The 71392-nt window shown below is 33.8% G+C and overlaps 6 protein-coding genes across 12 annotated transcripts in view; all 6 read left to right on the forward strand.

The window, feature by feature from the left end:
- Window positions 1-4882: 4882 nt before the first annotated feature.
- LOC133315426 (vacuolar protein sorting 38) lies at window positions 4883-16200 on the forward strand. 2 transcript variants are annotated; one of them, XM_061517057.1, is made up of 6 exons: window positions 4883-5211; window positions 6831-7037; window positions 13489-13669; window positions 14480-14628; window positions 14817-15044; window positions 15957-16200. In XM_061517057.1, the coding sequence occupies exons 1-6, from the start codon at window positions 5029-5031 to the stop codon at window positions 16077-16079; spliced, it is 1071 nt and encodes a 356-aa protein (XP_061373041.1). In that variant the 5' UTR covers window positions 4883-5028; the 3' UTR covers window positions 16080-16200. The 2 variants fall into 2 exon arrangements, with proteins under 2 accessions (XP_061373041.1, XP_061373042.1); XM_061517058.1 differs by having other exon boundaries at window positions 14492-14628.
- Window positions 16201-22207: 6007 nt separating this feature from the next.
- On the forward strand, window positions 22208-23523 carry LOC133315417 (small ubiquitin-related modifier 2-like). Its single transcript, XM_061517045.1, has 3 exons — window positions 22208-22297; window positions 23097-23249; window positions 23446-23523. Exons 1-3 carry the CDS (start codon window positions 22208-22210, stop codon window positions 23521-23523), a joined length of 321 nt encoding a protein of 106 aa, XP_061373029.1.
- Window positions 23524-38782: 15259 nt separating this feature from the next.
- LOC133315418 (small ubiquitin-related modifier 2-like) lies at window positions 38783-39997 on the forward strand. Its single transcript, XM_061517047.1, has 3 exons — window positions 38783-38872; window positions 39585-39737; window positions 39920-39997. Exons 1-3 carry the CDS (start codon window positions 38783-38785, stop codon window positions 39995-39997), a joined length of 321 nt encoding a protein of 106 aa, XP_061373031.1.
- Window positions 39998-41871: 1874 nt separating this feature from the next.
- Window positions 41872-50011, forward strand: LOC133315393 (uncharacterized). 5 transcript variants are annotated; one of them, XM_061517002.1, is made up of 10 exons: window positions 41872-42234; window positions 42309-42401; window positions 43274-43378; window positions 43458-43459; window positions 43844-43961; window positions 44545-44643; window positions 44747-44875; window positions 47821-48000; window positions 48457-48573; window positions 49681-50011. In XM_061517002.1, exons 1-10 carry the CDS (start codon window positions 41968-41970, stop codon window positions 49840-49842), a joined length of 1272 nt encoding a protein of 423 aa, XP_061372986.1. In that variant the 5' UTR covers window positions 41872-41967; the 3' UTR covers window positions 49843-50011. The 5 variants fall into 5 exon arrangements, with proteins under 5 accessions (XP_061372986.1, XP_061372984.1, XP_061372985.1 ...); XM_061517000.1 differs by lacking the exon at window positions 43458-43459 and adding an exon at window positions 49339-49439 and having other exon boundaries at window positions 43809-43961; window positions 49681-49854; XM_061517001.1 differs by lacking the exon at window positions 43458-43459 and adding an exon at window positions 49339-49439 and having other exon boundaries at window positions 43809-43961; window positions 49684-49813.
- Window positions 50012-52163: 2152 nt separating this feature from the next.
- On the forward strand, window positions 52164-60077 carry LOC133315403 (actin-related protein 2/3 complex subunit 4). Of its 2 annotated transcripts, XM_061517021.1 has the most exons (9): window positions 52164-52220; window positions 52304-52420; window positions 52492-52557; window positions 52646-52698; window positions 53199-53226; window positions 56416-56490; window positions 58450-58554; window positions 59269-59358; window positions 59789-60077. In XM_061517021.1, the coding sequence occupies exons 2-9, from the start codon at window positions 52418-52420 to the stop codon at window positions 59876-59878; spliced, it is 510 nt and encodes a 169-aa protein (XP_061373005.1). In that variant the 5' UTR covers window positions 52164-52220; window positions 52304-52417; the 3' UTR covers window positions 59879-60077. The 2 variants fall into 2 exon arrangements, with proteins under 2 accessions (XP_061373005.1, XP_061373004.1); XM_061517020.1 differs by lacking the exon at window positions 52164-52220 and having other exon boundaries at window positions 52239-52420.
- A 6110-nt stretch (window positions 60078-66187) lies between these two features.
- LOC133315419 (protein NO VEIN) overlaps window positions 66188-71392 on the forward strand; it is a 21798-nt gene continuing 16593 nt past the window's right edge. The window contains exons 1-4 of the mRNA XM_061517048.1: window positions 66188-66628; window positions 66806-67143; window positions 68271-68946; window positions 69680-69784. Coding sequence (XP_061373032.1) covers window positions 66188-66628; window positions 66806-67143; window positions 68271-68946; window positions 69680-69784 — 1560 coding nt within the window. The remainder of the gene's footprint in view (window positions 66629-66805; window positions 67144-68270; window positions 68947-69679; window positions 69785-71392) is intronic.

A 71392-nucleotide genomic window follows, 5' to 3' on the forward strand; every position in this document is an offset into this window, starting at 1 on the left:
TTGGGGGTTCTTGACAGGTATGGATCTGACTTGGCATAAGGGATTTAGGAGTCTTTGTGGAGGGTGACTCCAAGGTGGCTTTGGAATTTATAAGAAAAGGGTGTGACGTAAGTCATCCTCTTTCTGCTTTAATCATCCGAGCTCGTAGCATGCTTCAAAGAGACTGGATTATTCAGCTTAGTCATACTTATAGAGAAGGCAATTTTGTTGCTGATTGGCTTGCTACTCATGCACCTCATCAGGATGGACAGCTGATTGTGCTGGATTTCCCTCCAACGGCTTGTTTGGAATTGCTTCGTAATGACTTGAGGGGAGTTAGTCTCCCAAGATTGTGCCCAGTATAGGGCTTTTTTTGATGTTGCTTTAGTTTTCATTGTATTTCCAAAAAAAAAGATAACCATTAAATTATACACAAAATTGTTTACCAAAAAAAAAAAGTTACACACAAAATTCTCATATTTGTTTAAGATTTGGAAACTCTCAAAACAAACGTTAAGAAAAAAGGATAAATTTTGTCCTTTCAGTAAAAATGCATAAAAAAAATGTACAAAACAATTCAGAAGTTCTAATAGACTTAAATGGACATTTAAAGCCTCAAAAAGCTTACACAAATAGATTAAATATTGGATTGAATGTATGTTAATGAATTTAAATATAGAATATAATGACGAATAATATTGATTCAAACATGAACATAAAGTTAGTTATTAGTTTAAATATAGGGAGAGGATTTTCTCCTGTATTTGGAGACAAATCATCTCCTGTTGTCTCACAATCATTTTTTTTTTTAAGTTTTATTTTTCTTTTTTGTTTCCAAGAAAATTGTGGAATCTAGTATAAGCATATTTCTATGACATGAGAGTACAAATTGCCTGTAATATAAGAAAAGATTTCGCCTTAAATATAATATATAAAATCTAGGAATCTAAAAAATTCTGGTATAGGAATCCTAGACATTTTATCAGTGTTTAAAAACTCAGCCCGGTCATCGACCCAGTTGAGGTCACGGGGTCGCGGGTTCAACCGGGGGGTCAGGGGTCACTACGCAGACCCGATTTTATATATTAAAAAAATATAAATAGATATATCCTATATGAAAATATTAAAAATCAAATCATCAATCATCAAATATTCAAAATATACTTAACATAATTCACTAATTATAACCACAAATCAATATTATACAACCTAATTAAAGTATCAAGATATCAAAGTACAAAACTCATATTCTAATGGGGTCACTACACTGACTCGGTTCTGCCTCTTTTGAGAATGTCTCTGACAAAGAAAAATTTAAAGGAAGTAAGAATGAATTTTTGTTTTCCATCGACAACTCGTAAGGATTTCGTTTGAAGGGGTAAAATTCTTACATTTTCTAGAAGATTCACGACAGTGAGGTGAAGATTGAAAACATTTAGGTCACTACGAGAGAAGAGAACAATTAGATTTAGGTTTGCAAGCATTTTTATTTATTTTTTTAATAAAACAATGTTGTTTCATGGAATTTTTTTTTAAAAAAAAAAACATGCAATGTCCCTCTTTGACCCCTCTAACCCGAGAGTCACTGAAACCCGGTCGGGTTTTGGGGGTCGGAGGGGTCGATATGCATATAGGGTCCAACTTGTGACCCCAACCCTTAGAGGGGAGGGGTCAGGGTTGACTCGGATCAACCCGAAAGTGGGGCGGGATTTTAAAACATTACATTTTATACATCATATATCTAAATAGGACTAATTCCCTTTGTGATATATATATATATTTTTTTATCATTAACCTAAATTGGTTTGTCTAGGAATTAAATTAGAGATTTTTTAACCCCAACTACACAACCTGTTTAACAAATTTTCAATCCCTTCAAATTACATATAATTATTAGAATATATATATATATATATATATATATATATATATGTGTGAGTTTACGTTTATGCCGCTGCTGTACGTGCAGCAATTAAATATTTGCCATATATATACTTGAAAGCATTAAATGTGGAGAATCATAACCATACAAAGGATGAAAGCATTAAACATGGGAAATCATAACCATACACCTGTCGTTTATGATGCACCGACACTAACACGGGACAGGGGACTAGGGGTGTTCATCAACCGATCCAAACCGATTCAAAACGCAATAACCGAACTGAAAAACCGAAAAATTGAAAACCGAAAAAAAAATCGCAAATTTTAATTGGATTTGATCGGTTTTCGGATTGGTCAATGAAAACCGATCCAATCCAAACCGATCCAATATATTAATTTTCCTCTACATACTTAGATTTTTTTCCTAATCATAGCCCAAAAATTTCTAAACCAAAGACTCGTTAACCCATCAACTAAACCCAAGAAAAAGTCTAGTCACATCTTATTAACAAAATTTAATTTGTGTAGAGCTTCATATCTCATTGCAAAAAAAAAACTATATTATCGTTTAATGATGCTTTTATATTTAAAAAAAATAAAATTACAAAGTCAATATATACAAAAGATGTTATTTGCATAATAATCATGAAATAAATTTTAGGATTTTCAAAAAACCGAAAATCGATCCAATCCAAACCGAAAAAAATTGGATTGGATCGGATCGAATTTGAAAAAAAATTCAAATCGAATGGATAATTACATGATCAAACCGAATGGATTGGATCGGATGATTTTTGCTTCCAAAACCGATCCAATCCAGACCGCGAACACCCCTACAAGGGACACAACACGCCGACACATTAATTCTTAAAAATGTCATATTTCGACACGTTGGGACACATTTTGATATTAAATAATATTTTTAATATATAATATAATTTATATTTAATTTATGGAAAAAGTGTTTGTCCTTTTAAATGACACAACTTATATCCTTTTACTCTCCCAAAGAGGTGAGACCCACACCTTTATATTTTTTGTCCACTCTCTCTCCTCCTTTATCTATCTCTTTCTCTCACTTAAAATGACACAACTTTACATCCTTTAAAATGATATACACTTTTTCCTTAACTTAATTTATATAACAACTCATAATAAGTCATATAATCAATCAAATATTCAAATTTCATAATATAAATATAAACCAAAATAATTTTTCGTACCTTATTCATTTTTCATGTCAAATTTCATAACAGAAAAAATTGATTTATCAATTATTTTTTTATATTTAGTTAATAAAATAAAATTTAGAACCAAAAAAGAAAGTGTCGGAAACGTGTTGGGACGTTGACTGTGTGTCGAAAAAAGTTGACTGTGTGTCGAAAAAGCGTGTAGGAGCGTTGATCGCGTGTCTGAACGTGTGGGAGCGTGTCGGTGTGTGACACGCATTTTTTTGAAAAAATGTTGTGTCTGTGCTTGCTGGCCTGTCGTTGCTGTACGTAAAGCGACTGCAAAAATGATTTTACCATATATATATATATATATATATATATATATATATATATATATATATTAGCATTCTCCTTATCATTGCAACAAGCTAGCGCAAAACAAATAGTTAGGTCAGAACAAAAAAATTTATTCTATTTATTGTTTGTGGTTGATATATACAACAATTTTACTGCTGAATTTAATGAAGACAGCATAAAACAAAGATTTTTTTTTAAAAAAAGAAGTGCTGAGAAAAGAAAAAGAAAAGAGAGAGAGAGACAGAACCAATATGGCTACCTACAAAGCACGGACACGCTTTGTTTTTCAAAATGTGCGTGTCGGACACGTGTCCGACACGGATATGCTCCGACATCCGGTCAATATTTTGGGTCACGCGATCAATGCTCTGGCACGTTTTTTCGACACGCGGTCATTGCTTCGACACGTTTTTATTAGATCTTAATTTTATTTTATTAACTAACTAAAAAAAATAATTTATAAATTAATTTTTTTCTATTATAAAATTTTACATAAAAAATTAAAAAGGTATGAACTTTTTTTTTGTTTATATTTATGTTATGAAATTTGAATATTTGATTGGTTATATGACTTATTATGGGCTGTTATATGTAGTAAATATATATTATATTATATATATTAAAAATATTATTTACGACGTAAGTTATATTTATAACTTTTTTTTTTAATAACCTCTTTTTTTTTTTTTGGAGTTACCCAACCCTAATTATCTCTTTGAGACGAGTTGGCTCCCTCCGGTATCCCCACGAGCTTCGACTCTTTGAGCTGGCTATGAGACTAATCCGGAGTGCGGGGGAACAGTGATGGCTAAAGGTTCAGCCCCTTCCCCAAGAATGCATTCAGCGGGAATCGAACACATGTCCAACCCCCACTAACTCAGCGCCAAGTTACCAACTGAGCTGCACTCATTGGATATTTTTTTTTTTTTTTAATAACCTCTTACTATCATATTTTAACACCGTTGATTTTTGCCAATCAACGGTTATGATTTTCACTAATTAAACTCATTAATTAATTATTAATTCATAATAAATGATAATCGTTGATTGACGGAAATCAATGGTGTTAAGATATGGTTGTAAGAGGTTGTAAAAAAAAAATTTTAACTCTAACCTTCCTCATTATCTAATATCAAAACGTGTCCCAACTTGTCAAAAAATAATATTTTTTAAAATTAACGTATCGATATTGCGGGAAGAAATGATTGGTATTTTTTATTTGGTAGGTGGTAATGATTGGTATTTTTGCTTGAGTGGTGTAAGTATGGACAAAAAAATGTCTTCAAATTTATTGCCTAGTAATTTTTCAATTGTTTTTTTATCCTCGACCTTTTTTAAAAATTAAAATTAAAATAAATATTTTCACTCTATCTCCTTTATGTTTTCTAACATACCAAAAACTTCGAAGCAGATTTTGGAGGGTAAAAGTATCATGCACGCGTTGCACGTGTCCAAATAATATGCGGTTACTCCAACAGAAAACCTAACTCTTGCAAGATCCTCGAAGGCGCACATTTTCTTCTTTTGCCGAGAAAATCAGACCATTTTCCCGAGAAAATTAGGAACATAAGAAGAGGGGTCGATGAGCTTCAGACCGTGATTAACCACTCCAGGACGATGATGAGGTCGATCCCTCATGGAACCAAACCAAAATCTCTCATTGCGGAAGACGACGACGAATGATCCAGACGATGTGAAAGTGATTGAGTGGGAGGACTTTGAGCACGATCTTGCGACGTTGGCGAGCCTTTCTTCTGCACTCAACGAAGCTAAGGAGAAGAAGCGAAGCCTTCAGCAGAAGCTCGAGACACTCATCCAGGTAGGGTTTTAGCGATTGCTAAACGCAAAACCTGGTCTAAGTTACCCTTGGTTTTTCGGAATTCGGAAATTGTATTTGTGCTGTTTATGAATTAACTGTAAATGAAAAAGAAGTTAAAATTTGAAAGCAAGAGGGAAAAAGCCCTTTTGGTCTCGTAGAGAATATAAACTCGTTTGGGGAATTAAACTACCTTCTATATTTGATTCAATAAAATTATTGGCTACAGGAATTGGATTTTGGGAAGAGAGACAAATTTGTGGTGTTAAATGTGATTGCGTTAATCATAAGATTAGAATCAAACTATTTATTTTCCAATTTATCACTCCTTTGTGACTCATCTTCCATTTAGGGTTCTCCTTATAAGCAGATCCATAGGTACAACTAGTGTTTTTCTTTTTAATGGTATTTGAAGTTGGTTGCTGAGAGACTTCAAAGTCAATCACTATCTAGTGGGGTTGAGGTGTATTCTGGTTGGACTGGATGATCTCTCATTTCTCTTTTTATTTTTGGGATAAAAAAATGAAAAAGGAGAGGAGGCTAACCCATTACAAGGCCAAGGCATGCTACATACCTCAACGAGGATTTATAGTTGTTGTTTTTTTGTGCTTGCAAGCAATGTGCTTCAATCATTACAAAAAATCAACCCCCGTTGGCTACATTTCTCTTTTATTAATTATAATTTATAATTAATGGGACGACATTCCATTGATCAAAATTATTAATAAACAAGAGTATAATAATCTACTAAAATAGAAGCTAATTGGCTCCCTGATATTGCTGGTTAATCTTCTACACTTTAGTTCCATTTCGGTCATCATTTTTCTCCCTTCACATAACTACCCAATTATTTTTCTTTATGGTCTCGTGGGTGATTAACTCTGCCAAGGTTGTGCTTGTTTGCCAAACTTTACATAGCCATTCCCAAACCCAGACAAAAGAGAAGGGTTGTGTTAGACTGTCAACAGGCCAATCTAAACATGGATCAACGATACACTTGATCTTGTGGATAAATTTATGCTTTTAGATTTTACCTTTTGGCATTGTGTGCGGTAAGGTCTATGGAAAGGGACAGGTGAGCCCCATTAAGCTGATGTGTCTATTTTTCAGTTTCTGTTTTTTTCCTTTTCCTTTTCCTTTTCCTTTGGCTATATTATGAACTCATCTTATCTATGATTTTTCACCTTCTTCTGTCCTTTAAATATTTCCTCTTATATCAAAATAAGGAGAAAGAACTATTTAGCATTGATTATGTTAGGAGGCATATTTACCTGTTAGGAGAGGATTTAAGATTAAGAATTTTCTCTGACCTCACATTGATCATTGTGTTTTATATTTTAACAGAGTTGGTCTGAGTAGGTATAGAAACATTGCAATGTGATTAGACTCTTTTCTATTGTGTATCGTGAAACTTAACTGATTAAAGTGCCCAAGATGAGATGCATAATATCCAAACAAAGGGAAATGCACTTGTTTTCCAAATAACAACTCTGTTTTATTTTAGCACACCAGTTCAGTCTTGTCAGTTTTGTTAAGCTTTTTTGTTTTTGTTTTCATCTTAGGATGCTTTTTGGCCCCGATTATTGGGTTTGGTTGACAGGGGGCAATGATTTTATGAGCAGGTCCATACTGAATCATTGGGTCGGTTGAATGAACTTGAGGAGATGCGTCATAAATTGGAATCAAAGAAAATGATGATGGAGAATATGTCTATACGTTCCAGACTGGCAAAGGAGGATGCTAGCAAGCAGGAGGAGCAGCTTAGTAGTGCAGTGCAATCACTTTTGGTGGCTGGGGGTGCTCTTTCTGTATCTAGCAGAAATCTTCAGGTGAATTTATGTTACATTTTCTTGTGCATTTAGTGTCTCTGATTTTTATTCTTTTTGGAATAATTAAAAGTTAAAAGTTCAGCAGTCTGTCTCAGTTTTTCTTTCTTTTAATAGAAATTTTGAAGAGACTTCCTGAAAAAAATATGTAGCTATGGGACGGCACACATGGATTGAATCCTTCCTTTTGTGTACCATTGTGGTTTACATCTTGAGTTTAATATATGGAAGAGATAGGAGGGTCTTCTACTGGGTTGATAACTAGTACTGAGAGAGAGTGTCAATGTTTCAACTTTGAAATTCCCTGAATTTTAATTTCTACTATTTTTTAATTTATCTGAGAATGTATGGAGCTTTTCAAATTGTACACATTTCATATTCATAAGAAAGTTTCAATTTTGAAGTCATTGTTAGCAGCAATTTACCTGATAATAATTTGGATGGTACTATCCTTTCTAGTTCACGTATATAGTTGGTTGGCATTCTGAATAGGTATTCAACATGTTTAGGTGTTTCTTTACGGTCTTTTGGTTTAGAAATCATCTGCATTTTTTTATATTGGAGGAGGATTTATCAGGAAGTTGAGTTGTTCTTGTTCATACATGTTTGGTCATCTCCGTTTTATTTATACTAAATGATCAGATTTGATTACTTTAAGGTCCTTTTCCAAGTTTTTTTTTTTTTCAAGCTGCACCCCCTTCTCCCACTCATTTTTATCAAGTAAGAACTTCCATACTACCCTGCTTCTTTTAAGACAAAAACCTTATTGGTCTTTCTTGATAGAGTCTGTTCAATTGTTGGTTTGAGGACTGGACCATGGTAGTTAAAATCGGGATTCTACCTAAAATCGGAAGGAGGATAAAAAATCGTAAATCGTAAAATCCTAACGTAAAAAAAACCGTAAAAAATCGCAAAAGCGTAAAAGCGTTTGGAATTTTGATGAAATCGTTATGATTAAAAAAAATCGTAAAATCGCAGAATTAAATCAGGATTTTAACTACCATGGACTGGACCCAATCAGACAATCTTTTGTATCTATTTTTTGTGTTTGTGAACTTTGTAGAGTTGTGCATCTATGTAGAAAATTAGAATTCAAACATGTTTCCGTTTTTATTTCCTATTAATTAGGATTGATTATGGTTGATTAGGATTGATTATGATTGATTAGGATTAATTGTGATTGATTAGAATTGATTGTGATTAGGATTGTGATAGGATTGATTAGTCATCGCTTAGTCATTCTTAGCGATTCTTTCTTGTATAAATACTCACTCATGTAATTTATTCAATATCAATATACAAAAACTTCTTTTCAATATGGTATCAGAGCGGGTTCGTTCCTACCCTAATTCAAATCTGAAATAACCATCCAAACACTTCCATCACCGTCAAACACCTCCTAAACACCGCCTTGAATCTGTCCAACACAGAAACCTAGTTTACTGACCTCCGATCAAAAAAGTGAGGTGACCATTCGACTCAGAAGGATCCGACGAGTCGACCGCCGCTGGACCCATCGCCGTCAGCCGCTGCACGCGCCACCACGCGCCGCCTTCCAGACGTTTTTTTTCCGTCGCGACTTGCACAGACCTTCTCGCCGGCTTCTCCCCTTCCTGTTCCAGAGGTCAGATCAAAAGTTTACAAAACTTGATTTTTCATCAACGGTCAACCCTTCTCTTTTTATTCATGGCTTCCTTAAAACACTCTTTTTATTACCACGAGCAACCTCCTAAGGCCACTAGTCATGTGGTCCAGCAAGGTACAACTTTCCATGTTGATAGTCAAAATCATTGGATCCTTGATTCTGGAGCCTCTGATCATATGACAGGTAATCTTGGCTTGTTTTGTTCATACACTCCATATTCTGAACCTTCTCGGGTCAAGATCGCCGATGGCAGTTTTTCCCAGATTGCGGGACACGGAACCATTAAACTTTCTGAGCTGATTACTTTGACATCAGTTCTTTATGTTCCTTCTCTGACTTGTAATCTCATTTCCATTAGCAAGCTCACCTCTGAGTTGCATTGCTTTGCTAAATTCTTTCCACATGGTTGTGTTTTTCAGGAACAGGACTCGGAGAGGATGATTGGCAGTGCTAGAGAGGATGGTGGACTTTACTACTTTGAGGAGGATGTGACTCATGAAGCTGTTTTCGTAGAAAAAAACTCTATGTTTCCTTTTGATTCATGTAATGATGTTATGCTGTGGCATCGTAGGCTAGGCCATCCAAATTTTATTTATCTTCAGAAGTTGTTGCCAAACTTATTTATTAATAAAAGTCCAAGTTTGTTTTCTCTTGATATTTGTCAACTTGCCAAGCATACTCGTGCTCATTATCCTTCTAAAGTTCACCATGACTCTTCCCCATTTTCCTTAATTCATAGCGACATATGGGGTCCAGCCCGTGTTAAAAATATTTCAGGTACTCGATGGTTCATTACCTTCATTGATGACCATTCTCGAGTTTGTTAGGTGTATCTTCTAAAGGATAAGTCCGATGCTGCATCCGTGTTTAAAAAATTTCATGCCATGGTTCAAACCCAATTCCAAGTTGCTATACAAATTCTTCGTACAGATAATGGCAAAGAGTATTTCAACTCTATTCTTGGAGAATATCTTTCCCAACATGGCATCCTTCACCAAAGCTCGTGTCCTGACACCCCCCAACAAAACGGAGTTGCGGAAAGAAAAAACCGACATCTCCTTGAAGTTGCTCGGGCTCTTATGTTTACCACGAGTGTTCCTAAATATCTTTGGGGAGAGGCAGTTCTCACTGCCTCGTATCTGATAAATCGAATGCCATCTCGCATTCTGAAATTTCAGTCTCCTCTTTCTAGTCTTGTTCGTATCTTCCCCTTCCTTCCGAGGTGTCTCCTCCTTACCTCTCAAGTTATTTGGTTGTGTTGTATTTGTCCATATTCCCTCCCATCAACGGTCTAAGCTTGATCCTAAGTCTCTCCAGTGTGTCTTTATTGGTTATTCTCCTACTCAACGTGGCTATAAGTGTTATTCACCCTCTTCGTAAGGTCTTTGTCTCTATGGATGTCACTTTTTCTGAGAATGACCCTTTCTTCCCCTCGACTTCTCTTCAGGGGGAGTCTATAGGAGTAGATGAAGATCAGTCATGGGAACCTATTAATGCCACAGTATTACCTCTACTTTTGGAAACAGGGGGAGCTACAGAATCCTCACCATCAGGAGCCTCCTCAAAATGGGGACAAGTTTATAGCAGGCGAAAGCCTCCTCAAAGTGTGAATAACCCAGAGCCTCTACACTGCCAGGATTCTGAACCATGTTCTAGTTCCAGCACCCCAATACTTGAGTGTCATGGTGAAAATGATCTACACTTGCCCATTGCTCTCAGAAAAGGTACTCGATCTTGTACTACTCATCCTATTTCTAATCATATTTCATATGGAAAGTTGTCCCCAGGGTTTCGTGCTTTCAATACTATGTTGGATAGTACAAAGATACCGAGAAATATACATGAGGCTCTCAATGATAAAAAATGGAGGGATGCTGTCTTTGAAGAAATGAATGCTTTAGAAAGAAATGGAACTTGGGAGATAGTGACCCTACCCAAAGGAAAAAAGGCAGTAGGATGCAAATGGGTGTTTACAATAAAATTCAATGCAGATAATAGCATCAACAGATACAAGGCAAGATTGGTTGCAAAGGGTTTCACTCAGACTCATGGGATAGATTATCATGAGACTTTTGCTCCGGTTGCTAAAGTCAATACCATCCGAGTTCTCTTATCTCTTGCTGCCAATCTAGATTGGCCTCTGCAACAGTTAGATGTGAAGAATGCATTCCTAAATGGTGACTTACATGAAGAAGTCTATATGGATCCTTCACCTGGTTTTGAAAAGGGAAATAGATCAGTGTGTAAACTAAAAAAGTCTCTATATGGATTAAAACAGTCTCCCAGAGAATGGTTCGACAAATTCACACAAGCAGTCAAAAGAAGAGGCTTCATTCAAGCACAGACTGATCATACTCTCTTCCACAAACACTCTAAGGATGGTAAAATTGCTATTCTTATTGTATATGTAGATGATATAATTCTTACAGGTGATGATATTGAGGAATTGAACACCTTGAAGAAATTTCTAGCAGCTCAATTTGAACTCAAAGACCTTGGCACTCTCAAATATTTCCTTGGTATGGAAGTTGCTAGGAGCAAAACAGGCATCACTCTAACACAAAAGAAATATGTTCTAGATCTTTTGTTGGAAACAGGAATGTTAGGGTGTAAACCTGCTGAGACACCTGTGGAACCTAATACCAAGTTAGGTATTGAAGATGGGAATGAGGTGGATAAAGAACAATATCAGCGATTGGTTGGTAAACTAATCTACTTATCTCATACGCGTCCTGACATTGCCTTTGCGGTGAGTATGATTAGTCAATTCATGCACTCACCCAAGGAGAAGCATCTTAGTGCAGTCTATAGGGTGCTTAGATACCTCAAGAATACTCCAGGAAGAGGATTATTCTTTAAAAAGGGGTATAAAAGGACAATTGAAATCTACACTGATGCAGATTGGGCAGGCTCATCAGTAGACAGAAGATCTACCTCAGGCTATTGCACCTATGTGTGGGGAAATCTTGTTACTTGGAGAAGCAAAAAGCAAACAGTGGTTGCAAGAAGTAGTGCTGAAGCAGAATTTCGAGCTTTAGCTCATGGAGTTTGTGAAGGAATCTGGTTGAGAAGACTTCTTCAAGAGTTGAAGATTTCATATTCCCTACCAATAAAACTATATTGTGACAACAAGGCAGCTGTTAGCATTGCTCAAAATCCTGTGCATCATGATCGAACAAAGCACGTGGAAGTTGATCGTCACTTCATCAAAGAAAAATTAGATGATGGAAGTGTGCATTTGATATATGTTCCAACCAAAGAGCAAACGGCAGATGTCCTTACCAAGGGCCTACACCGTCCAGCATTCGAAGACTTGATTGGCAAGTTGGGAATGATCAATATTTACCTCCCAACTTGAGGGGGAGTGTAGAAAATTAGAATTCAAACATGTTTCCGTTTTTATTTCCTATTAATTAGGATTGATTATGATTGATTAGGATTGATTATGATTGATTAGGATTAATTGTGATTGATTAGAATTGATTGTGATTAGGATTGTGATAGGATTGATTAGTCATCGCTTAGTCATTCTTAGCGATTCTTTCTTGTATAAATACTCACTCATGTAATTTATTCAATATCAATATACAAAAACTTCTTTTCAATAATCTATTGCTACATCTCCGTGTTATTGGAAAATATGTTGCAGTTTTGCATGGTTTCTTGATGGATGTTGGGTTGATGGTGGTCTAGGTGTTTCAAGAATAAGAGTGGGTATTATTGTCTAGTTATATGCAGCATTTTTATTATATGATTTGTTTAATTGAATATAATGCCTGAAGTTCAGGGATCAGTTCCTGTTTTAGTTAAATGTGGATACTTTTTCTACAGACTTCATTTTTCTGCTGTTCTTAGTTTGCATCTTAACTGATCTTTGGCAGTATTGAATAATAGGTCCTCTTATTTTTCCGCGGAGGGGTGGGGGGGTTGATGAAGGGATCAATTAATTTATTTATTTTTTATTTTTCTCTCACTTCTTTATCTTTTATGTAAGTTTTAAATTTCTCTGCTTTGCAAGAACAGTGATCTCAGCCTCTATGTGGGTCTTTGGCTTTGCGATAATAGTTTTTTCTTCTTATTCTCCTTCTTCCTTTTCCTAAGTATCAATCTATAAATTAGTATCATAAGAAAAATAAATGGTTGTTGCTTATATTGATAGCTTGGATGTCATTATACATTCTTTGGTTGTATTATATCTCATAACTAATAATACGTTCATCATATTTTTTATAATTTATAAGGTGTAAAGCCTTAGATCCCATGCTATGCATAGTCTGAACTCTCAAAGGCATAAAGTGTTTGCTGCAAGGTGATTTATCCCTCGTCTACTGCAGACGTGTACTTTTAGCATGGTGATAATATGTTTGGGGGAAGTTTTTTAATGCCTAAACCCATGGTGATATTGGTGTCTTGTGCTTTGAGTTCTAAGGGAAATGCTTTGATTTCTTGATTCAAAAATTTGATTCATTTTATTGATATTGCAGTATATATGTTTTACCAATTGACATTCAGAATATTGTTCCCTTTTGCTTTTTTGAGTTTATATTCAGAGTATACTTTTCTCAGTTTCTCTTGCACCCGTGCTTAAGAAATTACCTCATTGTTTTTTTTCAAATGCCCTCATTTTTTAAAAAGCCTTTCTTTTCCATGTCGTTCCCTGTTAGAAATAGCATCTGAGGAATTTATTTTGCTGAATCTTAGCAAGTTATCATTATTTCTTTGTCCACCCATTATTTCACTTTTGGGGAAAGGAATAGTGTCATATTTTACTGCTGTTATTTTAGAAAGCTAATGATGCTGTTATTATAGGAATCGAGAGGATTACTGTCTGAAGAAAATGGTTATGTTCGGCTGACAAACTTGCAGAAGATGCTAAGGATGAGGCAACAATATATGACATCTCAAATTTCAATGCTATATCCTGTAAAGATCTCGGTTGGACCAGCACAAGAGCAAGAGCTTGAAGCATATCCTTTAGGTAGCCCAGCAGGTAATAGCTCAATGATAGTCTTTTTCTATGTGGATTGGACTCCTAAGATAAGAAATGACTGAGCTTATATAAAAGAAGAAGCTTGCAATTTAAATAACTGAACCATCCGGTAAAAGAGTATATTTGTGTTGAAAAGGGTGTCTGGCATTCTGTACTTCATCTATCTGGTGTGCCTCACTCACGTCTTTTTTAAATTTTTTATGCTTCTCCATAGTCTTTGTTTCATGAAAACTTCCTTAATGTATAATTTATCTTTTATTGACAAATGAAAGAAATTACAAAAGCATCTGCTTGATTAGTAGCAGATGCTTATCTGGTACTTTCTTCTTTGCTTTTTCATAGAACAAAAGGCAGTCTTCTTTAAGCAGTGTTATAACTTGTGGACGTCATCATTGTTGCCCTCTACATGGAGATGTTATGGAATAGTGTGAATATTTAGGTCTTTTGGAGCTCTGTCATGATGGCATTTTATTATTCTATTCTTGCTTTAAAATCTCATACTGAATTTGTAACCTTCTAATCGAAAGACATCTGACAGAATCGCAAACCCTTGGTACATTCATTCATCCAATCAATTAATAATATTTTTATTTTTTATTACTTTTCTTCTTAAGGTAAGAGACTTTAGTTGGATGTTTTACAACATTGCATGGATGTATTAGAAGTCCATAGCAATTCTTTGAATGTTAAGTCTAGTATCTCTTGTGCTAATTTAAATTATCACAATTTTTTTTATAATATCCACTGCATTTATAAGTAACTCTTTCTCTGAATTTTACTGTTAAAAGTTGCCTTTATTTCATTACCCAGGAACTTCTGCAGGTCTTAAACCGGTTAATCAAGGATCCTTGACAATTCACAGTCTGCATTTGACCATGCTATCTTTTAGGAAGATGAGTGTTTTCACTGATAAAAAGGAAATTCAGAGGTCTGCTACTGCCCTAGGATATGTTGCACATGTAAGCTTTTGTGCTAACCTGGCCCTTTTTTGCCTCAGAACTGATGTGCTGATACTTTATTTTTTATCTTGTGTTTTTATATATCAGACTTTTGTTTTTCCAAGTGTTGTATTTCTTATTAGCACACGTGGATGACTGTTGACCTAATAATTGTTGAACTTTATTTTACTAGACTGATTTTCTTGCAGGCTGTTTCTCTTATAGCCTCATACTTGCAAGTTCCACTGCGATATCCTATACGGTTGGGCGCCTCTCATTCATATATTATTGACAATGCACCTTCAGTAGTGCTGACATCTTCTGAAGCTTCATCAAGTGCATTATCTTCCACAAATGCCAAGCATGTGGAATTCCCCCTTTTTTTAGAAGGTCAAGACACAACAAGAGCAGCTTATGCTATATTCTTGCTAAATAAGGTATGTATTTTCATTTAATATTTGCTCTCTAGCAATTTAAATTTGAGTGCTTTGTTTGAACTATGTCAAAACTTAACAGGGAAAGTCTCCCGCTTATTGTTTCCTTCAGAATTCCTGGGGATCCAATTAAGTGCATCTGTTCACTGACAGTTCTGCCCCTTTGTCATTGTTTAATTTATTTGTTTGGGTTGTGGACTTTTGGTATTCACTGGTGACTTTCATACCTTCCTGTATTTGTATGATCTGATTTTGATATGTGTGTTCTCCAAGGTTAGTGGCTTTGTTCACATCAGTTTCACTGAAATAGTGAAATAGTTTTTTTTTTTTTTTTTTGCAAAAGATTGCATGCATTTTCTAGACTTTGTTCTGCAATCCAAAACGTTGGTTGATTAAGAGCTTATTTTGGCCTTGCTCTTGTTTTTCTGTGTAATGAACAGAGACTGAATTGGCAGACCTCCATGTTAACTAGGAGAAGGAAGCCTACTGTATGTTAGCTAACTGGCAGTGTGGAGGGTTCCTCCACCAGAGTTAACTTTTCTTCTGTTTTTTATTCTCCTAACCCTTTGTTCGTTTCATTTCATGTACGAAAGATTAAAAGTTCCGTTTTCTATGCCTACATGAGATGCTTGAATTCTAAGAAAATTTATACACACACACACACACATTAATAATAGTAAAATTATTGAATAGCAAGATTGACATTCATATTGAAAGCGTTTTGCATTGATGTTGTCAAGTAGATTGATTAAGCATTTTGCTTGTGTTATCTCAAATATGCAGCATGTGTTTGCAGCTTCCTACTCTTTGACTGAGCGGGATTTCATGTCTATACAGCTATACTACTGTGTATAAATATCCGTTCTAATTAACCTTGACTTACTGCTCCTTTCCCTCGTGCTTTTCTGATTGTAGGATTTAGAACAGCTTTTGAATTTCATTGGTGTCAAGAGTTTGGGACCACGCCATGTATTGGCTAATTTGAGGGAGCTTTTAAGGACTATCCAGTCTTCAGCTTTTATAGACAACTTGATCTAGTATTTTTGTCTCACCTGTATCTTTTCTGTAAATTGATTTTTTTTTTTTAATTCCTTGCACGGGTGCAAATTTTTTTGGGGCACCTTCCAATGTAGCATTGTTATCAAAATTGAGGCTGATGAGGCATACTTTTATAATAGATTTGGTATTCTTTTCAAAAGTTTAGTCTTCAATATGAACATCAATATTACTTTTATTCCAAACTAATCAGGGTCAGTGAAAAATCACTCCTTATTAAACCCCCACTGATGAGAGTAGAGTGAGAAAATTCTTGTATACACTTTTATCATTGTATAATTACAAACAAGCTGTTTTCTGAATTTGAATCCGTAACTTTTCAATCACAAAGCATAAGCTTCACCACTGCCTTCTTCAAAAGTTTACTCTTACTGTAGAAAATATTGTTCTTTGTGAAGGACAAAAATGTCAGAAATATTCCTGCAGGGATATCATGTATGAGACAATTTTTGGAGAAACTTTCACGTTTTGCTGAGTTTACTCCAGGAGATCTCAACCTTTTGTTTTAAAGATGAAAAGGGTGAAAAAGACAAAAAGAGTGAGGGAGAGATCAACGGTGAAGATCCCTCTTAGAGAAAAGGAGATGTAAGAAGTTTTTAAAATTTTGCCTTAGTGCGGGATTGAATTTTCCTTTTTTAAGGAAAAAAAAGTAAAACTAAAAAAACTAATATTTTTCCCAATTTTTTTAACTAACTTTTGAAAAAATAATAATAAAAAAAAAAAAGAAACGTATATGTAATAGAATTTGATTTCATGGGACCTGTACGTTTGTTTGTACTCGTTACAAGTTTCACAATAGGTTGAAAAAAAACTGCTCCTTTCTTTACTATATATGCAAAAAGGTGATCAACCCATCTGATGTGCATTTTTTATAAAAAAATATTGGAATAATGTAATTTTGAAATATATTATGAAAGTAATATAATAATTGGGCAAGATAGATGACCAGGCCCACATGGATATTGTGCCGGATGAGCTGAATTGGAGGATTATATTTTGAACAAATACTAGTGACGACTAAATCGTAACATGTTCTAGCTAACATGTGACCTAATCAAACAAGTTCTGCACAACTTCACGCAGGTCTGTGGTGGGCGGACGAGTACAGATCCTATTGTTGTGTTTTCTTTGTTGTAAGCACTAAATATGTGTCCGTTCTTTTATTTCTGATTTCATTTAATAAATTTTTTTTCTTTACTCAAAAAGAAAAAGCAACAAGTAATATTCAGGATTTCTGGGATACGTCATTTAAAATGACTCCGTCGCTAGAGCTACACCGCTGTCTACCACCACGCCAGAATCTCCACTCCAACACATCTGAGCTTTTCGTGCGGGGTGTTTGGTATGCGATATTTTTCAGAATTTCTGAGAAACTGATTTTTTTTAACTTTTTAATTTTTGAATATTATTATAAATTGAATGTAAAAATTATATTTTTAAAAATTGAAATTCTCGAATAAAAAAAAAATTCTTCTCTACTAAACGCTCCAAAAAATCTTGTTCATTTCCATTATGCTTTAACTTTATTATTATAGTATTTTATTTTTATTTTTTTTTCTATTTGACCTTTTTATTATTTTGATAGCTATAGTATGTGTTATTAGGTGGAGATAGGAAGATGCCATTTTAACCATTACGTGGCTTTGAATTTGGAACTTGGTTTAACTTTGATAAATATGTGGGCCCGTATGCTACTTTCTTTTTTTATTGGAGTTTACCATCTACACCTAGCTTAGTATTTTTATGGATTTTATAATTTTTATTTAACTACATAATTATAATTTTTTTACACACTATTCGATTTCTGTGCTGACATGGGTTTTACATGTAATTTTTTTTAACACATAGATTCCACATACTTTTTATCTCTATAACATAAGATTTCAATTCTCCTTCAACATGAGAATTAATAAACACATTGTTTATTTGCAAAAATATGATGAAATCAAAAGGAAGAGTACGTATATCTAATCTTACACGCAACCATGCACAGCTTTGTTCTTTGTTTGCATTAATGTGAAGTTGCTGAACAATGAAAGTGAAAGATTAAAATAATGGGGTTTTTATTTATTTATGAATAATTTTTATTATTATTATTATTATTATTATTTCATTTCCAGCATGTATTTTATTTTTATGGCCTTGTACCTTTTTTATTGGACCGCTTTAGAGAAAGCATGATATATAATTCTATTCTTAAAGAGTACACTGGTTTAATGTATAGAAGTGAAACAACAACAACAATAATAATAATAATGATAATAAGGGTTAATTTTAAAAAATAAATAATAAAGAATAAAGAAGTTTAGTTTTCTATTAATTATGGGGATTAATTTAAACATGACACTTTATTAATCTTATAACTTTTTGGTTTATTTTAGCGACTTGATGATTCTAAATTTATCTAAAATCTTTGATAATAAAACTCAAAATATTAAGAGTTTTAACAAAGGGGTAATTTAACCGTGACGGCTTGTTAATCTTGTGTATTTTTTTTTGGCTCATTTTAGTCGTTGTAATGGCTTAGTGATTCTAAATTCATTTAAATTTACCATAAAATTTACAATAATAACATAAAATTATTTTAAAAGGATTAGCTGAGTTGAGACAACTTGTTAATCTCATAGTCTTTTGAATCATTTTAGCCGTGACGACTTGGTGATTCAAAATTTACTGTAAAACTTACAATAATAAAAATAAGAATTATTGAAATAAATGTAAATCATAAAAGCCAAAACTTTCCAATGATTTTCTTTAAAATGAATTATTTCAAAAATTAAAATCAATCAACATATAAATATTTTTTACATAACGACGTAGTTTTGAGTTCCCTATTGTATCGAGGGATACGTCAGAGCGGGACTCTCCGTGTCAAGCGCAAAAATAAATTTTTCAAAAATTAGTTTTCTTTTCTTTAATTATTTTTGTTTAATTCTTTGTGGTGAAATAAATATTTAAAATCTTATCAATAATTTGCACAATAAATTTAAGGTAATCATTTTTTAAACGGATAGTGTAGAGTACTAACACCTTCCTTACTCGTAATCTAGTCTGAAATTCATTTTCTATTTCAAAAACCAATTTTCTGAAATAAAAGGATTTTTTCAACTTTTTTCAAATAAACCTTGATAATGATTTTATTGTTTTTAAATTTTTAATTTCTTTCATCGTCACGTCGCAATGCGATTGCTGACATTTCTAAACACAGATGGTGGGGCATAGGAGAATGATGATGGATTATAATTATCCATTGCCTCTCGCACATAATTTGGAATTATGGGTTGGTATGGTTTAATTCGGTTTTTTACGCCGAACTGAATCGATTTTAGTAGTTTAATTAGAAACCGAATCGAGTTTAGTGCTTCAGTTCGACGAATTGAAATGGTTTACTTTTTGGGAAAAATATGTCTTGGATAATAATTTTAGTTAAAATTAATATTTTTAATTTAATATTTAAATTTAAAAAAAGATTCCCTTTTTTTCATTTTGATTTTTGTTTCTCTCGTCATAAAATACAGTAATTTTGGCTAAAATATTAAATAACATAATTATATGAAAGCGGTTATATTTACTACTATTTTAACCTCACTATTCTTGGTTATTATTGGATAAATTTAAAATGTTAATTTATCATTGGATTAATTTAAAATGTTGATTTCAAATTGATCTATCGGTAATCTATCAGGTAGTAAGAGTAGTGAGGCTAAAATAATAATAAGCATAAATTTCTCTTAATTTTATATTCTTTAAAAGGACAAACACTAATCTATTTTAATTTTTTATAAATGAATTTTAAGGCATAAAAAGTTTAAAAAAATACTAGTAGATAACGAAAAAATAACTCATTCGATTCTTTTGATTCTCAGGTATTTTTAAAAATACTAATATTTTTTACTGATGTTATGCGGTAAAAAAACATTACATCCCTTATATTAACTTTTCTAGTAGCATGCTCAATAATAATAACAACAATTCAAATCCAAATAAATTCAATTTCTTGAATGACCGAATAGTGTGTAAAATCCTTTATAATTTATATTAAAAAAAGGAAAAGTATTTGTCATTTAAAATGACAAACACCACACCCTTAAAAAAATTAGTAAATGTGTTTTAAAAAATAAATAAAATGGGTTGACAAGTAAATAGGAGTCCAGTATGAATTGGCATTTTTTATAACAAGTATAAAACGTGAGTCAACTCAATCGAACTGTTTATTATTAAAACATTGTAGGCTGGGGCTATTAACCAACTTTACTCGTAAACCATGGGTTGAAGCAAACTCACATTTTTTTTTCATAATTAAGTTAATTTCAGAGTTTGGTAAAATTATATTATTATAATTTTTATTTTATAAATTCTTATACAATGCTTTTGCGTACTAATAATAGTGTTTTGTTTCTCTTGCCATCGTACGTGTAATATTTTGTAAAGGTTTGTGAAAAATATCAATGGCTTTTATTTTCAAAATGCAATATACAGCTTGTAATTAACTATAGGTTAAATTCAATAACTACATTCGGAATTGATAACAGTGACTTAACAACTATCATAATGCTATATCAGAAAGGGAATTGGTTCTCTTCGAGGCAGCATTTTCACGCCAGTTTTCAAATACATATTAGTCAAAGATCAACATACTAGTTTTGACTAAACATTTCTATCCCTAGGATAGAATAGTAATTAAGTTTATTTCAGAGTTTGGAAAAACTAAATGATTATAATTTTTTTTTTTATATAATTTCATATACAATGCTTTTGCATACTAATAATAGTGTTTTGTTTCTCTTGCCTACGTACATGTAATATTTTGTTAGTGGTTTGTGAACAATATCAAAGGCTTTCATTTTCAAAGTGCAAGATAGAGCTTCTAACTAATTATACATTAATATTAATATCAGTAACTACATTCGGAATCGATAACAGTGACTTAACAACTATCATAATGCTATATCACAAAGGAATTGATTCCCTCCTAGACAGATTTTCAAATGTGGAGACTGTATTACTTAACATAGCTTCTGACATCAACATTATTTCCATAGGAAATATTTTTTAAGGTACAGGAATTTCCAAAACTGGGTCGTCATTCTCACAAGATCAATTTTTTTTCTCCTTTTTATCTTTGCTATTTACTCTTTTCCTTTCTGCCTTTCACATTTTCAAAAAAGGACCACCATATCAATGATGATCACAAAGCATAAAAAAATGCTCTATATTTCTTTTTTTTTGGAGGAATTTTAAAATTACAGCTTATATGCACATCCCATGAGTAGTGATATACCTAACATATCCCATGTTATCAGGGTACACAATTGTTGGGTATGACTCATACTTCACATGTTGATGAGGACCTTAGTCATCGGGGTCGGCAGAATGAGTCCATGAATGACTGCGGTTAGAATTTTTTAATTCTATTTATAGTTATTTTATAAATCGAGTAACTTGTAACGTGAGGTAAATATAATACAAACAAAAACTATAACAAGTACATCCCCGGAGCAGGGACACGGACACCTAACATATCCCATGTTAACATGGGTGTCACAATCACGAGGCGGACTTGAAAATGCTCTCTATTTCGATATAGCAGTGTATATTAGACTTTAAGTTGAAAATGGAAACTGAAATCAACTAATAAAGACTTTTTCTCTGTCATTAACCTCTTTTAGAAACTGACAACTGCTCCTTGCTCAAACAAACACTACAACAAGCACAAGCATATCAATGCTTTCAACTTATTTTCAACACACGACACCAGAAAGCTCTTGGTCTTTTTCTGTTCTTCTCTTTTGGTTCGTGTTTTCTTTTTTCCCTCCATCTTTCTTTACCCATCTTCAACATGGTGTGGTTTTGGAGTTTTTGTTTTTTGTTTCACTTTGTTGACAGAAAAATGGTTATTTTTCTTTTTCTTTTGTCATTGTTTTGCTGGTTATGCCACCAGATGCAGAGACTCAAAAGTTTTTTTGCAATTTTCAAATGCTACATGATAATGGGACCTTAGTTTTTTGTTTTTGTTTTTGTTCCTTAAAGTTATAATAAAAAAGTTTGTTTTTTTTTTCCCATCTGGGTGGTTAGATCTTACAACTCTCTGATAATGTGTGCAGATTACCATGGCTTCCAATGGCAGAGTTGGCAAGAGAAAGAACCCAGATGAAGTGGCTGCTGATATTATCTATGTCGCTTTCTCAATCAGGGGTCAGGTATTTATGGCTCTTTTTCCAATGATCTATTTTTCTTGATAATCCTTTCTTTGTTGCTTTTTTTCTTCTTCTGTTTTTTTTTTTGATAATCTATTGTTCGTTTAATCTTGAGTCTATACTCTATAGTGATAATTAAATGAAGCCTGCAAATGGTTATTCTAGAATGTAAAACCTTTAAATGTATACTTTATGGGATTGCTTTTTCTTATGTCATTGGAGACGAGACTATCTCCTATAGAGACATCTTCAAGTGGGTCCTATACTATAACAAAAAGAAAAAAAAAATAAAAATTGATGGCTCAAATTTCGAAGGGTCTATGGCATGAGGTAAGCTCTCTCCAATGACATAAGAAAAACATTACCCATACTTTATTTATGGGCAATGCTTTTCTCATGCTACATGAGATAGTATTATCTCATGTAGAGACATAATTGGGTGGGTCCCATGGTTAAAAGAAAAGAAAAAGAAATGCTGACTCGAATTGCGATGTGTCTGTGACATGAGATAAAAAAATTGATGTAACTTGAGAAAAATATTTCTCTTTATTTATTTATGATATACTTGGGTTGTTTTTTTTATATTGGCATTACTTATTATATTATATACTATTTTCCTGCATTTATCAATTGTTCTGCCTTGAGTTTTGTGCAATCTATCAGAATTTAAGATGTCTTAGGCTTGTTTGGATTTAATAGTAGTGTTATACCTTAGAATATCAATAATGCCTTACAAAATTTTAGTTCTCACATTTTTCTTCACCTATTGTTTACAATTCTGTTTGTCTTCATTCAACTGTAGGATGGGCGTCAGTTGTTCTTCAAGGTGAATCAAGACAGCAAGTTAATTAGGGTATTCAGAGATTACTGTCACCGATTGAACTTGGAATTTGAGACCATGAATTTTTTATATGAAGGTTCTTATGTTAATGGGAAACGTCATACACCAAAAAAGGTTAGTTTCTTTCTTTATTTTTCGTAACTTGCCACACAAAGGTTTTTGGGGTTTTTTTTATGTCAATCTCTATTTTTTAATTTTATTTCAATGGCTGCTGTTCAATATTTAGATCTTTTACTTATAGTTCCTTTTTTTTTTATTCAACTAACTTATAGTTCTGTTTTTTGTATTAATTAATGTAACTTGATTTCAGCTCAATATGAAAAATGGTGACGAGATCCTTGCCGCGAGACACCAAACAGGAGGTGGTGTTGCAGCACTTAACTTTTAACAGGGATGATATGGCTCAGTAATTAGGATATTAGGAAATGGTTGTTGTGTTACTTGGAAGTTTGTTTGTTTAACTGTTGTGGTATGTGATCAGAAAAGTAGCTACTTGAACATTTTGTTAAAAAGTTGAATGCTTAATTTGCCTCAAACTATTATCATTTTAATCAAATTTTATGGTGGGTTTTGTTGGTAGGAAAAATATTTGTCATTTTAAAGTATATAATTTTATATCATTTTAAATGAAGGAATCATATATATTTATTGACCTTGAGAGAAAAAGAGAGTATTGTAAATGAGAGAAAATATAAAAAATTAACAAATATACAAAAACTCATCATTTCACTTAAAAGAATATAAAATTGTGTCTTATAAAATCACAAATATTTTTTCCTTTTTTTATACGTAAACCACTTTTCCCTTCTTAAAAATCCTCAAACTCCAAACTTTTAGCTATGTTCTCTATACAATCCAATGCAACTTTACAACAGTTGGGATTAGTGTCTAAACATTCGTTTCATTTAATTGCTCCTCTAAAAGGTTAAAAATATATGCGTGTTTAAATTAGCTTATTTAGAGAGATTTTTTTTTTTCCCATTTGGCAGTTTCTTAAAAGAGATTGTAATAAGATAAATATTATTTTTCCGTAAAAAATAAATAAAACAAACATGCAACTTAATTATTATGTGGTTGACGAAAGTCATGTCGTATAAATTTGGGTTTAATGATTTTTATGTTTTTTTTTTTTTTTTTGGAAAGAAGTTGATATTTTTTTTTAAAAAATTTAATCATTCATCGATGATGTTCTTTCTTTTTTACCACCACAATTAAATTAATTTAGATCCGCTCCTATGTATGACTTATTAATACAAAATCACTTGCTCAGTTCATAAGTCATACTGTCATAGTGAGTTGAATTTAACTGTTTCAGATTGTCCAGATTGTTTTATAAGCTAAGTGGACTAAGTTATATTAGCGTAGGATTTTAAATGAACAAAGTTAAATAAATGATTACACTTTGGTTTTGCTTTGCATGTCTGAACAAGAAACAACATATTAGCTTCAAGTTGAAATATATAATTTGAATTTTTTTTTTTGTAAAATTACAATAAGAGGAAGTACCAAAAAAACATAAAGTGTAGAGCAACCCATATAATTTGTTGAAATAATTTATTTTCATTATTCTATTGCATTTTATAATTTATTTCATATTTTATTAATCTACTAAAACTTATTTTTGACAATTTTTTGAATTTACTTTTGAAAAAATAAAAAATAAAAGAAACGTATATGTAACAGAATTTGATTTCATGGGACCAGTACGTTTGTTGTACTCATTACAAGTTTCACAATAGGTTAAAAAAACTGTTCTTGATATCCAAAAAAAAAAAAACTGTTCTTTCTTCGCTATATATGCAAAAAGGTAGATCAACCCATCTGATGCGTTTTTTTTTTAAAAAAAAAAGTCAAAATAATGCAATTTTGAAATATATTATAAAAGTAATATAATAACTGAGCAAGGTGGATGACTAGTCCCACATGGATATTGTGGGGATGTGCTTGATTGGGATGCTAGCAAGTCTAAGGAATATATTTTGAACAAATATTGCCACAATTAAATTGTAGCAAATGATCATAGCTATATTATTCAAAATATGACCCCTATATTTGCCAACTTTCGACATTTGACCTAATCAAACAAGTTCTGCACAACTCCATGCAGGTCTGTGGTGGGCCAAGGAGTACGGATCCTATCGTTGTGTTTGCTTTCTAAACACGAATCGCATGGTGGGGCAGAGAGGAGAATGATGACCGATTAGAATTACATGTATAATAAAATACATTGTGATAAATGGTATCAATTGATAGTATTTTCATTGATTTAAAACTGTACATCAATGTATCTTAAATAGAATAGGCTGTTACCAAACAGTCTGTTACCAAATAGTAAAACAACTTCCTAAAGATAAGTAACTACACCTAATTACAATAAGACTCAGTTATACATATCCTAACAAACTACAGGTTACAACATATCACAGCAAATCATAACAACATATAGAATCTTCTATTCCAACACTCCCCCTCAAGTTGGAGCATGAAGACATGAAATGCCTAACTTGGAAAGAACGGCAAGAAATGGAACACGACCAAGTGCTTTGGTGAAAATGTCTGCGAGTTGCAAATGAGAACGAACAAAAGTAGTTCGAATCGTCTTAGAAACCAACCTTTCCCGGACAAAATGGCAATCAATTTCAATGTGTTTAGTTCGCTCATGGAACACAGGATTTGCCGCGATATGTATAGCAGCTTGATTATCACAACATAATTCCATAGGATCATCATGGATAACATCAAGTGAAGCAAGAAAAGACTTCAACCATATCAATTCTGCTGTCGCGGCAGCCATGGAGCGGTACTCAGCCTCTGCTGAGGAGCGTGAGACAGTGAGTTGCTTCTTTGTTTTCCAAGAAACAGGTGAGGTTCCAAGCATAATGAAGAACCCAGAAACTGACCGGCGAGTTAAAGGGCAGCTGGCCCAATTTGAATCACAGAAAGCATGAATTTTGAGATCACTTTTGGAAGAAAGAAGGATACCTTGGCCAGGATTCATTTTGATGTATCTTAGTACCCGAATGGCAGCCTCATAATGTGCTTCCTTTGGAGCTTGCATGAACTGTGAAAGAGTGTGCACTACATAACTCAAATCAGGACGAGTGATCGTAAGGTACACTAGCTTGCCGACAATTCTTCTATAGCGACCTGGATCATCATAGTCAGGTCCATCTGCCAGAGCTAAGCGATGATTCTATTCAATTGGAAACTGAACCGGTTTACAATCCAACAAACCTGTTTCTTTGAGGATATCTAATGCATATTTTCGTTGGCACAAGAAGATACCCTCATTGCTAAGGGCAACCTCGATGCCCAAAAAATATTTCAAGTGACCCAAATCTTTAATTTTAAAACACTTGTTAAGATAAATCTTAACCTCTTGACATGCTTGGGAATCATTGTCTGCCAACACCAAATCATCAACATAGACTAGTATGGTCAAGAAGGTAGAACCACGCTTCAAAGTGAACAAAGTGTGATCTGCTTCGGATTGAACAAAACCGTATTTAATAAGTGAGGAACTCAACTTTGCAAACCAATTCCTGGGAGATTGTCGTAAGCCATATAACGACCTTTGCAAACGACACACTTTTCTTCCTTGTCCTTGATTAAAGCCTGCCGGTATGCGCATATACACTTCTTCGTCCAGTTCTCCATTAAGAAACGCATTATGAACATCCATTTGGTGCAAGTACCAACCTTTTGCAGCTGCAACCGAGAGTAGAGTTCTAACACTCACCATTTTCGCTACAGGGGCGTAAGTTTCATGGAAATCTTCTCCTGGAACTTGATGATTACCTGCAATTACCAACCTTGCTTTGTAGCGCTCGATGCTACCATTGGAATGATATTTAATTTTATATACCCATTTACATGGAAGGGCATGTTTGCCTGCAGGTAAATCAGTGATAGTCCACGTATTATTTTCTTCTAGTGCATGTATCTCCTGAGCCATAGCTTTACGCCAAACATCATTGGTCATTGCTTCTTTAAATGACCGAGGTTCACTACCTGCATCAATAGCAGCAACAAAAACTCGATGTTTTGAAGAAAAATTGTTAGTATTCACATAGTTGGCAATTGGATACCGTATACCTGAGGTGGAGCTAGAAGAGGTGAGACTGGGAGTGTATGTATATGCCTCAATCAGATTACATTTGTAGTTACTCAAATAGGACGGAGGCCTTCGTGTGCGTGCTGGACGAAGAGAATCGTTTTGAGCTGATTCTGCACTTCTTTGCACAAGTTCGTGAGCTGAATCTTCATTCCTTTGTACGAGAGCAGGAGCTGGATCCTCACTCCTTTGCACTTGATCAGCATTTGATGTAGAATCTTCATTCGGCTCCCTTTCAGACTGATGGACACTCCCCCTATCTTCCAACTGCACTTCTGCCTCACAATCATTTGAAGTTGATTGAGATACTGGATTGGCAGAATCATTAGAATCTATTGGTATAAATGTAGGTAATGATGGGCTAGGTGTAGGCACACTTATAGCAACAAAAGGAAACTCATCTTCGTGGAAACTGACATCTCGTGACACAAAGAATTCCTTAGTATTAAGATCATAGACTCTCCAACCTTTCTGCCCATGAGGATAACCAACAAACATACACCGCCTAGACCGTGAACTAAATTTGTTTGTAGGTTTTGGTTGTGTCACCGCATAACATAGGCAGCCAAATATCCTTAAGTGACTGTAATCAGCAACAGATCCATGCAAAAGCTCATAAGGAGTTTTGCCATTGGGAAGCTTTGTGGGAGTTCTATTAATAATATGAGCTGCTGTCATCACACTCTCTCCCCATAATTTGATTGGCAAGTTTGCTTGAAACAAAAGAGCACGAGACACATTTAGAATATGCCTATGCTTCCGTTCTACCCGACCGTTCTGTTGCGGCGTATGAACACAGGATTTCTGATGAAATATACCATTGGCAGTGAATAATTCAATCATCTTGTTGGAAGTAAATTCAGTTCCATTATCTGATCTAATACTCTTAACTGTTGTATTAAACTGATTTTGCACCATTAAAAGAAATTTTCGTAACACACCAAAAGTTTCACTTTTGTCACCCATCAAACAAACCCAAACAGCACGACTGAAGTCATCGACTATCGTTAAAAAATAATAAGCACCAGAGAAAGAGGAAGTGCGGTAAGGACCCCATGTATCACAATGAAGAAGATCAAAAATTTTATTACTCTTTCGATCACTAATGGGAAACGAGGATCGATTTTGTTTGGCACGATAACAAATATCGCATGCCTTATTGTTTACATTGCCAAATCGAATGCTACTAGAAAAAGGAATCAGAGAAAGTGCTTCGGATGATGCATGGCTCAACCGCTTGTGCCAAAGTTCTTGCGTATCACTGGAGCGAACTGTTAAAGCTGCTGCTTGGCTTGGTCGAAACACATACACACCATCCCTGTGATCACCCAATCCAATCTCCGTCCTCAGCTTGCGGTCCTGCAAAACACAACTATTATTAGTGAATACCACATCAACATTATGTTGTCGTACCAACTGAGATACAGATATCAAGTTACACTTTAAATTTGGCACAAATAAGACATTGGATAATGAAAAAGAAGGAGTAAACGAAACAGATCCTTGTTGCACAGCATAGGTAATAGCTCCATTGGGTAAACCGATTGCCAAAGGTTCAACATCTGTAACATTCTCCAGCAATTCCAATACCCCTGTCATGTGGCGTGATGCACCACTATCTATAAGCCAGTGACAATGGGAATCTTTACGATTTAATTTGTCCTTTGAGCGTTGCGGGTTGTCAACCAATGATAACAATTGTGTCACCACGTCAGGTGTCAGAACGGTGAATGCATTTGCTTGCTCTAGTGGTTCCTCCGTTTGAGCTGCGTGTGCACCAAATGGCTTTGCATGGAATCCTCCTTGTGGGTTACTGCTCCTATCACCACCGAAACGTCCACGTCCTCGTCCAGGTCCTCGTCCTCTGCTACCACCACGTCCAGGATAGCCAAATGCTTGCCAGCATCGAGAGGCTTCATGATTAGTTTTCCCGCAGTGAATGCATGGAGGACGTTCAACAAACTTTTCCCAATTCTCGTAGTTGGCTTCTCCTCTCAGCATAACGGTTGTTAAAAGAATCCCTGGGCTATCTGATCCAGTCAGATAGAATGGTGATCCAGGGTCTGATGGCTTCAACCTGCTGCTGTTTTCATTGGCCATCTTCAACAGAAGCTATCTCCTGCTCACTGTTTTCAGAGTCTACACGTTGCGGAAGTTTTTTTTTAACAAGAGATCGCTCTGATACCATGATAAATGGTATCAATTGATAGTATTTCCATTGATTTAAAACTGTACATCAATGTATCTTAAATAGAATAGGCTGTTACCAAACAGTCTGTTACCAAATAGTAAAACAACTTCCTAAAGATAAGTAACTACACCTAATTACAATAGGACTCAGTTATACATATTCTAACAAACTACAGGTTACAACATATCACAGCAAATCATAACAACATATAGAATCTTCTATTCCAACTCATTGCCTGAAGCACATTATTTAAAATTATGGGTGGAAATAATTTAATTTGATGTTTTATGCCGAACTGAAACAATTTTAGTGGTTTAATTCATAAACCAAATCGATTTTAGTCATTCGGTTCGACAAATCAAACTGATTTTACTTTTTACGAATGCATTTTAAGGCTAAAAGGTATCAAAGCTACGATGAATAAGAAGAATAGATGAACAAGAGAAGACGTGAGCTGAAAGACTCGAAGAGTTGTATTGCATAAAATGAATAGTGTCATTGTTCTAAATGGGCTTTTCACTTATATATACACTTAGCTTAGATAAGCTTAACTACACGCTTGTAACTGAATAACTAAGTTTTGTTAAAACTGAATAACAAATTTGCTGGATCTTTAATAGAATCTGTTATGCCTCTATGGCTTTCATCCCCTTTGAGACAACCTTTGAACCTAATATTGTGTCTCAGGCACTATCTCAACCACACTGGCTTCAAGCTATGAAGGAAGAATATTAAGCCCTGCTTACAAATAACATATGGCAAATGGGTGGACGAGGCAAATCCCACCTTTGAGACAACCTTCTCACGGTAGATGGCGGGTGGACGAGGCACTTTGACATGAAGCTATGAAAGCAAAGATTGGATTCAGGTGAGTTCAGTAACGGTGGTTGCGAGACATGATATTCCGCCTCGGTACTGGAGCGACCTACAACATGTTGTTTCTTAGAGGACCAGGTGACCAAATCAGACCCAAAAATATGCAAAAACCACTTGTGGAGCGACGATCATACCGATAGGAGCCCCAATCAAAGTCACAATAAGCGGCAAAGTGGAAATTTTTTGAGGGTTCAATAGTTAAACCATGGGACACAATACCACTTAGGTACATAGTATATGTTTTACTGCTTTCCAGTGTGTGTCCAACGAGTTATGCATAAATTGACAAACTTTGTTGATGCAGAATGCTATGTCTGGTCTTGTGATGGTGGCATACTGGAGGGCTCAAAAAATGGAGCGATATTGAGTTGGATCAGGATATGGGGATCCATCGTGAGAGGAGAGTTTGATACTTGACATCATAGGTAAGGGCATAGGCTTGCAATCAACAATGTTGGCTTTCTTCAAGAGATCTGAGATATACTTACACTGATTTAGAAGGTAACCACCAGATTTTGTTTTGTGAGCTTCGAACCCTAAAAAGTAGTGAAGTTGCCTAAGATCCTTAGTTAAGAGATTGAATTAATGATGTGATGGCTAAAGAGGAAGAGTCAGTGATGAGTATATCATCTATATACACAAGAACAAATAGAGTGGTGGTCTGAGTTATGGAGATAAACAAGGAGGAGTCACATTTGGCAGTGGTGAACCCAAGGCAATGAAAAGTATTATTGAGATTTTCAAATCATGCATATGGTGCCTGTTTAAGGCAATAGAGTGCTTTGTTGATCTTGCTCATAAGAGTTTTATCATGGTGGACAAAGCCAAGTGGTTGTTTCATGAACACTTTTTTCCTGAAGGTCCCTATTCCGGAATGCGTTGTTAACATCAAGCTGGTGAACTGGCCATCCTCTAGATGGAGCAACAGTGAAGACAATACGAATGTCACAGGTTTAACAACTAGACTGAAAGTCTCTTGATAATCAAAGCCTTCTTATTAGTGAAAGCCCTTAGTCATAAGTCGAGCTTCATATTTCAAAATGATGCCATCTGGTTTGAACTTCGTGCGAAATACCCATTTGCAACCAATGGGTAATCGATTGGGAGGGAGGGGAACCAGTTGCCATATGTTATTTGTAAGCAGGGCTTAATATTCTTCCTTCATAGCTTGAAGCCAGTGTGGTTGAGATAGTGCCTGAGACACAATATTAGGTTCAAAAGATGCTACAAATGCTTCGGGCTTGAATATGCCAGCTTTGGCTCTAGTAATCATGTGATGATTGTTGATCAGTGGAGGATCATTAGGAGGGAAACGGCTTTTGCAATAGGGCTAGACCTATAAGTAACATTAGTAGGGATAGAGGACCTACAAGTAGAGTTAGGGGTATTAACAGAAAAATCAGCAACAGTAGCACTCAATATCTGAAAATTGAGAGGTATTTGAGGTTGAGGAGTAGGATTAGCGACAATAGGAATAGTGAGGGTGGAGGACTTGAGGTGGGAGAAATGGAAATGGGTGGCTCTTTGTAGGGAAAGGTGGACTTATCGAATAGGAAATGTCTAGCTATTATGACTTGACCAGTTGGGCTTAGGCATTTGTAACCTTTATGCTTAGGACTGTAGCTAATGAAAGTGCACTTAGCTGATCTAAAATCAATCTTGTGTCTGTTGTAGGTTTTAGGTAGGGATAACAAGTACAACCAAATGTCTTTAAGAAAGTGTAGTCAAGGATTTTGTGAAATAAGACTTCAAATGAGGATTTATGGTTGAGGATAGGTGTGGAAAGATGATTGATGAAAAAATTAGTAGTGAGAAAAGCATCTTCCCAGAACTTGGTAGGTAAGTTTGAAGCTGCCAATAGGGCTAGGCTAGTCTCAACCATATGTATGTGTTTTTTCTCTGGTTTTCCATTTTATTGGTGGGAATATGGACATGTTAAGTGATGAAGAATCCCTTGTTGTTGTAGCAGGGATGAGAGTTTCAGGTATTCCTTTCCGTTGTCAGTTTGAAGGGCTTTTAGTTTTGTATTGAGTTGTAATTCGTCCACAATTATGAAATGGGAATAATTCTCAAGTGTTTGTGATCTGTTTTGCATTGGATAAATCCAGGTGTAGTTTGAGCAGGCATCTATAAATGTAATGTAGTATTTCGAACTAGAAGTGCTTTCTATTGGTGTAGGACCCCATATGTCAGATAGTACAAGTTCAAATGGATTTATGTAAGTGGTGGTGGTATTTGATGGGTATAGTTGGTGCATTTTTGACATACCACATACATAACACAACTTTGAATCAGTTTTATTGATGAAAGGTATGTTACAATGCCTAATAACCAACTTTACAGTTTGAAGAGAAGCATGAGCCAGTCTAGAAGGCCAAAGATCTAAAGTAGAAATGCTAGATGTATTATTACAAGTGATACTTGTACAGGAATTTAAAGCTATAGTAGTGTCATGACTTGAAACTGTCTTAGTAGTGTTTCTTTTGTTCACTGTCATCAAATGCATAAAGTCCATTATTAAGCTTGCCTTGAAGAAGGATCTCCTTGGTAGCCTGAGATTTGACATAACACACATTAACATAGAATTCAAAGAAGATATTGTGCTCTTCAGCAAACTGAGAAACACTTAACACATTTTTGGATAAACTAGCAACGTGTAATAAATTTGACAATATAACTGACATAGGACAGATAGAGGGAAGCAAGATTAAGTGTCCCATGCTTTTGATTTTTAAGTTAGAGCCATTACCTACTTGAACAGCTTCCTGACCATTATATACTTTGCTTTGTTCAGCAGGTTACTTGCATCAGTGTGAAATGGTTGGTAGCTCCTGAGTCAGGGTACCAGCTCCAAATCTATGATTGAGAAGTAGTCGGAGGAACCACCATATTGACTTAAACCAGTATAGGAAACTGCATCTTCTTGTTGATGCGAACTAGCACTGTTGGTAACTGCTATATTGGCTTTAAGGTTTCCATTTCCATTGTTGTTGTTGCTGTTTTGAGTGAAAGGACTCTGAAAGTTCTGATTGAACCCGTGGTGACATTCCCAGCCAAGGTGACCATACTTTCCACACACTTGACATTGGGGCCTGTTTCCATTGAATCTGCCTCATCCTCTTTGAGATATGTTTCCTCTTCTGTTACCAACGTATCTTCCTCTATTTTGATTGAATCATCCTCTATTGTTTCTTGGAAAATTATTTTATCTTCTGATTTGCAGTTGTGCCATATTTGCTTTGCATAGTTACTTCAAGATTCCTTTTGTGCTTTCAAGTCTTTGCTCCTGAGCCATAACCAGTGCTTTAATTTCTCCCATAGTGTAAAGATCAGATCTGGAGATCACTGAAGTTACAAAGGAATCATAGTCTTCATTTAAGCCATCTAATATGGCATTAATGTGATCTTCTCTCTCAATTGGTGAACCGACTGCAGTAAGAGAGTCCACAATCTTCTTCATCTGGAGCAGGTATTTAGAGACATATCCTTATTTTTTTGTGTTCCTTAACTGAATTTTCAGTTGCTTAACTTTTGCTCTCGATGTAGAGGCAAAGAATTCCTTAATTTTTTGTCAAACTTGTAATGAGCTTGTGCATCCAACTATATGAGTGTACAAAATTTCTGACATGGGAGAAAGAAGCCATGACATAAGAAGTTGATCTTGTTGAGCATCACTATCTTTTGAACCGGAGCTTCGAGCTTCATCTCCAGTGTTTTCACCACCAGCAGTTACACCAGTTGTTTCCTCTTCAGCAGGTACAAGATCTTGCAATTCTTTGGTGATGAATCTTATTAGGTTGTAACCTTTTATTATAGCTGATGCATGTTGTTTTCATGACAGAAAATTATCTTTATTCGACTTGAAAGAAACAGGATTGGAGAAAGTATGAATAGAGTTATGCGTGCAATTGGTCTGCATAGATCAATGAAGCTCTGATACCGTGAAAGGTATCAAAGCTATAATGAATAAGAAGAATAGATGAACAAGAGAAAATGTGAGCTGAATAAACTCGGAGAATTGTATTGCAGAAAATGAATAGTGTCATTGTTCTAAATGGCCTTTTCACTTAAATATACAATTAGTTAGATAAGCTATAACAAATTTGTTGGATCTGTAACAAAATCTGTTGGGCCTCTATGGCTCTCAAAGGCATATGAAAAAAAACACTAGTAATTAATGAAAAAAACTATCCAATAAGTGCAGCTCAATTGGTAATGAGTAAGTGGAAAGATAATCTAGGTTTGATTCTCATTAAATACATATTTTAGGAGAGGTGAAAAGTTTTAACTATGACTAAATCCTGACTCGGGATTAATCTCATAACCGGTTGAAAGAGTTTAAGTTTATGAGAATACCTTAGGGACCGATTCACCTAAAAAAAAAAATTAGAGCATAGTGGTATATATTTTTACGGATGAAAAAATAGTATTATTTATTATTGATGTTATGCGGTAAGAAAAATTCCATCCGTTATATTAACCTTATTCCATCCCTTATATTAACCTTTCGTGTAACGGATGGAAAGGTATCTAAAATAATTTCAATTGCTTGAGTGTCAGAATAGTATCTAAAATCCTTAATAATTTAAATTAAAAGAAAACTACAAAAGTTCTAAATAAATAAATAAATGAGGTTGACAAGTCATGTTACTCGTGGTAAGTAAATAGGAGTCTAGTATTAATTGGCATTTTTAATAACACGTCTAAAACGTGAGTCAACTAAAATTAAACTGTTTTTTGGGTCTCAACTAAAATTTTTGAGGCCATTTAAAAAAAAAAAGTTGACTTATGGTCCTTTCAAAATTCAAAATAGATTAAAATTGTATTCTATCTAAATTTCAAAAAAAATTCATGTTAGTCTTTCCAAAAGACTAATACGAGTCTATTTTAAATTTCAGAAGGACCACGAGTCAATTTTTTTTTCTAAACAATTAAATTTAACTGTCATGTGATATTTGTTAAAAACTCAAAATATACTTTGTTCTTAAAAATTGCAAGCTAGGCCTATTAACCAACTTTACTTATAAATCAGGGGTTGAGGAAACTCACATTTTTTTTTCATAATTAAGTTTATTTCTGAATATGGTAAAATTATATTATAAATTAATATACAACTCTTTAGCATACTAATAAGGAAATGTTGCTGATTAACGTTATCATGGGATGTGTGACAAGTCCTGTTTTAGAAGTATTATGGAATGGGGCAAAAACCTCTGGCTTCCAATCTCAGAGGGGAATCAGACAAGGGGACCCACTTTCCCCTTACCTTTTTGTGCTTTGCATGGAGAAGTTATCACACTTAATCAGTGATGAGGTGGAGGCTAATAACTGGAAACCTATTCGAGTTGGCAGGAATGGTCCCTCCATTTCCCATCTTATGTTTACTGATGACATCATCCTGTTTGCTGAAGCCTCTCTTAGCCAACTTGACTGCATTGTAAATTGTCTGGATAAGTTTTCCAGGATGTCAGGACAGTGTGTCAGCATTGGCAAGTCTTGTATTTATTTCTCTAAAAATGCTGAGCAAGAGACTATGAATTCCATCTCTGAAGTGAGTGGTTTTATAAAGGTCAATAACCTTGGCTGTTATTTGGGGGCTCGGATCAGGCATGGGAGAGTTAATAGAAATCACTATGCTGCTGTCATATCCAGAGTTCAGAACAGGTTGCAAGGGTGGAAATCCAAATGCCTTTCATTGGCAGGAAGAATCACTCTTGCTAAAAGTGTTATTTCAGCTATTCCTAGCTACCACATGCAGAATAACACCCTGCCAGTGCATGTTTGTCAAGACATAGAGAAACTGCAGAGAAACTTTGTTTGGGGGGATTCAGAGTTGAAAAGGAGAGCCCATTATGTTGCTTGGGATCAGTTGTGCAAACCTAAAAATTGTGGAGGCCTTAGCATTACCAATCTCAGAGTTCAGAATGAAGCTTTCATGCAGAAGTTGGCTTGGCAAATCATTAAAGACCCCAACAGCCTTTGGGCTAGAGTGTTGCTAGGCAAGTATGGAAGGAACTAGGACCCAAATCGTGCTTTGATAGCTAAAGCGTATGACTCCAACCTTTGGAAGAACATATGTATAGCTAGAAGCAAGATGTCTAAGCTGCTGGAATGGGTAATAGGGAATGGCAATTCTGTTTCCTTTTGGACTGACTTATGGGGTGGATTGCAAGACACCCTGTTTGAGTTGGCCAAAGTCAAACCTCCTCTTGAAGATCTTGAGCTCAGGGTGTGTGAGGTGGTAGACCAGAGCACTATTGGTTGGAACTGGGCATATATAGAAAAATTCTTAGATGCTTCTACTTGTAGCAAATTGGCTAATGTCTTCCCTCCTAAGTCTGATGCTTCTGAGGATTGGCTGAATTGGAGGAGGTGCTGCCCAGGCAAGTCAGTGGTTAGAAATGCTTATTGTCAACTCATGAACTCGGATGAGGGAGAAGACAAAATCTGGGAAAAAGTATGGAAATGGAGGGGGCCTTACAGGATAGCTGTCTTCATATGGATAGCTTGTCTTAATAAGCTCCCTGTTCGAGCCATTACACATAATTGGAATGGTGGGGAGATCCAGTGCCCATCTTGTCACAATGCTCAGGAGACTCTCTTGCACACCCTGAGGAACTGCAGCGTGGCTAGGAGACTTTGGGGTAGGTGGTTTGAGGGTGCAATTCCAAGTAATTTTCTGGCAGCTGAGGGTATAAAGTGGTTCAGGCTCAATCTTTTCAAGCCTTTCTACACTCACCTTTGGCACTCTTGGGGGGAAATTTTCTTTGTCTCTTGTTGGTTTCTTTGGCAATGGAGAAATTCCACTGTGCACGACAGCCTGTTCTCTAGCCCCCTTGACCCTGTCAAGAGAATTCTTTGTTACCTGTCTGACATGAAAATTGCTACTGCCATTGATCCATTCCCTCTGGCTACTGATCCTTCCTATGGTCCAGTCAGTACAGGTTTTAGAGGATCTCTTGGAGATGCTAAAATTTTCGTGGATGGGGCTGTTAATCTGTCTACTCACCAGGGAGCTTGTGGAGGTTTAGTGTGTTCTTCTAAAGGAGATTGGCTAAGTGGTTTCTCTTTGAATTTAGGTACATGCACCCCTTTGGAAGCTGAACTGAGGGGCATTCTTCATGGTTTGAAACTTGCTGTCCAGTTAGATGCTAAATCTGTCTGGCTTGGGTGTGATAGTAAGGAGGCCATTTGCTGCTTGAAGGACAATGTTGAGCCTGGTGGTTTCACTTCTCTTATTGATAGCATAAAAAGAACATCTGAGATTCTGGACAGCTTTCAGTTGGAGTTCATTCCCAGGGATTTAAATGTTAATGCTGATTGTTTAGCTAAGTTAGGTCTCAACTGTAAAGGGGGTGAGTTGAGACTGTACTCCTCTCCCCCTGATAGCATTCTGCTTTCTTGGAATTCCTTTGTTGCTTCTTTTTTGTTGGAGCATGTAACCTTTAGCATGCATCAGCTTTCTGAGTAGTTTTTCTAGGCTAGGCCCTCCATTTATATAAAAAAAAATAAAATAAGGAAATGTTATATTTACAATTTTTTGTTTACAAACTCTTGCAAACTACATTAAGTACGGTTATACTTCAATCAAGAGTGTATGACCGGTCATACTCATACTCAGTGTAATTTGTAAAAAAAAGTTTGTAATTGGATCATTCAGTACTAATAATAGTGTTTTGTTTCTCTTACCACCGTACATCTAATATTTTGTTACTCGTTTGTGAAAAATATCAGTAGTTTTCAAAATTCAAAGGGCAAGATAGAGCTTGTAATTAATTAAACGTTAATTTCAGTACTACATAATGCTATCACAAAGGGAATTTATTCTCTTCTAAGCAGGTTTTCAAATATGTATTACTTAACATAGCTTCTGACATCAACATTATCTCCATATAGCAGTATATTAAAATGGCAACTGAAAGCAACTAACAAAGACTTCTTCTCTGTCATTGACCTCTTTTAGAAACTGACAACGGCTCCTTGCTCAAACAAAAACTACAACAAGCACAAGCATATCAATACTTTCAACTTATTTTCAACACACGACACCAGAAAGCTCTTGGTCTTTTTCAGTTCTTCTCTTTTGGTTCGTGTTTTCTTTTTTCCCTCCATCTTTCTTTACCCATCTTCAACATAGTGTGGTTTTGGAGTTTTTTTTTTTTTTTTTTTTTGTTTTACTTTTGTGACAGAAAAAATGGTTATTTTTCTTTTGTCATTGTTTTGCTGGTTATGCCACCAGATGCAGAGACTCAAAAGTTTTTTTGCAATTTTCAAATGCTACATGATACTGGGACCTTAGTTTTTTTTTTTTTTCCTTAAAGTTATAAAAAAATAAAAATAAATAGGGGTTCTTTTGTTTTCTCATATGAATGAGTAAGAAACTCATTGTTGGTATAGTATTTGTTTTTTGTTTTGCCATTTGGCTTGTTGGATCTTACAACCCTCTCATTGTGTGTGCAGATTACCATGGCTACCAATGGCAGAGTTGGCAAGAGAAAGAACCCAGATGAAGTGGCTGCTGATAGTATCTATGTTCCTTTCTCAATCAGGGGTCGGGTATTAATTTAAGGCTCTTTTTCCAATGATCTATTTTTCTTGATAATCCTTTCTTTGTTGCTCTTTTTTTTTTTCCTTTTTTTATAATCTATTGCTCGTTTAATTTCTAGTCTATAGTGATAATTAAAATAAAGCCTGCAAATGGTTATTCTAGAATTTAAACCTTTAAATGTATACTTTATTTTTTTTATTGACATTACTCATTATATTATATACCATATTTCTGCATTTATCAATTGTTGTGCCTTGTGTTTTGTGCAATTTTTTAGAATTTAAGATGTCTTAGGCTTGCTAGTGTTGTTTATAAACATGAAGTGTAGTTTTTATTAGGTTTCATGTTTTACATGAGAGATGTGTTGTAAAAGCAAAATACAATAGAAGGAAGAGTGATTTACTCAACTACAAAATATAAGACTACTACTAAGTATACCTTATAAGTTATAATATCAATAAAGGAATTGTTTTTGTTATGTTACATGATATAAAAGCAAATTTCCTACTCTCACAAAAGGAAGAGAGAGGAGAGAGAATAGGAAAAAGAGAAAAAATTTAAAGTGGGTCCTACATAAAATTTGTGTGTGTAGGAAAATGGGTTTATGTTATGTAACATAATAAAAACAATTCCCTATCAATAATGCCTTTCAAAATTTGAGTTTTCACCTTTCTTGTTCCCCTATTGTCTACAATTATGTTTCTCTTCATTCAACTGTAGGATGGGCGTCAGTTGTTCTTCAAGGTGAATCAAGACAACAAGTTAATTAGGGTATTCAGAGATTACTGTCACCGATTGAACCTGGAATTTGAGACCATGAATTTTTTATATGAAGGTTCTTATGTTAATGGGAAACGTCATACACCAAAAAAGGTTAGTTTCTTTCTTTATTTTTCATAACTTGCCACAGTTTTTTTTTTTTTGTCATTCTCTATTTTTTAATTTTATTTCAATAGTTACTGTTAAATATTTGGATCTTTTACTTATAGTTCCTTTTTTTATTTATTTAACTAACTTATAGTTCTGATTTTTGTATTAATGTAACTTGACTTCAGCTCAATATGAAAAATGGTGATGAGATCCTTGCCGCGAGACACCAAACTGGAGGTGGTGTTACAGCACTTCACTTTTAACAGGGATGATATGGCTCAGTAATTGGGATATTAGGAAATAGTTGTTATGTTACTTGGAAGTTTGTTTGTTTAACTGTTGTGGTAAGGGATCATAAAAGTAGCTACTTAAACATTTTGTTAAAAAGTTGAATGCTTAATTTGCCTCAAACTATTATCACTTTAATCAAATTTTATGATGGGTTTGTTTATGGTAAAAATATTTATCATTTTAAAGTATATAATTTTATGTTATTTTAAATGAAAGAATCGTTTTTTATATTTTTTCTCCTCCATTAAATTTGGAAGAAAGATAAAAAAGAAAATATTGATACAAATATATACCAAAACATGTCATTTCATTTAAAAGGATCCAAAAGTTGTCTCTTTTAAAATTACAAACATCCATTTTATATGTAATGATTTTGATTTTGATTTTTATTAAAAAAAGTTATTTCTTTTTTACCACCAAAATTAAAATAATTTAGATCCACTCCTATGTATGACTTATTAATACAAAATCACTTGCTCGGTTCATGAGTCATGGTGAGTCGAATTTAACTGTTTCAGATTGTCCAGATTGTTTTATAAGTTAAGTGGACTAAGTTTTATTATTTTAGGATTTTAAATGAACAAAGTTAAATAAAAGATGGGAAAAAGAAGAATAATGGTATAGGAAAATTGTTAGGTTACGTTATAGAGATAGGGATTCTGAGACTCACACTTGTTTCAAAAAATAAAACAAGTGTGACTCCCACAATCCCTATCTCTATAACATAACTTAACAACTTTCCTATAATATTATACTTTTATTTCCCATAAAAGATTACACTTTCTGAACAAGAAACAATACATTAGCTTCATGTAGAAATATATAAATTGAAAAAAAGGGTAATAGTTTTCTTATGTAGTAGAAGATAAGAGTTATCTTCTACACACTCATTAGTATAGGTGGGGTCCATTTTTAGGAAAAGAGAGAGAAAAAGTAAAGTGGGACCCATCTTGAATTTGTGTGTGTAGGAGATAGATTATATTTTATGCAACATAAGAATAATAAATTCCTTGAAAAAATGGTAAAATTACCATGAGAGGAAGTACGAAAAAATATAAAGTGTAGAGCAACCCATATAATTTGTTGAAATAATTAATTTTCATTATTCTGTTGCATTTATAATTTATTTCATATTTTATTATCTACTAAAAATAAAAATTCCTTGGAACTTGTTGGTTAAAATAAAATAAAAAAGTTACTCTAAAAAATTATTTATCAATATAAAATTCAATGTTTAAATGAGCAGAGTTTGAATTTAAATTATAGTTAAATGCATAAAATAATTTTTTTTATCTAGTTTATAAGCTAAACAAGTATCATCATGTGTTTTTTTTTTTGCGATTTTCTTTAGAATATAAAATAAATATTCTAAAGAAAATAAGTGAGACAAACATACACTAAATCCTTAAATTCAATTCACATTATTAAATGAACTCAATACAAAGAATTACTTATTAGCATAATTTAATCGAGAGGAAAGTTATACTTACAACATTTTTTTTTACAACATTTTACAATCATATCTTAATACCGTTGATTTCCGTCAATCAACGATTATTATTTTCGCAAATTAAACTCATTAATTAATTATTAATCACAATAAATAATAATCGTTGATTAGCAAAAATCAACGGTGTTAAAATATGATTGTAAGATGTAAAAAAAAATTGTAAGTAACTTTCCCCTTTAATCAATTCTAAAATACTAACACAATAATACTTATTAATTTTGTAAAATAGCAACTGATTCACACAGTAACTGAATTTGGGGATTAAATTTTAATGAGAGAATAATTTGAGAGTTGCTAGTTTAGCCATGTGCTAATAATGTCCATGGTTGATGTTCCCAATGCAATGCTTGTGATGCCTGGTGTTGTTTATCTCTCCCATTTGGGAATTCAATTATAGAAACCCTAAGACCTAATTGCTAATCACCGATCAAAATGGTGAAGAAAAAGGTCCCCGATTGGCTCAACAGCTCTCTTTGGTCAGCACCTACATCTCCTCCCTCCTCCTCCGTCGTCTCATCCCCAACCGAAGACCGCTCCGCCGTCATGAGCCCATCTGAACCGCCGCCGCGTCCTCCATCTCCTCCCATCATCCAAGATCCTCCAGAGACTCAGAGGATCGAAGATTCGCGAACCAATGATCACAGCGACGCCGTTTCTACCGCTGATGACATCTCTCGCCAGGCTCAATTATTGGCCGAGGTTAGGGTTCCGCCTCTTTCGTTGATTATTGCGTTTGTGAGTATTGCTTTTTTGTAATGGTTTGGTTGGTTTAGTTATCGAGAAAGGTGATAGATATGCGGGAGTTGCGGAGGCTCGCGTGTCAAGGTGTACCTGACGCTGCTGGGATACGTTCTACTGTGTGGAAGGTAAGGTTTCGTTTCTTCTTCATTCAATTTTTTGTGTTCTAAATTATTGTATTTAATGTCCTATATTTTTTTTTTATTGAAACTGGTTATTTCGTTAAATCCAGCTTAGGTGGTTGTTTCTGCCTTATTTATCTGTTTGTTTTCTGTTAGTGAATGGAATATCACGAGAAATGTTTTTGATGGAGTTGGAGTGGAATGTTCATTATTCCCGCGTTTTGTTTGGTATGGATATGAATGCAACGTTGAGTACTTTAGATTCCTTTGTTTCTAGTGTTAGAATTTATTTTAAAAAGAAAATAGAATGGAAAAGTAATTTATGATTTGTTTAGGAAAAATGGAACGGGGATTCCTTCACTTTTAGGATGGATACTTATTCCTAAAATTGGAGGGATGCCCATTCCCAACTCAAAGAGAAAGGTACCGAGAGAAAAGTGAGAAACCATTCTGAGAGAATGAGTGAAATGAATGTATTAACTACTGTTCCAATGAGGGAACAGAAACATATAGGTGATAAAACAGAAGCACAGCCTAGAAGCTTCTTACAGAACTGAATCTAACTAATCTGAATTCAGTTGTCACAACCTTTAAGCTAGTTTTCTACTTAACTTAATAGAGGGCTAGATTCATTGAACATTACAGTAGACTAACATTCATACATGTGTCTGTATTGACTCTATTACCAACCACCCATCCAAACATGCGAGTGACTTATTCTCATCCCCTTCAAACAAACAGGTCGTATTCCTTTATATGTCTATGTATAGGTCTGGTTTGGGTGATTTTAGTTAGTGCTGAATCTTTTCCTTTATGATGGAAAGAAGGAATTGAAATCAACGAATACTATCACAATTTATGCTTATTGATATCTGCAGCTTTTGCTTGGATATCTTCCACCAGATCGCGGGCTTTGGTCATCTGAATTAACAAAGAAGAGGTCCCAGTACAAACATTTCAAAGAGGATATTCTCATGAATCCTGTAAGTTAGCTGCTTGAGGAGCTCTTGTGCCTTAATGTTATCATCTCAGATAATTTGTTTTTGTTAAATTTTAAACAAGGGGTGTTGTTGTTTTGGGTGGGGGTTGGCCCGAAAGATGCCTTGATTGTGATAAGATCAATAATTGAAAACTTTCAGTGGTTGAACTAAAGCTGCAGAATCAAATTGCATTGTTTTTCACATCATCATACTGATTTCTACATCAAATTATGGCCAGTGGAAGAGAGATAATTCTAAGGAATCTGATGTCACATTAATTTTTGAAGTTGATCTGATTTTACTTGGTTCTTTGTGTGAAATTGATTGGGTCCATGTGTGTCCAATTGCAATCTTTGCTGAATTAGTTGTATTGTAATGTATTTTCTTTTTACGTTATCTATTTGGCTCTCTGAATGTTTCTGTGGGTAGCTAGTCAGAAATCACAAGAAGGATGTACAACTCCACAAGTTGTGATACTGATGATGCCAGATGTGAGAGTAGGGCCTTGCTTTCTAGATCAGAAATCCCTCATGGGGAGCATCCTCTGAGTCTTGGGAAGACCAGCGTATGGAATCAGTTCTTCCAGGTATCATGCAAAGTGCTCTCCTACATATCATTTTGAGAGAAAATCATTAGATACCTTTCAGCTTAAAACTGTATAAAAGTTACACTGCATTTGTTTTTTGTTATATACTTGTATTGTGAAGTGTGTGATTCTGCGTGAATCATGTTGCATACATTCCATCAAACTCGTCTAATGATGCATCAGTCCGTGATGCTTATCATTTCACTTGAATGGGTGACAACTTAAAACATTCTACTTGGAAGCTTTATTTGCCAAAGAAAAGGTGGATTGCTAATACACAATTGTTGTACCTGTAATGATAATTACGCATTATCTACTATGGGATAATTTTCTAAACTTTTAAACACTCTGTGTATGTCGTGATCTAATTGTACCAATAACAGAACATCTTTATGTTACTGGGCATAGCAAATTTGTTACCACATACTACTACCAATGATCTAGCTCCTGTTAATAATTTAATCTCTAATGAACTCTTAGGTTCATTACTGTATCACAACTATATAAATCTCATGCTAATGCACTATAATACTTTGGTATGCAAAGGCTGTTGTGAAGTAGACATTCCACTTTGCATTTTCAGGACACTGAAATCATAGATCAGATTGACCGAGATGTAAAGCGCACACATCCTGACATGCACTTTTTCTCTGGTGATTCTCAATTTGCAAAATCTAATCAGGTTGTTCCTTTATATGTCTTGAAATTTATACAAACTCCAAATTCAAGACTTTTTTTGGCATGAACCTTTTGATTTATTATTAATTTTTTTGGGCCATTTTCAGGGGGCTTTAAAGAACATATTAATTATTTTTGCGAAGTTAAACCCAGGTGTAAGATATGTTCAAGGGATGAATGAGATATTGGCTCCTCTATTTTATGTGTTCAAAAATGACCCTGATGAGGAAAATGCTGTGAGTATATGATATATTCTTGTGATCTTTTAAGTTTCGATCATGTATTCTATCACGGGATTGAATTAAGAAATTCTTGATTCCCTGTCTTTGCACTTGTTTGTAATCAATTACAGTCCCCTTAGTATATTCATTTAAAAGTAATTGTGTTGTGTAAAGACTAATTGATTTAAATATCATATTTTCGTGAATAACTGTTTTCTTTTTAACTTGATTTTGCAAATTCTATTCTAATAGCCGGTCTGGCACATTTTTTTTAAGCTAAAAGCTACTTTTAAGCTATAGTTTAAAAAAAAGAGCTTAAAAAATAAAGGTAAAAACTGATTGATAATTATGTCAAGTTGTTCTTGGGATTATGAAGGAAGGGAGATGAAGTAATTTGTTATTAGGATACATTATTAGGGTAAATCATAAAATTTAGGGAAAAGTTCAAACCCCCCCCCCCCCCCCCCCCCACAATGGTTTCCCTTTGAATCACTTAGCCCCCTATCCATATGCTCTATTTTTTATCACTTACTCCGCTATGGTTTTTTCCATCCAAGTCCTCAACACTTTTAAATTTTTTTATAAATCTATCTATTCTACCTTTTATTTATGTTGCTCCTCAAGTTTTGCAAGGGTTCCTAAATTCTAACAATACAACCAAAATTTTGTTCTTTATCCGGTTTTTGAAAAAAAATTGTGAAGTGCCACATGACATGTGATAAGAACATAAAAAACAGTTGCAATGAGATTTTAACCAAAGTGATTTTTATTAATTTTTACAAAAAACAGCCAAATTCCAATCACTAGAAGCCAAAACTGCAGATTTACTTGATGAATTTATCCCATATATCATTTTGTAGTCAGACAATGGTCAAGCAGAAAGGCTTTTTAGTTTCTTGTCTTGAAAATAATTTTCCGTTTTTAATGTTGAGACCAATTCTTTGTAAAGGTTAAAAGACACCATACTTATTAATCTCGGATAGCGGCGCGTAGCGGCTAACCCTCCAAACTGCTACAACGCTACTGTGCAAAGTGTACCTAAGTGATACACTAAATTGTACTCCACAAATATAAAACTTAAAATATGAAAATGTGACTTAAAAAACAAATTTGAAGGATCTCAAACTCAAACATAAATGATTTCAAACATTAAAATTCAAATCATAAGCAAATTGAAGGAGTAACACAACAAAATAAAGTGGCGAAATTAGTCAAAAGTCAAACTACCACTTAAGTGAAATGTCAAAATCAAAGAACTTAAGAAACTAATCATAATTGAAATCATGAACATCTAAATCTTCATCTTCACTTTCACTTGTATCTAAGTTGTAAATCTCTTCCTTCTACGACGAGAACACTTTTGCAGAAACTACTGTAGCGGTGTAGCAATAGCGCCGCGATTCAGCCGCAATAGCAGCCACTACATCCGCTACACTTCTCCTGACCGTCGCGGTGCAGTCTGTTGCGATCGGCCGCTACACCGCAACGCAACTCCGCTATAGCGCGCTAAAGCGGGGCTATTCACAAGTATGAAAGACACTAAGAGCACTCTGTATTGGGATAGGTTTTGTGCTCACTTTCAGTTATGTGACATTGACCATTGTACCTTGCTTCTTAGATGTCGTCATTATGTGTTAAACACCTCTTACTCTTATTTATATGGTTTAATAATTCAGCACAAAGGGAACTTGTTTTATACTGTATTTAACCTTGCATTGGTATACTCTTTTGGCCTTTGGCATTTGGCTCTTTTTGTAAATTTTATTTTTAATAAAAATCACTTTCGTTAAAATCTTATTCCAACTGTTTTTTATGTTCCTATCACCAGTCATGTGGCACTTCACAAATTTTTTTAGAAACTGGATAATGAAAGAAAATATGATTGTATTGTTAGAAACCCTTACAAAGTTTGAGGAGCAAGATGATATAAAGGGTAGAATAACCTGACTTATCAAATTTTTAACAGTGTTAAGTAAGGACTTTGATGGAAAAAATCATAGGGGAGTAAGTGATAAAAAAACATAGGGTGGGTAAGTGATTCAAAGGGAAACCATAAGGGTTTTTTTGAACTTTTCCCTAAAACTTATAAACAAAAGTTTAGAATAAGGGTAAAATTGGAAAATAAATGTAAGAACTCCAAAAAACTGACATACATCTTAAAACCTCTTTCTAGGAGCTTTTAGCTTTTCCTTTTTTTTTCTTCGTTACAGAAAAAAGCTCTTTGTATGATAAGAGCTTTTGTACAATTATGTTTGGCTAAGCTTCTGCTTATAATGAGAAGAGAAACTAAAAATAACAACTTCCAAACAGGCACTAAGAATTGCTTACCCATGATAAGCCAATCACCTTTCCTTTCTCATTCTGATCAGATGCACCTTGCAAATCTGTCGGCTTTTACCCTTCCTACTTATACATTCTAAAAGGTTTATGTTTCCTCATTGAACTGGGTGATATCTCCCAGTGTATGCTTTAATAGAAGGGCTAGCTGGGCTGGGGGAAGGCCAATCAAATTTCATGCGGGAACAGGAATTGAGACAATAGCATTGCCCTGTACAAAAAATAGAAAATGAAAATATGTGAAATAATTAACTTGACCATGAGAAGTTGATTTTGTTGCCAAGAAATTGCTTAGATTGTGATGATGATGGAGTGATGTAGAATCATATTACTGTCATATTCTATTATATTATTGATTAATCAGAATAATATTTTTGCAGTTACTGCAAATAAGTTATCTGCATTTATTTCCAAAACGACGTCGTTTTGGGATTAAAAAATTAAATAATTATAATTATAAAGACTATAATAACCCTGAAATAAATTAAAATTACAAAAACATCATGATTTTCACCCAAAACGACATCGTATTAGACTTACTGCAGATAACTTATCTACAGTAACTGTAGAAAAAGCGAACCCTTGATTAATTGTGCTCAACAGTTCCCTATTACAATATGCAGGCCTTCGCCGAAGCAGATGCATTCTTTTGTTTTGTTGAGCTATTGAGTGGGTTCCGTGATAACTTTGTTCAACAACTTGACAATAGTGTTGTGGGAATCCGTTCAACTATTACAAGATTGTCCCAGCTTTTGAGAGAACATGATGAAGAGCTGTGGCGTCATCTTGAGGTCACTTCTAAAGTAAGACAGTTTTTAATATATAATCTATCTTCTGATTCTTCTCACAGTTTTCCTTTTAGTTTAAATTTAAAAATAGTAGAGCAGGTTAGCATCTGTGTTAAACTCTCTTAATTCTTGATATTACAGTCAGCTATTAATAATTTGTTTGCACTCTGCAATATCTACTTAATGCACTTGTTTGGCCACTGTCTATTGCTTTGTTAAGTTTATTAAATAAACTGAATAATAAATAAACAAAATTGAGTGGCTCCTTCCTGTTTCATTGTTTTAGGTATATGACCTTCTCTATGTTAAATTTGTTATTTTGGGCATTATTTTTCGCCTGTTTATACTGTTTTGTGTTTCTCTACCAGTTAAGTTACAGACCCTTCTGCATACTTGCCAGTTAATTCAACCATTTATTTGCTTTTGGCTATTGAACAGTTTATACTCATTTTTTCTGGTTCTAAATGTCAGGTTAATCCCCAGTTCTATGCATTTAGGTGGATTACTCTCCTTTTGACTCAGGAATTCAATTTTGCTGACAGTCTTCACATTTGGGACACTCTTTTAGGTGATCCAGAGGGTCCACAGGTACATTGTCTTTCTCTCTTTATTTTTTTGGGTAATTTCCACAGGTACAATTTTGTTCCTATTCACCTTGTACCATACTAGACTGGCGCGAGTTGCATGCATGCGGGCGTACAACACGATATATTATACAGAAATATAAAACAGAAAAAATAAATTAATTAAATCATGAGATAAATATGATTTTCATAATGTTTTAACTCAATTAAGCAAAAATATAAAAAAGGCACAAGTTTTGAAGGGAGTCAAGTAGCAAGGCAAACCAGTTAATAACAAAATTTGGTGTTTTACATGGACTGACTTGTACTTGAATAATAAGTGAGTATGGATACGTACTACAACAACCGTTTAGGAGTTCCCATGCATCATAAGGACTGGCATTTAGCCTTATTGATCCACTGTTACTTTGATGACAATAACAAGAGGTGATATTGGATTTGAAGTTGTGAAGTTACTTTTAGATAGAAAATATATAATTACTTTTGGGAAAAATAAGGGAAAGGGTTTGGCTTTACATGAGTAAAGTGCAAGTTAGCAACCAACTCATTAACGAGAAAATCAAGTCAGTTTTATCAACTATATTTTTTACTATCATGTTGCTTATAGAGTTCAGTTGTTGGTTTTTTTTTATCGTAGGGATCCACTTTAAACTTTATAATTTTATTAATTTTTTAGTTTCCCAACTGGTTTATGCTCCGGACTACATCCAGTTCGAGCATTTGTCGGATCCTATTAAAGGGGACAGTTCTCCCAAATCTTTTTTTCCAGGGCTCGAACTCGAAAACTCTGGTTACCACTTTAAAGTGCACTATATCCACTGTAGAGGATCTGAATCATAAGGGAAAGATGATGATTCATCATGGCAGATGGTTAGTTATATTAATAGAACATTAGATCATGTCGAAGTTCATCCATTTTACTTTGTGCTTGAGAGTGTTAAAAGTCGCTTGCTTTTGGTGACTGTTGCTTGCTACTTTAAATTACTGTTGTTTCTCAAACTCTATTAGAACTGAGAATGGTAGATCAGGAGGTTAAAGAACTTGGGTATTCTGTTTACAGTTCTTTTATAAAGTGGAAATATAGGAAAACTAACACGATTCTACTCTGTAGGAGACTCTTCTCCGGGTATGCTGTGCAATGCTAATCCTCATTCGCAAGCGCCTCCTAGCGGGTGATTTCACTTCTAATCTCAAGTTGCTGCAAAATTATCCCACCACAAACATTAGTCATTTGCTCTACGTTGCCAATAAGTTTCGTGTACAGTCTGTCTAATGGTTCTCGTCCCTCTTTTTTTTTTGCATTTTGCTTTCGCATCTCTAATTTAGTGTTTGAAGTTCAATGCTTGTAGATGACTCTAAATGTCAGGCTCAGAGCAGCAACTATTTATTATTTATTTATTTAACACTTATTTTTATACTTTTTTTTTTAGGGTTTTTTTCAATGTGAGCTTGGTGAAATATGCCTATATTCGCTTCTGTCTACTCTTCAACTGAGACATTAGATAAAATTATGACATGAAATTAAAGAAAAAATGCGTTATATAAAAGTTTTAATCGTGCAAGTAACGATAGTATTGTAAAATTGTGCCACCATTTCAAATGTTAAGTCTGACATTAGTACTTCTGTAAAATGAAGACACTCTGATAGTGCAAAAATTGAAAAGCATAATGCATCCTTCAGTTTTGTATAAGTTCGATCATCCTGCTGCCGAGACTTTTAGGTTGCTCTGTTTTATACGATGGAAACAAAGGATTCAAAATCTGTAAGATCTAGTGAAGTTCTTACTTGATGTTGTAGCGGGATTGAATTCCTGTAATAAAATGCTACAACGCGTTAAGTATTTCTGTATTCAGAATTTTTATATCATTAATCTATTGTTCTTTCTACTTGTGGGTTTAACTTTCATCAGGTCATGTGTGAATAAAAAAGTATAATTTTTTTGGGAGAGATTATATTTATAATATCTTTTCTCATACAAAGTTAGAGGGTGATTATATTTACTAACATTTTAATTTTACTATTCTTACAACATATTTGATTATTGTTGGACAATTTAAAATTAATAATAATTATTTTTTTTCCTCTTTTTCAATTGTTAATTTCAAATTGATCCAATGATAAGTAAATAAGTAGTAAAAGACTAAAAGTGACAAGATTAAAATGGTGATAAACATAACATTCTCCACAAAATTAATGTTTACAAAATGACAATGACATTAAGTGAGAATTTTCTTCTAAATTTTTTAAGTAATATATATATAGTTTTAGAGCTCGACTTATATATATATTACCTAAAAAATTTATATATATAGTTTTAGAGCTCGACCCGATACCGAATGGGTGCAGCTCAGTTGGTAATTTGGCGCTGAGTTAGTGGGGTTGGACATGTGTTCGATTCCTGCTGAATGCATTCTTGGGGAGGGGGCTGAACCTTTAGCCATCACTGCTCCCCCGCACTCCGAATTAGTCCCATAGCCGGCTCAAAGAGTCGAAGCTCATGGGGATACCGGAGGGAGCCAACTCGCCTCAAAGAGGTAATTAGAGTTGAGTAACTCCAAAAAAGAGCTCGACCCGATTATTATTGGAGTTGATTACGTGGTGCATTCTTTTTTTTCAAGGATAATAGTTCATAATTTTTACACGTGACATTATTGGCAAGACATGACTTGTGCTTTAATTATCCAAAAATAAAATAACTTGTGTTTTATATGGAGTATTAATATAAAAGAAACTATCTTATAAGAATTAGATGAGCAACTCTGATTATTAGATCATATATTTGTAATCATGGTTAAAATTTATAATTACGTAAATCTTTCAAAGTGATGATTTTGGCTGTGGAGTTAATTTGATGAATATATAGCAAGTAACATCTTCGGAATATATAATATAACGTTAAATTAATAAATATAATTATAAAAGGTATCTATGAAATCACTGAAAAAAAAAACTTGTGTATAAATCTCGATTTATCAACGTGATTTTACGTTTTTACGATTTTTTTTCATCAAAATGATTTTATTAATATTCCAAATATTTTTATGATTTTTTACAATTTTTTTACCTTATAATTTTACGTTTTATGATTTTTAATCCCCTTCTGATTTTACTTAAGATCTCGATTTTAACAGCAACGAGCCATCATTTGTGTCATAATAATTTCACGTTGTAAAATCTGTTGATATTTCGGAGTTTATAGGAAACTGTAAATTATTTTTATCTTTATTATAAAAAATAAAAGAGTAAATTTTTATTTTGGTCATGAAAAGATATATTAAATATCACATTGATTATTTTATTCATAGACATTGTCAAATAGGCCAATAAGAATGAGTTAATAGTGAATAACTTGGGTAATTTACATCTGCTCATAACTTCAAACATGTCTATTAAAATCTAATTTGATAACATAAATTGAAATTATTATAACTTTAGCAGTGTAAGCTCATAACACTTGTATCAATTAAAAAACACATTTTCTCTAAAATAAAATTCTTATTTTGATTCATCTTCCAAAAAAAATAAAATAAAAATCTCATTTTAATTATTTTTTTGGGGATTCTTGATAATTTAATTGAAGCAAACAGTAAGAACTAATGTAGTAGTAGCAGTTGAAAATTCAGAAATCCTTTTTGAGCATTAATTTGAAGGTTAGTGGTGATACTTTTCGGATCCCCAAGATCGGAAGGAGTAGACTTGCTTTAACCGCTTTTTCTTTCTTTCTTTATTTCAGTCATTCACTTAATCCTCGCTTGCAATCTACGACTACGACAACTTTTCGATCACTGATTTCGAAGCGAAGCGTTTATTTTTTTTTATTTTTTTTTCAGATTCAGACCTAAACTCTATGGTAATGAATCCCTCTTAGTCTTAACGCAGTTCAATTCTTCACCATTCAATTTTCTAATCAAAGTTTTTCAGGCCAACACATTACGGTTATACTTGACCTGCATTCGGAACACACTCGAAGCCGCAATGTGCCTCCAGGTAGTTTTTGTTACTCTTTAACATGAATTTCAATTTTGTTTGTTTTATTTTGGATCCAATTATGTATGCTCTTCGCGATGCTTAACAGAACTTCCCTTGTCAAGAAGTTGAAAGGCATAACAAGCCTGAGGTTGAACTCAAGTATGCTCTCTCTCTCACTCACTCCTTATTATGTACATTTAATTCATAGAAAACTGAAAAAAATTAAAAAATTAAAATCTTAACATTTATGAAATTTTATGTTTGAAATAAGCTAAAGGTTGATGCAAATCCTACTTATACCACCCAACGGTGGTGTGTAGCTCACTTGGCAAGTCCGAGTAGAGTGAGGAGAGAACCTGGATTTGATTTCCGCTAAATAAAAATTTTGAGAGAGGCTATAAGCTTTAACTGTGATTAAGTCCCGATTCGGGATTAGTCTTATAGCGGGCTCAAAAAGTTGAAGTTTGTGGAGATATCCATGAGGCCAACTCGCCTCAAAAAGGTAATTAGGTTCGGTTTAAAAAAAACAAAATCCTACTTAGACCTTTTTTACTACTCCACATTCAAAATAGGGTCGCACTCCCTTGCAAATTCATGATGTTCTTCTTATAATAATTATTTCTGTATCGAGGTTGTAAATTTCGTTGGTTTATGTGCAGGACCAGCCCTGAACTCCTGCTCAATCCCGTAAGATCCATCTTATTATATATCACTATAAGAGTAGTTTCTACTTAAAATTTCCCTAGTTTCTTTCCTATTCATGCTAACCGGTGATTATATGTAAGAAAAGCAAACATGTGCTATATACCTTGCTTTTGCAAGAGGCTAATTACATGAATTGAATATGTGACTTTCGAGTCACATAGTGACAACGCTAACCATTCTATGATTCAAGATTATGTAGCTCTAAATTTGTTACGGGACTGGGGTTGTGTTTATGGCTTTCCTCTGGTGTGGACTGCTCAGGCCTATTTCAAGGGAGTTGTTATTTTTTATATACAGAGACTGAGCAGCTTTGATGCATTATTGAGTCTTTTTTTGTTTTCCTTGTTGCTTTTGGTTTTTTCTTTTGTGGAGGACAAGTATCCTTCATCTAATTTTGTTTTCCCTCTTTTCTCTCTAATATTATTTTTCAAATAACAAATTACATAACACTAAAATCAGGCCATTGTGAAATTTTTTTACTTGGCTTTGTTGCTCCATTTTCGTTTTCTAGCTTCCATGCACTCATGCAGCAAGTTCCTGAATGTGTATCATATTGGTTGGTGAATTGCTAAAATTCTAATTGATCTTTCATTTTCTTGTCCTTAGCCTTGGAATAGTGGTTAGGTTGCTCCTTTGTGACCATAAGGTTTTCGGTTCGAGTCTGACAAACAATCCCTTTGCAAAAATACAAAGGTAAGGCTACATACAATCCATCCTCACCCCTACCCTTGCAAAGTTGGGGAGCTTTGTGCACTGAGTGTTTTCCCTTTCATTTCCTTGTCTTTCTTAGTACTTTATAAGCTTGATGAAAATGAAATGTCTGGGTGCAAGACATTCTGAGTGGCAACTGGTTAATAGAAGCTTTGGCGGTAGGCTAAGGTTCCAGAGGTGAGACAAGGCCAAGAAAGCAAATGATTATTTTCATTTCAGTCTTTTATGTTAAGAATGAGACTGATGTTCTACTTCTGTTTCTTCAGACCTTCATTCTTCAAAGTTCAAACCCAGTAGTATTAAGGATTCTGGAGTCTGGCTTTTCTATAATTTGGGATACTTCACTACCAAACTTTGGTTTGATAACCTTGTTCATACCCATGGTGTTTATTGACTCTGTTCATTCCTTTCGGTCATTTTCTTGGAATTATGAGGCCCTTTCAAAGGCCAAGGCTCAGAGCTTATGTTTGGGAAGTGTTGCACAATCAAGTTGTTGAGAATAGCTTTTGACGGATTAGAAGGCCACATAAAATGTCCTTTCTTTATATCTTTTTGAAATGCATCAGTAGCTTGGAGATGCATAACTATCTGTTTCTGCAGAGGTTAATGGCTTGGAAATTGTGGTGCAGATAGCTTGCCTTAGTTGGAAAGAGTGGATTTGTGCTTCAACAATTGAGTTGGTGTTATGATGACTAGTTTTACATATTCCAATTGGAAGGAAAGTGATAGGATCTTCAATTCAAACAGAAAATAAAAGGAACACAGAGCAATTCCTGGATAAACCAGATTTTATATATTTAAAGTATAAAGGAAGATTACAGAAGTACAAAAATGGCAAGAAATTAAGAAGGTAAATGGCAGAAAGAAATTACAGAAAATGGATACAATTTGAGAGGCACCCTTCTCTCCCAAGTTCTTAGCAAATCCCAACTTTCCCAGATGATGAGACCCTTCCATGCTGTCTCTACTTATCCTCCATTCTTTGCGTCACATTCCAAATCCCTAACTGAATCTGTTGAGCCTTCTTTCTGGAATATTCTTGGCTACCTGCTGTCTCAGCATCATTTTCCAACCCCGTATATTTCTTACGTGAACGAATCTTAAGGGTTGAGCCCGTAATACATAACCGTAACAAATTAACAAAGTTTATCGGCACTGTGTTATGCTCTCTAAACGCTCTTTTTTTGTTTTTGGATTGAGAGGAATGTTGCACTCATAGACACACCGTACACCCCCACATTTTCCTTGTGATGGAGGCTTCATGGAATTTTATAATGCTTGCTTATGAAGACATTGCAATTTGCTCTCAAAGCATCTATCATCTGAAAGGAAAAAAAAGAACAATATGAGACTTATTTCAAAACTGGGATACGAAAAAAAAAATGCAAGAAAACAATACTTCTACCAATAGGAACTAAATAGATGTGTTTTTGTGTTCTTGATATCTTTGTATTTAATTGTGGAATACTGGAATGGGCCCACATGAGTCTTGAAATTCCTCAACCATGCCTTCAGCAGGGACAATTGACAACAGAGAGAGAGAGAGAGAGAGAGAGAGAGAGAGAGAGAGAGAGAGAGAGAAGGGGTTGGGGGGAGGGGAATGTGCAAGAAACGAAGATATCACCAGAAAGAAAAGTCAGGGTGCAAATCCTGCTAAAAATTAAAATGTGTTTTAGTTTTTTCTTTTGGGATAGAAGATATTATTAGAATGCAAAGACAGGATGTACATCTTGGGGGGAGGGGGGTGGATAAGAAATCCTGTTTTAGAAGAGAGAGAGAGATGAAAACAAAAGCAGAAGTGGTCATAAAATTTACCAAAGCTTTCTAATCCCTTGAAACAGGTGTGTGAACAGATAAACATCCCTTAAATTTGGCATTCCTCCCCATTCAAAAACAACGGAGAACTGCATATGCAACACACTATCATAAAGTCAGTCTCCTTATCTTTTCCAAAACCTTTGAAACATATCATGAGAAACTGCTCCTAGACAAAAGGACACATCGAGTGTTCCCCTAATATCTCAAACAGGTCATTCAATACTTTTACTTTACAATGCAAGAATAAGTGAACTGTTTCTGAATAGTTGAAAATAGATAGTTTAGATGTAAGCAAGATTTAAGAGAGCCCATACAATTATTTATAGTAAAAATTTCTGTCCAGCTTCCCATTGCGCACAGTGAGATTAATATTTTATGGATAATGGACAATACAGGAAGTAAAATTACTAAGCACAAGCAGGCTAAGATCTGGTGACAGAGGCTGATGCCTTTCTATCATATTCTTTCATGTTAAATGGATTAGAGGAAAATACCGTGGCTAGTATTGATGTTCAAAGCATTTTATAGAGTTTCAAAGATTAAGTTTCTTTTATACTACCTTGCTAAATGATTTATACTTCAAAGCAATTATTATTTTTGCATCAATGCTTCATAGGAAAATGTGTGCAATTGTTGTTACAGGTTTTGATATGCCGAAATGAGGCTGAAAAATGCTTAATAGAAACATCTATTAATTCATTGCGGATAAGTCTTAAGGTAACTTTTTTCTTCTTTTGTGAAACTTTTCTTATAATGTTTTGTTTAGATGTTCTAAAATTGAGTTTCTGCAATAGGATGACTAGTTCCCTGAGTTATGGGCTACTAAATTGGTAGTGTTTCTTTAAGATATGAACCCTCCATTCAGGCTCAGGATATTTTTCACCAATTTATGATTTTTCTTTACACATTCTATTTTTTTATTGTAGGTTTCCTTTTTATAGTTTCTGTTGTCGTACTACATGTTAATAATTTATAAGTTTTGTTGGTAAAAGTTAGTATAAAGTATATGCCTGATTGTGGATCTCTACGTAAAACTCCAGATTGTGGTAATGTACTGTCTGTACCTTTCGCAAGTATTGAAATATGTTAATGCACTCAGTTAACTTCCCCGAGAATGGATAGGTAGACTAGAGATGGTGAGTAGAGTGTAGCAAAAATAAGAGAAAAAAATAGTTGCACAGTGCTTAGATGGACAACCGATCAGGTGGTTGAATGGAACTGAGATGCAGGCACTTGGACAATTGTGCATGTAAACTTTATGCAACTGGCACCAGTCCAAAAATATGCTAAAGAAATTTCAATATTATACCTTTACTTTTTGGGTTAGGACTGATAATCTTCGAAATTTCAATATGCAAGGCCAATATATGATGAGCAATTCAAATGAATGTTATAGGGTTTTGCTAGAGTAAGTTGTCTATATTCTATTAAAAAGTTAGATTGAACCTTTTTTTATCACTTTAGAATTATAAATTTACTGAATAGAGTCATCATCATCAACATTATTATTATTATTTTTAGAGTTGTCATCTTTCCTTTGATAATATTTGATAGGAGCTGGGTGTCATTTCTTAGGCATCATTTAGTTAGATATATGTGTTATGTAAGATCCATTTTCAGAAGTCCTAGTGACAGTAATAGGTGTAAGTCTATGAAATTTCTTCTTTGGTTAAATAAATTCAGATTTGAGCATTTAGATGATAAGAATGTTAAATGTTCATCAATTGGATTGTTCATTTAAATAGAAAGTGGAGCAGTGAATGGTTCAATGATCATGCTGGGGTTGAATTGTGGTCTAATCAGAGTTTTTAATATAGCGATAGGTTATTTTACCTACTTTTTTTTTCATGCTACCTTACCTACCACTCTTAACATCATTTACATGAGAATCTCAATTAACCTTTATCATTTATCTCTCCTCTTGAGATTCTGATTTAATGGTGTTTGAAAGTTGTAGGTATGAAAAAAATGTAGGTAGAATAATTTATCCTTTTAATATAATATTTTTATTGAATATGTGTAATTTCTTTTGTAAAGAACCTTGGGATACACTACCCCAAAAGCTAGCTCAAAGGGTGGGAGTGCTCAAGGTCTTATAAACTCCACATTAGTTGCACATACAACCAATGTGGTACTATATATCTCAACACGCCCCCTCACACGAGAGCTCATTGGGCTTGAAGAGTGGACAATGCAACAGGCCCAGCCTACCTGTGCTAAGAAACGCCACAAGAGAAAGTGGGGGGCGGTGAGGCTCTGATACCATGTAAAGAACCTTGGGATACACCACCCCAAAAGCTAACTCAAAGGGTGGGAGTGCTCAAGGTCTTATAAACTCCACATTAGTTGCACATACAACCAATGTGGGACTATATATCTCAACACTTTTGATATTGAGATAATACATTCATCCTGTGGAGATAAGCTTTCTTGCATTCTCTACTTAAGCCAGAGCACTCGAATATATGCAAAGTAGCTTTAAATTGGCAACATATATTTTAATTTGACCTCAATTTATTGATGGTTATAAATTGTTTTAAAATTTAATTTTATTAGCAGATTAGCAAATTAATCTCTGAATGAGAATATGTTTCCAAGCATCAGATTCATATAGGAAATGTACCAATATTCATTATAATTTGTCCGTAATTCCTTATTTTGTTTCATCTTGTGCAGGTGAAGCAGGCTGATGAACTTGAAAACATACTGACCAAGAAATTTCTTAGATTTTTGTCAATGAGAGCTGAGGCTTTCCAAGTACTGAGGAGAAAGCCTGTGCAGGTTTATATCTCTTATTAGCCAATCAAACTAGTTTTTTTTTTCCCTTAAAAAAAAACATCGGCAACAGTGTCTGGTGATAATTTTTCTGATCAAATAATGTAATTTTTAGTTATTGATAGTGGACATCCATTGAGGATAGGTAGAAAGGCTGCAGGAAAGAGGGGTAAATTTATGTAAACATTCATTGAATGTTTTGACTATAAAAATCTTTGTTGATTCATAGATATTTGTGTATTGCGTTTTCCCAAGGTTGTGCTTGGTTGATGCCTTATCATTATTACAAAGGGTAGACAAAAGCATAGAACATGCACTCAATACTCTTGCTGTTCATTTCCTAAGCAGTGCTTGGTTGAAGAGGAGAAATAAAATTTTCTTCACACACAATTCACTTGACAGGTGACAAAATGGGGACTTGCAAATAATTCTAGCATTTTATTTTTTTACCTTTCTACTCTGGCGGTCATTGTGTACAGAATATACTGCATGGTGTTTATTATAATTGATTTTTTAAATTAAGTATGCTGAATTATTTGCTTTCCAAACAATGTCTTGATCCTCATGTGGGACAATTATTACTGAAAGTCACAGCAATGCAGATGCAGTTTATTTTGAGCATGCTGTTAATAAATTTTGAATTTTTTTTCCATTCAATTGGTAGAAGACAAATTTCTTAATGACCATTAATGCCATATTTTTTGTTGCTTCTTTTGGCAGGGATATGACATCAGCTTCCTTATAACAAATTACCACTGTGAGGAGATGCAGAAGCAGAAACTCATAGATTTTATAGTGCAATTTATGGAGGCAAGAACTTTGTTGACCCTACAACTTGGATTTGCATTTAATTTCATGGCTTATAGTTTAATCTAAATTAGTGGTATTGTATCATGTAAAAGGGGGCGAACTGGAACAGTGGTAAAACTGTTCTTTCATGACTGAAAGATCATGAGTTCGAATCCAGGAAATAGCCTCTTTGCAATTATGCAAGAGTAAGGCTGCGTACAAGGATTTCCTCCACCCCACACTCGCTAGTCGGGTTTAACGGGGAGTGGTTTTTTAGTGGTATTGTATCATGTGATTATCAAAACTCTGAAATGTCATTTACCTGGATGCTATAAATTGTGTAGTAATTATTAGGACTTCTACTATTTATAAAACATTATATCACAATGGGGTGGCTTTCAAAATTGTTGGCAGTTTAGTAGTATAGTTAGTAATGGCTTTCAAATTTCAGGATATTGATAAAGAGATAAGCGAGCTCAAAATGTCGGTGAACACACGGGGGAGGCTCGTGGCTACAGAATTTTTGAAGCAGTTTATCTGATGCTTTAGATAGAACTACCAAATCTGTGTAAATTGTATTAATGCAGATCTAGTCCCACCTTACTTCTCAAGTGCTTGGCCCCTTGAGCCAATGGTTTGTGTTTTTATTAATTTTAACAGCAGTTTAGAATAATTTTTGTAGAGTTTACTACAGTATATGAAGAAAAATGCGACAAACATGTATGTCACGCGGAGAAAATGAAGCTTATATAAAAGCTAGCACATTTCTTATGGTTCCTCGCTTTAATAAAAATTGTTGAAAAAAACAGCCATTAAGTTCTTTTTTTTGATAAAATATATTCTTATCACGAAAATATTCAGTATCCGTATCGAATATGATATATATATATATATATATATATATATATATATATATATATATATATATAGGGTTTTATAAGAGTTATGTTGTAGGAAAAGTGATTGTGTTATGTTATAGAGATTCGTTTTGCGTGCCGAAGTTTTTTTTTTTTTTTTTGCTGCGGGTCCCACAAAATGTTGTGTGTGTAGGAAATTTTTTGTGGTCATGTTGAATGATAGATGATAAACCCATATATATATGAGTAGTATTATATAAACAACATTTGACAAATATTTTAATATTTTGAATTTATTCTTGAAGTTGTATAATATATCTAATCCAAACTTTTTCCCCCCATAAAACATGTTAGACATGTAATATTATTCTTATTGAAAAATACACCACATACAAAATAATAATCGTAGTTATTCAAACTCTAAGATGAAAAGTTACGCATTTTTAATTGGGATTTAACGGGGAATGGTAAATTGATCACTATACCTTTTTTTATTATTTATTTATTTTCACAAATGTGAGAAACTAAGAGGTATTTATGTTTCAAAAGATGAAAATTTTGATAGTTTGAAGATAGTTTGAAGTCCAGCTTTATCAAATGTTAACTTTTTCGGGTGAATCGAAAATAGAAGGAAAAATTAATTATTAAATAATTGTTATTAGCATTAAATTTGACATTTTGAATCGGAGGATTACATCATGATTCATGAACAAATAAAAATTATTTATGATGTTATTTAAATGATATTTTCAATAATTTTAAAAATTATTATAATAATACTATTAATGATCTAAATTATTATATTTTAATTATTATTTATCATATTAATAAATATTTACATAAAATAGAGATGAAAGAAATTTGAGCTTGAGTGCGAAGATGCTAATAAGTAATAACATATGCTGCTTACCCCAACAAATAAAAAATAAATAAATAAATAAATAACATATGCTAACTACGCGGGGTCAAGCATGTTCTATCTAGCTAAACTCCTTCCATGTTTATCTAAGATTGCCACATGGCAGCACAATCACTCTAGACTCCAAATTTAGAGAAAAACTTCACAGCGCTCTGTTTCATCGAAGATTCGGTGAAATGGTAATTCAAAGTAAAATTATAAATTATATATTTCGAAGAATAAATTATATATTTCGAAGAATATATAATTATTAATATTAAAAAAAAAATTCTCTCTTCAGAAAATATATTAAACTAATGTGTCATATATACCCCTAGTAGTGGGTTACACATGGGACGGAAGTACTGAAACTTTTTCCCTAAACTTGATACAACTTTATCAAATGAGTGAATAACTTGGTAATGTCATCAACTTGTAATTTCTTGAAAAAAAATAAATTTATCACAAGAGTAAAAGAGCAACCATTTGAGGGTAAATGTACAACATAATTTTATTTTTTTTAAATTTTAACTGTAAAATTACGAACAAAATCAACTGATTCTACTTTGTCCCGTCAACAAAAGGATAAAATAAAGTATGAATTTTAAAACATAGCAATTATAAAGCCTGATATATATATATATATATATATATATATATATATATATATATATATATATATATATATATATTTATCAAATAGTCATGATTGTTTGTGTGAGTTATAAAAATAAAGGAAAATTATTTGAATGACAATGTAAAACTTTCTTACATTGAAATTCAATTTTTTTTTCTTATATTATAGATGAATTTGAAAAAAAAAATGTATAGCACATGTTAGACTAAGTGTATGTATTTAACCAGTTAAACAAGAACAATTATTACAATGATAAGATACAAAGTGTCTGTTATCAAAAAAAAAGAAAAAAGAAGATACAAAGTGTCATAATTTGGCTGTAAATAAATATTACATTGTAACATGCCAATTGCTAAAATCTTACAAATCAATTAAAAAAAAGGTACAACACATGTTAAATGTATTAACCAGTTAAACGAGGACAATTGTCACAATAATTTGATACAAAGTGATAAAATTTGGTCGTAAATAATTATTATATTGTAACATGCCAATTGTTAAAATCTTAAAATCAATTAAAAAAAAGTACAACACATGTTAGCCTTAGTGCATGTCTTAACCAGCTAAACGAGAACAATTGTCATAATAATATAGTACAAAGTGTTAGAATCTGGCCGTAAATAAATATTACATTATCTCATGCCAATTGTTAAAATCTTACAAATTAATATCCATTTTATATAAACACAAGTAATTTAGTGCCTGTTTGGATCCTCTTTTTTTTAAGCTACAAGCTATTTATAAGCATAAGCTAGGCCAAAAAGGTTTTGGAAAAAGCTCTTATAACGAAAAGCTTTTTTTTTTATAATGAAGAAAAAAGCTGAAAACTAAAAGCTCCTAGGAGGAGCTTTTTTTAAGCTCTTATTTGTTTTTCTTGAATTGTGTGCTTTTTTTTAAAATGGAGAGTGATAAAGATAGAAAGAGATAATTTTCTTGAAATATGTGCTTTTAAGTAATTTTTAAGCTAAAACTTTTATGTAATTTCCAAACAGCTTTTAGCTTATTTTTTTAAGCTTTTTTTTTTTAGCTTTAGCTTATAAGTAGTTTCTAGCTTAAAAATAAGAGGATCCAAACAGGCTCTTAATATGCAAGTTGCCATAGAAATATACTTTAAATATGCATATAACATCTGATCATGTAGCTTGATTGGCAAATTGTGCTTTTGAACTATGTAGCATTGATACTGACACGGGACACGTGACACGATCCGACACGACAATCCGACGCGATAATTCTAAAAAATGTTAGATTTCGACACGTTAGGACACGTTTTGATATTAAATAATATTTTTAATTTATGTAGTATATATTATATTTAATATTCAATAATTTAACAAAAAAATGAGACTAAACTTATAATATTTATCAATTTTGCAAAGAAGATATCCAAATATTTATATTAAACTCAATAAAATGATAATCATAATCCAATGAATCTAATAGTTGAAACTAAAAACTCAACGGAATGCAGTCTTTGAACCTTTTTTTAAATTTCTATAATGCGTGTTGGAGTGTCGGAGAGTGTCGAGAAGTGTCGGACACGATACGTCAGGATTTTTGAAGTGTCGGTGCTTCATAGCTTTTGAAGTCATTTATTTTCATTTTAGAAAATATCTTAAAAAATCAAAATCAAGTTTTTTAAGTTTCATTATGTACAATAATAATAAAAACATAATTTCCAATATACTAATGATGGATCCATTTAAAAAATAATCACTAAGCTAATTGTGCAATTGTTAACCATCTTAAAACATATTTATTATTTTGAAGTCATTTATTTTTTATTTTGAAAAAGTATCATAAAAAATTGAAACCAAGATTTTTGAATTTGATTATGCACAATAATAATAAAAACATAATCTCCTATATACTAATGATGGATCCATTTAAAAATAATCACTAACCCTAATTGTGCAATTGTTAACAATCTTAAGAATAAAATAAGCCCCCAGTCTTATAAACCTCTGCTTAAACCTGTTTTATCATAAAAAAGACTGCTTATGCTTGAATATTGACTGTAGTAAGTAACTTCTTCGGAGAAAAACCACCTACAAAATTGAATAAAAATTTAATCAATATAATTGCGAGGCATTCTCTTCTCAATGTATTGAACTCAATTGTCAACATTATTTTTTATTTTCTTAATTAAGGTTTCCATATCTAGTTTCCAACAATATTTTGACTCGTAGAGCAATCTCATCAACCCGAGGTAATACTAGCAAAGATGTAGCATACATAGTTGACTCCGGACGAATATGAGAGAAAGGGGAGGAGATAGTTGAATCCGGACGTAGCATACATAGTTGAATCCACTATATAATGATTCACCATATTCGTACATTTCCATCATGGGAAGATGTAGCATACATAGTTGAATCCGGACGAAATCAAACTTCTGTGATGAAACTTGAATGTGAATCTTCAGTAATGAAAAATTGAGAAGATTCCTTGATCTAAACTGTAATATGTCATTATAAAAAACAATAAGCTTAAGCTCTAAATAATGGGTTGTCAAAAAATAAAAAACCAAACTTTGTCACATTGAACTACCATCCTCCCATGTCCAGCACATGCTAAAAATCTTCCGTCCTTTGAAAAAATTGCAGGACAAAAAAGACTCGCTTATGCTTTAATAATGACGGTGGCAAGTAACTTCTTCGAACCAAAAACCACCTACAAAATTTAATAAAGATTTAATCATTATAATTGCCAACATTCTTTTTTCAGTGTATTGAACTTAATTACCAACATTCTTTTTTATTTTCTTAATTAAGGTTTTCATATCTAGTTTCGAACAATTTTTTTTGCCTCCTAGAGCAATCTTAACCCGAAGTACTAGCAAAATTCAGTGTAAGCTCTTAGATAAGTTGTGCATAACGTAGACTCCTATGAACCCAAGATATGAATATTGCTTGTATGAGTCCACTATGTGATTACATTTCTATCTCAAATAATCACTTTCTAAAACTTTTAAAGGTCTTGTCCTAAGTGGGTGAGCTTTAATATACTTGATTCTAGTTACTGCACATAAGCCTGTTCCAATATAGTGAAGAAAAATGCAGTACCACATTTATACCGTGTATTTGAGGATATGTTTTTTTGGTGAGTCTGGATTCTGGAATATGGTAATCCCTTTCCAAAATAAAAAAATGGAAGAGATCTTTGATTTGCCTCCTGTTGAGTGCAACCAGCTACTTTTGAGAGACCAGATGGGAGTTAGAATGGTTTGACCTAGGCTTTTAGCTTGTCGTTGTGTTTGTTGTAACCTTTTTTTTATCCAAAAAAAATAAAAATGGGAGAGATTGTGAGGAAAAAATAAAAAAAGAAGTGATAGAAATGAAATAAAATTTTTTATTTATAAAAAAAGGACCACTGAATAAATAATAGGCATAGACCATAATAAATTTTTCCATATTTGAGGATTCCATTTTTTTTTATAATATATGATATTTATAATCAACTATTTGTGATTTGTAATTTGTAATTGTATGGTAGAATATGTGATGGCACACACCCTTTTTCCTGAGACGGCTTTTCCTTGCAGCCTGTGTTTTGAGCTAAACTTCTCAGTGTCTGAAAGCCAAACCAAACAAGAAAATCTTGACTCACCTCCCATGATGTAAAAACAAGATATGGCCAAAACTGTGACATGTTAAAATCTTTCAGTATATGCAGCCATATCATAGGGGTTCTGATTCTTTATACCATTTTTGCCAAACTTCTTGTAAAATTTAAGTATATTTAATTGTCGATGATCATGTGTTTAACGCCTTTAATTATGGGATGAAATGGAATTTGGACTTCTGACAGATTTATTTAGGCCGTGTTTAATTAGTGCTGAGAAAGAATTACAATTTACAGCAGATAACAATTTTATAGCCCAATGGTATCATTTTTGACTGGCTTCTTTGTATAATTTTGTAAGCAAAAAGTTTTTTATTAATTTTAAAATGTTTTAAATTTTTTATATCAATTCGATAATTTTAAAAAAATAAAAGACTTTAAACAATATCCTTTCCCATATTATAATATTATAATACTTTTTTTAAAAAATAATGATAGTATTTTTTTGAAAAATTTGATAAAAACGGTTATATCATAAAAAGACTTAAGGCCGGTTTAGATGAAACTTTTTTTAGCCAAAAATTAATTAATTTTTTTTTTAAAATAACACTTCTATTACAAAGTCCGTTTAGATATATGCTTTTAAAGAAAAAAGAAGCTAAAAGAAAATTCAATTTTTTTTTTAAATTAGTTTATGAAAAAAGTAAAAGCAAAACAAGATCCAGATATTTTTAAAAAAATCTAAATAGATTTAATTTTTATAAACGCATCCCTTTGTGTAAGCGATTTTGATTTAAGCTCTTTTATGTTAGTAGTTATTGAACTAAGCATTCAGACCCAAAACCCTCTTCTTATAAGCCCCATTCTTGCGTCGCTCCTTATTATTTCCCGCGAATGTACGGCCACCACAACCGTTTCCGCGGCGGCCCTCGACAGCCGCCGCCGCCGCCGCCGCCAGCGAGTGTCCCAAACCCTAATGTATTCTTCCAACCACAACCGTCTTTCTCTTCCCACAACCTCCATCTCCCAAACACTGCTTGGCCTTTACCATTCCAAAACCCTCTCGGTTTCACCCCTCACCACCAGCAGCAGCAGCAGCAGCCGCCATCGATTCCGCCCCCGCCACAACCGCAAAATCCCAAGCACGAAATCGATAGGGTCAATCGAGCTGCCGATAAGGCCTTCCGCCATCTTCTCGCTGCCGGCGACTCCGTCTCGGCGTGGAAGGTATCCCAGAATGCTCTTTTGACGCTCCAAGTTGACTCGTGGAACTCTTTGGGCATCAAAATGCAGCAAGTTCCCGTACTGCACTGCCTTATGATCACTGAAGGCAAGGTATATATTATCACTTTTTTTTTTTTTTGCTCAACTGGTTCATTTGTAAAATTTGTTAAAAAATATAATTAATTAATTAATTAATTAGTTTGAAGATATTTGATGTAAGAAAATAATTAGATTCAATAATGAATTCTATTTTAAAAAAAGGATTATTGTGTTTTGGTCGTTGTGCAGGTGAATGCTTTTATCCATTGTTTTGTTGGGGTTCGGAGAATCACTTCATTATATGATTTGGAAGTGGCGATTTGCAAGAATGAGTGTGTTGATAACTTTGAAGCACTTGGAATGGGACCTTTGTTGCGGCACCCATTAGTTATTCATTATTTCTCGATTCATTCAGATGTAACCCAAGTGTTTAAGATAACAAGCGAGGAGATAACTCAGTTGTTATGTGAATTAGATTCTTCTAAAAGAAAAGAAATCATAAGGGTTGATGAGTTTTTGGATTTTATTGCTAAGAAGCGATCGGTTAAGTGCAGGGAATGGCTTGGGATTCGAATTCAGAACTTGGGGTATGTTATGCCTTTTTCCTCTTTCCTTTTGTTGAAAGGTAGTTTGCATTGTATTAGAAAGAGGCAGAGAACTTAATAGACTGGAGATGTTTATGTGATAATGATCTGATGAACTCTCTTTACATATATGAATGGGACAAGAAATTTGACTTAATGTTAAACCAATGAGTGCAGTAACATTTCTTGACGAATTATATTCAGATGATATTTTATGTGGTGAATCACAATTTATTATTCATAGTATCAATATTGATTTAGGCATAATTTGTAAATGATTATTTTGTCTAGCTGATCCCTTGGAAGATTCTTCCATGCATGCACATGAACTAAGTTCAATTTAAGGAAAGCTGAGTGTATAGGATTATGTCACACTGAAGACATGGGTAGAAAGAGGAAGAGGGTTGTGGGCAGGTAGTTTATTTTAGAGTTGCATTTTTGAAGGTCAATTTGAGTTCAAATATTTTTTTCTTGGTTACTGAAATAAGTATGTCAGTGTATTTCCTAGATTCCAATTTTGTGGTGTATATGAAATATTTCTTTTTTGCTTGAACTTTTGGAAGACAGTTCAGAATAACCTCTCGAAGTTGCTTTGTGCTAGCTGATTTCTGCAAGCCCTTTTCTTAAAATTTACTCTTTATTTTTGTTAGTTTTAGCCTTTACTTTTTTAAGCAGTAGCTGGAACATGACTTTGTTGTAATATAATTATTAAACAAGAAATGCAGTTATTTGTGAACGAATAAAATTGCTTCTTTCTGGCCTTTCCCATTTTTGATTATCTTTGTTCGCCTCACATCTCTGTCAAGAATCATATTTGTATCTCTGTTTTCCCCCTTTATTTTCTGTGATTGAAGCCATTTTTGCCAGAATACTTTTCCATATTGAATGTAATTTTCTCACATGTAAGTTTTGGTTTTGAAGATAAAAAGCCTATGGACAATTCACCATGGCAATGAAGTAATATTAGCACACACCATCCATCTCCCCCCATCTCCCAATCACTTATAGAGGAGTGAAAAAACTGCTTTTATCTTGTCATGGTCTTGTTCTCTGTTCTCTGTTATATTTAAGTTTAGCATTTGTACTTGGATAGGCTTTCTTATCCAAATTACTGATTTTTATGATCACAGAATGCACATATCTGCCATACGGGAAGCAAGAAATTCAGAGGAATCAATTCTAGAGAAATGCTTGAAGACATTAAGATTGAAAAAAGAGAACTTCAGGAAGCGTCCTATTTCTTCCTCATATAAAAAACAGTTAGATGAACGTTTTAGTGCCATTGCTCAGCGTGTTGAGTCATTTTCTTCTGAAAATAAGTCTTTTTGTGGCAAGTATACAAGATTTAAGTCATCAAGCTCAGAAGATGAAGGTAGTGATTATTCTACGGATAATGATAAAAATAATAATATTATTACGGGTAGCTGGTCAAAGGCATCATCACAATTTGGCCAAAGTTCAGAACGAGTGAGTAGCTGTCCCTACCCATCTGCAACTGAAGAGATGGCACGACTTGGGGTGGGGGTTGATATGCAGGGACATTCCCTTGCCAATAGCAACCTTAAAAAAGGATTTATTGAGCCTCCAAAAAAAAAAAGAAAATCCGAAAATGTAACTTATTCCAAATCTGCTCCGTCCAAGTTGCTTAAGAAAAACAAAATTGAAGTTGATGTAACCCCAATTGAGAATGGTAACACAACCAAGGCAACAAGTAATGTGGATGAAGATCTTTCAATTGCTAATGATTCCTTGCAGTTGTTTGTATCAACCTGGAAGGAGGCATGTTGGGAGCACAATGTTGCCGAGGTGGGTATTTAAATCACTAAAATGAGATGATATAATATACTTTTTGTAACAATACTTCTTCCCCACCCCTTGCTGGAGATAGGTTCATTTTGTTGGTTTAGTTATTGCATAACAATTTTTGAGGATTTGACTTTATATGATGCGACATTGCTTTCTTATCTTTCATTTTTGGTAAATTACTAATCTCTCTTTGTATGTTTGAAATGTAGCCACATGGAAACTTACACAATATGATTTGTTATGCTTACTTGAATCTTGGTTTGTTTCAAAATCATATTGAGCTGAAACTTGAATAAATGTTCCCTTGTTTTTTGAGCTTAAGGGCTGTTATTTAGAAGCATTTCCATGGATGGAAGGTTGGCTCCTACTGCAACAACTAATTTGAGGAGGGAATATAAGAGCATACACTGTAATATGATACTGCCCTTGCCTAGAGTAACTACTGTTACTCAGTTATCTCTACTAACCCAGTCAGGATCAGTTAGACTTCTGTTAGTTCAGTTAGGCTTAGCTGACAGTCTGTTTCAGATTCTGTTATGCAGCTATACAGTTGTCTGCATCTCTAGCTTACACTACAAGCTTCTGTAACACTATATATATACCTTTAGAAAAAAATAAACATACACTGCTAATTGTTTATCTACATTTTCAGTTAGGATAGTCTCGAAGCTATTTTTTGATACTTGTTTTCAAATATGAGAAACATAGTTCTCAAATCACAATTAATATGTAGGTTTTGGAGAGGATGCTTCGATTCTATGAAGTAAAACCCGGGCACAGGAGGAAAATCAGAATGATGTGCTCATCATATCCTTTCATTGGGTTACTTAATACTGCTGTAAGCTTCTTTTTGTTGACTTACATTACTTTTGCATATGTAATTCAATCAATGTTTCTTCTTTTATGATGTATTAGTTAATCTTATAGTGTTTAGCATTTTAAATTTAGCCCTAACGTCTTTTTAACGTATGTTAAATCAATTGTCCCAATAGTTGACTCATTTTTGTTTGGTAAGTCTTAATTTGGCTCCATTTCCTCCCATCACATAGCCATAATTTGTTTCACACCTCGCTAATGCGACTTTTACTACTTTTTCCCCATACTTTTTTTAGTAGTGTTATTTTTACTTATTGTTACTTGTAATTTGAAGAAAGAATAAAATTCCAGTTTCAGAAATAGAGCAACTATACAGGATATGGCCTACTCCACTTACACTCACCAACACTCATACACACACGCCCGCAGACATGGATATATCTTTACTATTATAGAAAGGGAATTCTCTTATTTGGTGTCTTGCTTTTTGAAAATACCCAAGTCTGTTATTTTTTTTATTTTTTCTTCCTTTTTTGAATTAGAGTTTAGGCCTGTTGAGGGAGGGAAGGTTGCTCCATTCCAATAGGACTTGCCTCATGCCTTAGTGAGGGCTTCAATTGGTACTTACAGATGACCTACGAGTCAACTAAGATTTTGTTTTTTAGAAAATGAAGGACAAAATTGTTATTACCATCGTTTGGAGATTAGACTCTATTTAGCATTAGGTTAGAAGTTTGGCCTCTAAGATTGCCTGATTTTGGAACTAGTTGTTTGCAGTTTTTTTCAATCATTGTGTTTGGTCTACAATGATTGGAGGTCTTTTTCTTGATCAATTAGGTTATTTGGAGATGCTGGGTGCTATATTTTATTCTTATAAAAAAATTACCTTGCACTAAGGTCCTATATTAGAAACAAGTGAGAAGTATCAAGAAAGTGAGAGTTGAGAAAGCAAGAGAAAAGAGGAATCTGAAGGAAACTCATTGTATTGTGATTTGTGTAAAAATGAAACCTAACTCCAAAGATCTCAGATACAAACACTATATATAGGCATGCTGATGACTTAGCAATGAGACACACAACTAACTAACTAATCTAACAAATCAGTAACAAGCTAGAAAAGTTATCAAATGCGGATTGCGGCATGTTGCGGCCAACCCCGAAAAATGCTATAGCGTTATAGCAGATTGCGGAAATAGCGGAATAGATATATGACAAAAATAATGACAAAAAGAAACATTTTTTAAAGGCAGAGATAGCAGAAGTGTCAGAGAGAGACACAGGAAGACTAAAAAACCCTTAAAATTTTTCTGTTACACATTTAAATTTAGGACAAATTTGACATTTTGCCTTATGACAACAATATGGCCTCAATTTGTGATTACAATGGCTGCTGTTGCGTTCCGATGCGGCGCGGAGCGGTTTCTTGCGTTGAGGCACTGCAACGCCCATACGGTGTGGCTTGCGGCGCTATTGCGGCGCAATTAACTACTATGCAAGCTAGCTAACATAATACAAATTATAATCTGATACAACAAGAACCACAATATTAAAGCTACGCTAATATCCTAGTATCATCTAAAAGACCTCTCTCTAAATGGTTTTACTAAAAATTTGTTTTTTTAATACAAAA

Source organism: Gastrolobium bilobum, unplaced genomic scaffold (genome assembly GCF_033153095.1).
Source record: "Gastrolobium bilobum isolate Gb01-03AN ecotype WA unplaced genomic scaffold, APGP_CSIRO_Gbil_v1 utg21167, whole genome shotgun sequence".
NCBI lineage: Eukaryota > Viridiplantae > Streptophyta > Magnoliopsida > Fabales > Fabaceae > Gastrolobium > Gastrolobium bilobum.

Coding starts and splice junctions, on each gene's coding strand:
- LOC133315426 (XM_061517057.1), top strand. CDS start 5,029: ATGGAACCAAACCAAAATCTCTCATTGCGGAAGACGACGACGAATGAT. Junction 7,038..13,488: donor TATCTAGCAGAAATCTTCAG/GTGAATTTATGT, acceptor CTGTTATTATAG/GAATCGAGAGGATTACTGTC. Junction 14,629..14,816: donor CCCTAGGATATGTTGCACAT/GTAAGCTTTTGT, acceptor ATTTTCTTGCAG/GCTGTTTCTCTTATAGCCTC.
- LOC133315417 (XM_061517045.1), top strand. CDS start 22,208: ATGGCTTCCAATGGCAGAGTTGGCAAGAGAAAGAACCCAGATGAAGTG. Junction 22,298..23,096: donor CTTTCTCAATCAGGGGTCAG/GTATTTATGGCT, acceptor ATTCAACTGTAG/GATGGGCGTCAGTTGTTCTT. Junction 23,250..23,445: donor AACGTCATACACCAAAAAAG/GTTAGTTTCTTT, acceptor ACTTGATTTCAG/CTCAATATGAAAAATGGTGA.
- LOC133315418 (XM_061517047.1), top strand. CDS start 38,783: ATGGCTACCAATGGCAGAGTTGGCAAGAGAAAGAACCCAGATGAAGTG. Junction 38,873..39,584: donor CTTTCTCAATCAGGGGTCGG/GTATTAATTTAA, acceptor ATTCAACTGTAG/GATGGGCGTCAGTTGTTCTT. Junction 39,738..39,919: donor AACGTCATACACCAAAAAAG/GTTAGTTTCTTT, acceptor ACTTGACTTCAG/CTCAATATGAAAAATGGTGA.
- LOC133315393 (XM_061516998.1), top strand. CDS start 41,968: ATGGTGAAGAAAAAGGTCCCCGATTGGCTCAACAGCTCTCTTTGGTCA. Junction 42,402..43,273: donor TACGTTCTACTGTGTGGAAG/GTAAGGTTTCGT, acceptor TGATATCTGCAG/CTTTTGCTTGGATATCTTCC. Junction 43,962..44,544: donor TATGGAATCAGTTCTTCCAG/GTATCATGCAAA, acceptor TTGCATTTTCAG/GACACTGAAATCATAGATCA.
- LOC133315403 (XM_061517021.1), top strand. Junction 53,227..56,415: donor CTGAACTCCTGCTCAATCCC/GTAAGATCCATC, acceptor TTGTTGTTACAG/GTTTTGATATGCCGAAATGA. Junction 56,491..58,449: donor CATTGCGGATAAGTCTTAAG/GTAACTTTTTTC, acceptor CATCTTGTGCAG/GTGAAGCAGGCTGATGAACT.